Raw genomic sequence first — 72,089 nt, 5'->3', positions numbered from 1 at the left:
CTAGCTGTATCTGACTATCGCTCCACATGGGGCAGCCCTTGAAGAGCATTTGGAGACTTCAGCTCATCCAGAATGCAGCCGCGCGAGCGATTGTGGGTGCACCACAGTACACCCACATTACACCTATCCTCCGCGAGCTGCACTGGTTACCGATTGGTCTCCGGATACGCTTCAAGGTCCTAGTCGTCACTTATAAAGCCCTTCATGGTATTGGACCTGGGTACTTGAGAGACCACCTGCTGCCAATTACCTCCCAAAGACCCATTAGATCACACAGGGCAGGTCTCCTCTGGGTTCTGTCTACCAGCCAATGTCATCTGGCTACTACCCGGGGGAGGGTGTTCTCTGTGGTAGCTCCGGCCCTTTGGAACGAACTCCCTGCAGAGATTTGGACCCTCACCTCTCTCCAGGCCTTCCGAAAAGCCGTTAAAACCTGGCTGTGTCAGCATGCCTGGGGTTGATGAGTTCCCTTCCCCTCTCAAATGGTGTGGCTGTTGGTTATTTTAAATGCCTTGTATTTGTAGTTTTTGTGTTTCCCTTTCCCTCCTTGGGTTTGTGCACCGCCCTGAGTCCCACAGGGAATAGGGCGGCATATAAATAAAATGAAACCTAAACCTAACAGCCCCCCCAAAAAAGAGAGTACTAATGACCCAGTTTCAAAGTTGAATCTGATACAGTGTCCCTGCAGTTATTCATCCTTATGACAAACTGCAGACATGCTGCAGTATGTCTCCCTGATTGTTTAGCTCTCCATCCTCCCTGCTAGATCCTCACAGATGCTGGTCTTATTTTGTCAGCCCACTGGGTTTCACACACTTCATCAATCACTCAATTACCTTTAGAAGATTTCACATGTTCAGGAGGCAAGAATATGGCAAGAGAACAGGTTGGTTTGTTGTTGGGCCACACAGCACAATCTCACATGTGACCATCTTTTTTTTTCTGAATACAGCCACAAATTGCTTCAACCCAGCAACCCATGCAACATGGCAATGAAGCAGTCTGTGGCTGTGCAGCATGATTGCAGAAGCACAAGCTTGGAAAATGATAGCTGCTTATGGGATGCAAGCAGTGGAGCAGTTTGTTTTCCTTAGTAACACTAATATTAGAGAGCTGAGGTGCTGCAGTGGTTAGAGTGCAGTACAGCGGGCTACTTAGGCTGACAGTTCAAATCTCACTGGCTCAAGGTTGACTCAGCTTTTCATCCTTCCAAGGTGGGTGAAATGAGGACCTTATGTGGGCAATAGGCTGACTCTGTAAACCGCTTAGAGAGGGCTGTAAAAGCACTATGAAGTGATATATAAATCTAAGTGCTATTGCTATGGCTATTAACTTTGTCAGCATTAGAAAGGAAAAGCAAATCATACTGTGTTTGCTTTCCCTTGTTAACGCTAATATTAGCATTTCTGTGTTAACTTGTGCCTCTATTAGGCTCCCTATGGTTTCTCCCATTTTTGAACCTCCCCTCCATGTTCCACTTAATAATCCATACATGTGTTTTTAACAATTGTATTGACAGCAGGGATGGGGTTGTTAATTGAGACAGTTCACTTAATGGCTATCTCAATTTTGGTCATAACTCGAGGAGTACATTTTTATACAATATCTATCTATCTGCACACCAAGATTGGAAGGCAAGTTATATTGCAGGTTCCATCTATTAAGGAAGTTCATCATGTACCATATAAATCTGTTAAATAAATCAATTAATAAAACATTTATTATCATGTTAAAAGATGTCTCATCATATTATCTTATATTTCTAAAAACTATTTATTTACGTTTAGCAACTTTATAATTTTGAGATTCAAATTTAATACAGAAAAAGTGAATCATAATGTAAAGTCAACCTATAGGACATAATATTATTACAGTTCCCAATGGATAGCTTCATATATAAATGATGATTTTATTTGACTATTTATCAGGAAGCTCTTTTATTAAATAAACTATGAACTAACTTTTCCAGTCAAATACAATCAATAATTATGTTCTGATCTTGTCATTTTGTAATCTGATTCCTAGATGCCCTTTGATCTAAGGAATCTTCTATACCCTTGAAAATTACTTCAGTGATGTTGAAGACTACAGATGAGACAGATTAACACTTAAAATAAAATAAAAGGAAGAAACAGAATACTTTTTGATATGGGACTTGTTTTACCAATGGTTAATTAACAGAATCAAAGATTAGAAACTAAAAAAATCCAAATGATAATAAGAACTTTTATATTGAAAACTTTGTAAGATAAATAAACTAATTATATTACCATTTTGTGATTATTATTGATATGTTTATTATGTTTATTATTATGATTAATGTTGATCAATATGGCTTTCTACTTAAAATTAATTTTGCCCAGACAACACACTGTTCAGATAGATATGGAATTTTTGATGTGATATAAAAATGTATTAATAAAACATATATTAAAAAAAAGAATTATACTAGTTCCCTAAACTTACCACAAAATTTGAATGGTAGCTAATAGAAAAATAATATGATTTTATCAGACCAAAAATTAAATTCTAGAGTCAAACATATGTTTATTACAATCGTATTAATAGTTGTCCTAAATATGGAAAAGTGTCCAGCACAAATAAGTGTACAATACTGCATTTATATAGTATGCTCAATAATAATTAAATGGAATTCTGATAAAATGTGAGCTTTTGTTACATTGCTAAGAGATAGGAAAACTGCTGAAATTCAGACCTAGTTTGCCATCACACCTATGTACATGATGCTCCATCAGATGAGCATGTTGGTGCCATTACCTGCCAGAGGCCTTGATTAGGTATCATCTCTCCTTCTCTCTATGCCATAACTTTGTGTTTATGTTTAAAAGAGGACAGAGCATGTAAAGCATTAGCTATAGCATAAAGAGCATTATAACTGCTGTAACTGTGACCAGTCATTTTCATTTCGAAAAGAGATCCAGGAAAGCTCTTCAGATCCTCTGTTCCACTGCAAATATTGTCAGGCACATCACTCATTGCCATATTAGGAAAGACACAGTTGAAAGCTTCTTGCCAGAATAGACTGATAAACCCATCTTCTTTTGCACTGAAGGGCTTTGTTCCTGAATAAATGATTTGAATTCTGGTATATCAGCAGATTGCATTGACAAGGAGAGGGCACCATGGATTATATCTGTATCCCAATGGAGTTGAAAAGCTGATGAAGTGAATTCCATCTGGGCTGTCATTATCCACACAATACCTTTGGGTTTACTTCTCACTGATTCCAGATTTGGAATATACTGAAACCATCTCAAGAACATCATAGAGAAAGATTCTCCATAAATTACAAATGCATTAGCTTTACTACCCATGATACTATCATATACTTTTACCCCCTGCTGAATCATACCTTCAAGTTTAGTAATATCACTAAATTTTGGGATTCTTTCAATAAAAGAAAAACAAATCCCCCTTTTTTGAAAGAAATGGAATCATAGTTTGTGCCATTTTTTCTCCATGATCATTGTCCATGATGAGAAACCCTATCCAGGTCCATTTGAAATGCAGCAGCAGTGAGACAATTCCTGCATATTGAAGAGATCCTGGGGGAACCATCTGGTAGAAATAAAGGCCGGGAGTTTTATCATTCATGAGGGGAGAGAATCCATAAATGAGCTACAGAGAAGTGGGTTAAAAATAATGGACACAAGTATATAATATTTTCAATTATTTTCACAATCTGCATAGATTAAATTAAGAAACTTATTTTTTTTACTATTTGTAAACAAATATTCAATAAACTAATACTATTTGTTTATTGAATATATAATCACTTTCCAGTTGGGGTTATCTTGGGCTTCATTCATATAAAATAGCTTTCAACATTATTACTTGAAATTATGTTTGTGGTTTTACTAAATTTGTTATATACTCCATTTCTACATAAATCCTACGGGTTATTTCAACCATTCCTGAGTGTTGAATCACAGAAGTGCTTTAATGTATAAAATCCGGTTGGAGTGATTTGAAGGGATTCCAAATGTGGGGTTTTTTGTGTGTTTGGGGGGGATTAGGAGGGGTGGGGTGTATTCCTTAAATTTCCTGACTGTTGCATTTTAGATATTTTATAGATTAGAACACATGCATAAGTAATTGTCCACTATATATAATTTACTTTTTTGTAAAAGTATCTATCTTCCAGGGAAAACATTATCTGTTGACCATCCCCTAACCCTGCTATTTGACGCAGATTACCTATTACATTATTATTGTGCTTCTTTTCTGACAATTAAAAATTCAAAACACAAAAGGTAAAAGTGATTCCAGTGATGTAATCTCCTGTCCATACCCTGTAGAGAAACCTCATGAAGAGATTTCAGCCCTTTTTGGAAGATAATAAATGTCACAAGTGGAATAAAATAATTCTTCATAAAAAAAGCTAAAATCTTAACTCTCTTCTTAATTATAATATGAACACATATAACATTAAAAATACAGTGCAGTTCAGATCATGGAACAGTGAAGCTGCAAAGGAATTAGACAAAAAAAAAACAACCAACACCCTTACAAATGTCTGTTCCATGAAAAGATATTGGAATGGTTTTAAAAATATATCTTAGGACAGTTTTTCAACTTCATGAATAAGTCTCAGGTTTGAATAAAAAGTTGAAATTATGCTGAACTTGAACAAACCCAAGATGTCCATTCCTCTAATTCCTTTCCCAGACTTTTTGTTGGTGTGTGTGTGATGGTGGTGGGTAGGTAGGAAGGACTCCAAATAATATTCAAAAGCCCAATTCTTCCCCAAACTCAGTTTATAGCTATACATATTTTCCAATAGTATAAGAGATGCAACCTATCTCTTATTCATGTTGCAAATTTAAATTTATATTAGCAATCAGTAAATCTTGAACTTTGAATTGAAGCTGACAGATTTACAAAGTAATATTAGCTCTTTATTTTATAGCTAGTCAGAAACCTGACACCTTAATTAAAGCGGACTCACGAAATATGGGGCTGAATCTGCCCTGAATTCAACAGGGCTATATATTATTTATTTATCAGACTCCCAATCAATAGATTTGCTCTGAGAAGATGATAATTATGATAGACTTAAACACAGAATACAATTGTCAAATGCAATACATTATCTTTGATGCAACAATTTCTTCTTTAATTAATTAGAAGTAAAATGAAATAGTTTTAGCAATAGCAATAGCAATAGCAATAGCAGTAGACTTATATACCGCTTCATAGGCCTTTCAGGCCTCTCTAAGCGGTTTACAGAGAGTCAGCATATTGCCCCCAACAATCTGGGTCCTCATTTTACCCACCTCGGAAGGATGGAAGGCTGAGTCAACCCTGAGCCGGTGAGATTTGAACCGCTGACCTGCTGATCTAGCAGTAGCCTGCAGTGCTGCATTTAACCACTGTGCCACCTTGGCTCTTACTCGTATGTGTTTTACTATAACACATACGATATATAAACAACAAAAGTTATCCAGTACCTGAAAATACATAACACCATTCTTTGGATGTCTTCAAAGTTATAAATTCCACTTACATAGTGCATTGTAAATGGATGGAGGATTGAAATTAAACTGTGATATTTACAAGAATGTGACTCCTGGAATTGCAGGGATAAATCCCTTTTTCCATCCCAGGACTTTGTAGTGCAGTGTAGGACTGGAATGTAATACAATAATCAAAATAATTTTAAAAAAATGTATTAATTTAGCATACCAGATAGATAAATAAATCTTACCTGTGGTTTCTTATAAGTATCTAAAATAGTTGCCACATGAAGAGAAATTTGCGCATCCAGTCCTCCAATAATAACTACTACGTCATTCTGGATGTCACATACATAGTTGGGGACCAATTCCTCCATTGATGATAGAAGTCGTAAGGTGGCCTGGTAGGTTTTCTGGGCATTATCATAACTATCATAGATGCAGACACCTAAGGTGAGATTGGGTAAGATCTGTGGGCTTTCATTGACCTCCTTCACTGCAAACGCCATAGCCAGAATGTGCTGGTAATTCTTAGGAATTAAGCTACAATGAGAGTTGCATTCCATATCAGAAGGCCATTCTGCATTGAACAGCTTTTTTGTTTTAATCAAGAATTCAGCAGGCTGACTGAATCATTTCTCTGACATTGTAAACTCATAGCCACCTGCATATACTGTTAACATGGATGGAGATGATTTATATTATTGCAAAAAACTTGCATACTATATTTGGATTTTTTAAAGAATTAAAATATGCTTATGTCAAATTTTCCACCATGCACATTAGGAAAGAAATATATAAATGTTAGGTACTTCAAGAGGCTTTTCTTCTAAGTTATGATATCCAATTCCAAACTATATTGAGGTTTTACATTGAAAATAACCTTAGAATTTTTTGTAGTGTTTTTATATACATTTGTCTAAATAATTTTTACTTACAAATATTTGCAAATTTTCCCAACGTACATAATTTTGAAAATAATATGTACATTCTCATTCATGTTTATCTTAGTATTCAGACAAATACAGATATCCCTAATACAAATGTCTGGATTATTCTTGATTTACAAAATGATAGAAATGATGTTATATATGGTGAGTTCATTTATTTTGTAAAATAATACGGTAGCTTTGTATTTCTGTAGAATTGAAAGCAATTTTAAAAAGTGTGACTTAGATAAAAGCTATACAAATAAAACAGTGGAGATTTTTAACATTTGAAGGATGAAACAGATAAATTTATTGATTATTGTTTGAAACAGGGAAGTTACAATGTTTCAATGTTACATTGTAATAAAGGAATTATCACAAAATCTGCAAAATAAAAGCATAACAGACCAGCCATGATCAAGACCATGCAAAAAGAGTAAGGAAGGTTGTCAAGGATGAAACTGGTTTAATGAAGAGATTTGGCAGGCAAACAACAACAACAACAACACTGAAAGGAAGATCGTGAAAGCAAAATAGAAAGAAGCTAGTCTTCAAACCAGTTTCTCCATTCTGGGTTCCCTGCAGGAATCGGTCCAATTCCCAGGGTTTCTCAGCTGGTTAGATATTTCAAAAAATTATGACAGTCAAAGGCTATATGTTGGAGTGGGTGTGGGGAATTTCCTGAATTTGAGGAATGCTGCTTTAAAATTCTGAATATCTACCTCAGATGATCCTTCCTCAGCATCTTACTATCACCCAAGCAAAGTATTGTATTGAGATGATATCACTCATTTTTCTTAGACAAGTGTGCCAAAATGATTAAAAATGAAGCAATTATCCAGTTTCTTACACAAACTCTCCTGGCAATACTGGTGAAGGGGTTTCAGTGAAAAGGACTTCTTTTGGTAGGATGCCAGTTTGAGAAGCTATGCCACCAACAATGATATCTCCTGGTTGTTGGTATTTATGATATGAAGAATATGGATGGGTGATGCTGCACCTACGAGATTTGCAGACTATCTGAGGAAGCAGCACTAGCAGCAATATGAGTAAAATGAAATCCATGCTCCGATATCAAATATCTCTCTCACTTCTACAGCATTTCTGCGATTAATAGTATCTGGTCTTGAATGGTGGGTGCTAAAGTCTGAATCTTGGACTTTGGAAATGGTATGGGAAAATAAGACTCTTCATCAGTCTTCATTATAAGGTTCACTGAAATCCACAGGGATTTGGAAAATAAGCAGAATTAAAAACAGTCATTAAGATGAATAATGCCAAACTAAAATTTGACTCCTTTGGGAACTGCTGGAGAAGCAATGTTTTCCTGAGTTGAACTTTTTTTTTCTCAAATAGAAAATGACATTTGGGCTTATATTTGTAATGATGAAACTTTCGGTGAATGAAATCCCATAATTTGGGATCAGCTTTATGGTGACAATGAGGGAACTGATCATGCAAATGATGGTTGAGATTATCATGCAGTAGCCATTCTCGAAACATATAGTGTGGTCAGAAATGAACATAACATGAATAAAAGCTAAAAATCTCACAGACATGACATTAAGTGGGTGAAATGGGGTGTCATAGTGCAACAATTTTTGAAACCAAGATACCTCAAATGGGCTAATGTATAGAATGTGTCCAAATTCTGTGCCCATTACTCCCAAGGGAATGAAATTTGGGGATGCTGTGGTTAATACATTGCTACTGACTGCTGCTGAGTTGTTGCTACAGTTATGAGATTTTTATTTTAAATGCTCCATGACAGTTTCTCAGCCAGTCTTGCAATCCTTCACTCCTTCCTCCACCCAACAACAACCACTTATCTGTCTGCTGGTAAAAAAGGGGGAAGCAAGGATGGGGGAAGGGGGAAGGAAATAAGTAAGTTTTAAAGAAAGGAGTGTGAAAGAAAGTGAAGAAAGAATGAAGGAAAGAAAAAAGGGAGGGAGGAAGGAAATGGCAATCACTCCAGTATCTTTGCCATGAAAACCAAAAAGCAAAAAGGCCTGGAGGTATGTTGTCCATGGGGTCGTGATGGGTCAGACACAACTTCACAACTAACAACAATAATCACATTAGGAGAAACAATCTAATATTTTATATGTACTTGTTGAAGTCTGTAATGGTTCTGCTGGTGTAGATATAGGCATAGTAATATGTGTGAGTCTTACTTCCTTGATCTTGCCTACCTGCACATTTGGGACAAAAATAACCTCCATCACCTTTGTTTATTTTCTAGGGAGATGTGTTTTCTTCCAAACACAGCATCAGACAGCAAACCTCTTTTGCTGCAAGCCAGTTTGTTGCACTGGTTAGCTTGTACAAAATGTTTCTCTCAGGCACAGGAAGAAGGAATTGGCAATCCACTTCCCCAAAAGGCTGCTAAGAATACTGTAGGGGATCATCATCAAATGTAAAAATGGATTTAAAAGAGGTTAAAGAGGGTTTTCCTCTGTTGTTGTTGTTGTTGTTGTGTTGTATCACTGACTGCTAGTCAAGGGTTCGCAGGCAGCTGTGATCTGATTCCACACACATAGGTAGCTTTTTTCTCATTTTTCCCACCTCCACCAGTTTGCATTCTTTTTCCCTTTGAAATAAGAGAATGCCCTATGATCTACATCTGATGTTTTAGTTACAATGATTGCTGAGAGTTTGCTCTTATTAGCTATAACTAGAAAGAAATACTGTATTTTTCAGAGTATAAGATGCTCCGACGTATAAGACATACCAAGCTTCTGGGGAGGAAAAAAAAGTGGGGGGGGGAGAGTCTGCCTCTGCCTCCCAGCAATTTGCCTCCTTGTAGCAAACAATAAACAGTACAGACAATATACACTGTTTGTGTATATTGGAATGAGCTCCCCGTGGAGATTCGGACCCTCACCACCCTCCAGGCTTTCCGCAAAGCCCTTAAAATCTGGCTGTTCTGACAGGCCTGGGGCTGATGAGTTCTTGTCCCCACTCGAATGGTGTGGCTGTTGATTGTTTTTAAATTGTGGTATTGTTTGTCCGTGTCTTTTTTTCTTGTTTGTTTCCCCCCCCCCCCGACTTGGTTTGTGAGCCGCCCTGAGTCCCTCTGGGAATAGGGCGGCATAGAAATACAATAAAATCAAAAATCGAAAAATCGAATTGTGGTGTTACATTTCAGTCTATACTTGTACAGATGCCGTTAAAATTGATGTGGCTTTCTGGAAGTATACCTTATTCTCTGTTATTTAAAAGAAGATACAATAGCACTGGGCCTCTTTAGATCAAGCATTTATTTTAAAAAGCTTCTTCATATTGTTAAGTTGTATAGAATAATAATAAAGCAGTCTTTAAAAAATAAGTCTAATAATTTGAACATTCTATAGGCATTTATACTTATTGACTTACCTTCTTTCAGCAAACAGCCTGTTTCAGTTTAGCCTGATTAGAAGAAAAATAAATAAATCTGTCTCTGCCTCCCAGCAATTTGCCTTGTTGCATCAAATAGCAAGTTTCACTTTCCATTTCAGCAAGCTCTCCCAATGATCAGCTGTTTCCAGCTGCAGGGATTACTGTAGCCTATTGCCGTCTCTGCAAGCACCATTTTTCCCATTTGCTACAAGGTGGTAAATTGCTAGGAGGCAGAGGCCAAATGGTAGGGAATGGTGGGTGGGCGGGGCTACATTCGGTATATAAGACACACCCAAATTTTCACCTTCTTTTAGTGGGGGAAAATGTGCGTCGGATAGTCCAAGAAATATGGTAAATTGAAATAATAATGTGCTTTAAGAAAAGGGTACTGGACAAAAATAAAATTGAACAAGCATAGTTTGCAGGATAATTATCTGTTACTTAAAAAAATGATTCAGTTTTTTAAATAACAAATGAGAGGTTTTGGAGAATAGAGGAAATTTATATAAATCGGAAGCTAAAAGAGACATTTTTGTAAATAATATACAGTGTCTACAAAGAAATCTAGATTTAAAATGTTGAGAAAGAAGATAGACACTTATTTTTATCAGTCTTTTCTTCTTATTAGCTGTTCCCTATTATTCAGTTCAGCCCTGAACACAATGATATAACATTTTGGAGAAAAGATGCAACCTAGAAGCCCAGCACCAGATGCTAAAATGGAAAAAATCTCTACAGCCACTATGTATTTCCCCTTGGAACTCAGGTATGCTGGGATAAAGGACAACCAAACACTGCAGAAGACCAACATGCTGAAGGTGATGAACTTGGCTTCATTGAAACTGTCAGGTAATTTCCTGGCAAGAAAAGCTGTTGTGAAGCTGATAAGAGCCAGGAAACCCATATAGCCAAGGACACAATAAAACATGGTCACAGAACCTTCATTACATTGCAGTAAAATTTCTTCAGTCACTGAGACCATATCAACATCTTGGAATGGAGGTGCCATTGACAGCCACAAAATACAGATGCTTGCTTGGACGAGGGAGCAGGAAACAACAATGGAATTAGTTAATCTTTTCCCCACCCATTTTCTCATGCTCGATCCTGGCTTGGTGGCCATGAAAGCAAGAACCACTGTGATGGTTTTGGCTAAAATAGAAGAAACAGCCACTGAGAAAACCATTCCAAAAGTTGTTTGTCGGAGAAGACAGGTCACTTTTCCAGGCTGGCCAATGAATAGTAGCACTGAAAGGAAGCAGAGCAGGAGGGAGATGAGGAGAGTGTAGGTCAAGTCCCGGTTGTTAGCTTTGACTATGGGAGTGTTATGAATGTTATGCAAATCATAAATTTGTCAGTATGCTATTATTGTAATTCTAATAGAAACTTAAACTTTTAAGATTTTGATATGGAAAGCCTCAGAAATCACAGGAGCCACCTTCATTTAGCTGATGTAAAAATAGATTTTATTATGAATTAATAAATAGATTTTCTGTAAGTAAATAAATAAGAGATAAAATATGAAACCAAAGGCTTGCTAAATTTATAATAATATTGTAATTCCTATTATGTCCCTTTGCTTTACAAAAGTAAAAATATTTTATTTTAAAACAATTTTTAGCCTCTATATTCTGACTATTTAATGACCATTAAAATTAATATTTTTAATTTTTCCTTTTGAGTTGCCTCAATAAACAATGCTGTCTTATTCTTTGATGGTTCCAATGTGAATCTTCTTTATTCCTCTTCATTTGGATGCATGTAATTGTGGAATGGGTTCGTTTAAGATATAAAGGTAAAGGTAAAGATTCCCCTCGCACATATGTGCTAGTCAATCCCAAATGTAGGGGGCAGTACTAATCTCCGTTTCAAAGCTGAAGAGCCAGCGCTGTCCAAAAACATCTCTGTAGTCATGTGGCTGGCATGAGTAAATGCCAAAGGCACACAGAACACTGTTACTTTCCCACTGAAGGTGGTTCATATTTTTCTACTTGCATTTTTACATGCTTTAGAACTGCTAGGTTGGCAGAAGCTGGGACAAGCAATGGGAGCTCACTCCATTATGTTCCTTTATAGGGATTCGAATTGCCGACCTTTCTGATCAACAAGCGCAACATCTTAGCCACTGAGCCACTGTGCCTCTCAATTTAAGGTATATGGTGAATTACATCTATTAGTTTACTTCATAAAATTTGTAAAATCTATACATATTTAGATAGCACTAGAAAAAGAACTTAGACTTATATACAGCTTCACAGTGCTTTATAGCACTCTCTTAGCATTTTACAGAGTCCCAACAATCTGGACCCTCATTTTACCGACCTTGGAAGGATGGAAGGCTTGAGCAAGTCAGGATCAAAGGAATTGAATTCCAAGCAAAGAGAGCAGAGTTAGTAGCATGCAGTACTTCATTCTAACCACTGATCCATTATGGCTCATACAAACCATTACTCAGATGAAAGTAGAAACTATTATAACTTCACAAGGAAGGACAGAGGCTCGAAGGTAACAGTAACCACTTTAATATAACAAGTAACGTTGTAACGATAACAATGCAGTAGACCGGACAGGCTGCTAGCTGTGCGCGGTAGATAGGAAAGTCAGAACAGTAGATCAGGAGGTCAGAACAGTAGACCGGTAACTTCCACGGCTATGAAGTAGATCGGGGAGCCGTTGGAGTTGTTCTCTCTTTTATACTCGGCTGGCTCGCATTTGACAGCTCGGCAACTGACAGGCGCGTCTGATTGGCTAAGACGCGCCTGGCTGCTGCCGAGCTGTCATTCGCAAGTGCGAGGACTTGCAAAGACTATATAACACTTCTTCCCCCCCAGCTGTGCGCATGCGTTAGACTTGCACACGCGTAATCATCGAGATACGCTGGAGAACGGCGGACATGCCCCGACCGCCGCAATTGTATTGCCGGCGGATCTCCTGAAGGATGTCCCTGTCTGAGCTCCTCCCTTTGGGGAGTAGAGCTCCAGGTGACGTCAGAAGGCCCTGCATTCGTGACTGGATAGCTTCTACTGTACGGTAAGATGGGTGAACGGGGCGCGGCCGAGGATGGTGGTGGATTGCAATTAGGCCGGTAGGTGGCCTGTGAGGGGGATGGGTTAGGTCTAAAGTGACCTATACTAGCTGGATGGGGCATTGCGAGCTCGGCTTGAGGTGTAGTTGATGCAACATCAGGGTTCACTACCCTTGATGGGAAGTTAGGCTGGCCTGAGTTTGGGAAGGCTGGAGGGTTCGAAACATTGGTGCGAAGTTGCGGAACCAGGGCTGACTGAGCTGCGCCTGTGTCAGACCCTTGCGTGTCGGCTTGAGAAGGAACTTCAGAATTCTGTCGGTGCCTTAGTTGATCCAAGTGCCTCCTCCAGATGGATCCATCGGGAACTCTTGCCCTGTAGGAAACGGGTCCTGTTACTTCTGTTATGGTGGCAGGGACCCATCTATTTTCCCCTCCATATTTCCGAGCCCAAACCAAATCCCCAGGAGTGAAAGAGCGGGAGGGAGTTGGATGCCCCAGGTTGCCAGACTGAACCCCTGAATAGATGGGATACAATCTATCCAGGGTGGTCCGCAGGCGCCTGCCCATCAGCAGCTCCGCGGGGCTTTTCTATGTCAGTGGGCAAGGTGTGGAGTGCTGTGCCATTAAGTAAGCATCCACCCTTGCCTGCCAGTCACCTCGGTTCAATCGGCCCAAAGCCTCCTTGGCCGATCGAACCGCCCTTTCCGCCCGGCCATTGCTGGCCGGATGGTAAGGGGCAACCAGCGCATGGCGGACCCCTTGCTCGGCTAGGAAAGTTTGAAAAGTTGTGGATGTGAATTGCGGGCCGTTGTCGGAGACTACTGTGTCCGGCAACCCATGGGTTGCGAACAAACGTCGCAAGGCTCGCACAGTACTGTCAGCTGTGGTGGAGTGCATAAGCAATACTTCCACCCAGCGAGAGTACGCATCCACAACTATCAAGAAAACCTGTCCGTGGAATGGGCCCGCAAAATCTAAGTGAATTCTTGACCAAGGTCCACGGGGCATCTCCCACTCCCGGGAGGGAGAGGAGGGGGGAGATGGCCGGGACTGCTGACAGGTTTCGCATTTGGTGACCCAGGCTTCGATTTCCGCATCTAATCCTGGCCACCAAACGAAACTTCGGGATAGAGCTTTCATTCGACTTATGCCGGGATGGTTTTCGTGGAGCCGCTGTAATATTTGTTGCCTGAGGACCGATGGGATGACCACACGGTCGCCCCACAGCAGGCACCCTGAATGAAGTGACAGCTCTAGTTGTCTGGTCTTAAAAGGCCTGTAGTCATGAGATAAAGCAGTAGTAGGCCATCCTCTCAGGACCCAGTTCATTATCTGAGATAAGACTGGGTCAGACCGAGAGTGGGTGGCCACATCCGTTGAAGTAAGGGGTAATTCCAACTGTGCGATAGCCAGGACGGAACAACAAGGAACCGATTGGATGTCCTTGTCCAGCAGGGGGCAGCGACTAAGGGCATCTGCATGCCCTAGTTGCTTGCCTGGACGGTAGCACAGGGTGTATGAGTACACCGCTAAGAACTTCATCCAGCGGGTCATCCTTGGAGACAGGATAGGAGGGGTCGGCCTATCACCGGCCAGAAGCCCAAGGAGTGGCTTGTGGTCGGTGAATAGAGTGAAGTGCCGCCCGTATAGGTAATCGTGGAACTTTTTAACCCCGGACACTGCAGCCAGAGCCTCCTTGTCTATCTGGCTGTAGTTCCTCTTGGCGGAGGACAGTGTCCGGGAGTAAAAAGCTATGGGAGCTTCTGAGCCGTTGGGCAGGACGTGGCTCAGAACAGTCCCCAAGCCCACGGGGGAGGCATCACACGCTAGAGTCAGAGGCATCTTGTCTCTGTATTGCACTAAGACTGCCTCTGACGTCAGCAGGGATTTGACAGCTGCGAACGCATGCGCTTCGCGGCTGCCCCATTGCCAGGCCGCGGATCGGTCGAGCAACCGATGCAGCGGCTCGGCTAGTGATGCCTTGTGGGGAATGAATGGCGCGTAGAAATTCAAAAGCCCCAGGAACAATTGCAGCTGTGCCTTTGAGGTAGGAGTGGGAGCATTCCTGATGGCTGTTAGTTTTGAAGGGGTGGGGTGGATTCCCTGGGCATCAATTGTGAAGTCCAGGAAATCTACCTGTGGCACAGCAAAGAAACATTTGCTGCATTTTAATTTTAGTCCCGCGCCCCTGAAATGGTCGAGGACCTTCCGTAGGACTTTGATGAGGTCTGAGCGGCTGTTTGCAGTGATCAGGACGTCATCAAAGTATGGGACAACACCAGGGAGCCCATGGAGCAATGGCTCCATGAGGCTCTGGAAGATCCCCGGGGCAACCGATACGCCGAATTGGAGGCAGCGACAACGGAAAGCCCCCCGGTGGGTGACGATGGTTTGGGCAGCCGCCGCATCGTCATCCACAGGAAGCTGCTGGTAGGCCTGCGCCATATCGAGTTTGGTGAAAATACAGCCCTGCCCCAATGAGTGGAGCAGGTGCTGTACTACAGGGACTGGATAGGGGTTTGCCTGGAGGCCAAGGTTGATCGTCGACTTGTAGTCGGCGCATATCCTAATGGAGCCATCGGCCTTCACCGGAATCACTATGGGGGTTTCCCAACGTGAATGGTCGACGGGCTCCAGTATGGCCTGCGCCACAAGCTTATCAAGCTCGGCGTCAACCTTTGGCCTCAAGGCAAAAGGCACCCTGCGGGCCTTCAGCCTGATTGGGGCAACCTGGGGATCCAAGTTAAGGGAAATGGGGCTGCCCTTGTAATGGCCTAGGTGGCCATCAAATATGTCAGCGTAGTCCGTTAGGACAGCTGCCACATCGGGAGGGGACGTGTCCACTGTAAAATGGACTCCATGAAGGGATAGACCTAATGGAGCGAACCACTCTAAACCTAAAATGGAAGGTAAGGGTTTTAGCACAATTAGGGCTGGCAATACAGCAGCGTGAGTGCCATAGGCAACCCGCAAAGTGTAGGAACCCAGAATGGGGATATGCGAGCCTTGGTAATCTTTCAGAATGGCATCAGGGGGTGACAGGTGAGAACGTTTGACATTAGGGTATAGTTTGGAAAATTTGTCCCAAGATAGAAGGGACTTGGAGGAGCCGGAATCGACCTCCATCTTGCAAGGTCTTCCTTCGATTTGTAAGGTGATGTTGATTTTGTCCATACCCTCTGAGGCCAGGTTGACCGGGATCTCTGGACGAGGAGAGGTGGCTTCGATAACGTTGTAGCAATCATCTTGGCGCTGTGGCGACTTGCGGGGTTGAGAATTCTTTGGCGGAGGAGGAGGTTCGTAAGGAGGAGGTGGTCCATAAGACGCGGCAGGAACAGGCAGGGAGGCTCGGCAGACCTGGGCGAGATGCCCCTTCTTTCCGCAGCGGTGGCAAACCGCTGCCTTGAAGGGGCAGGTAGACCGGGGATGCACGCCGCCGCAGCCCAGGCAAACGGAGGAATTTGTAGGAGGATGGCTGATAGCTTGAGCTTGCTGAGGCTGCTGCCGATGCGGAATTGCACCCAGTCTGTCCACTTGAAGTTGTCTTAGATGGTCTGGTAGTGGAGCTAATTCATCAATTAGGTTGGTTATGTATGAGGGCTGTTGAAGAGGAGGTGGCTGGAGAGTTTGTAAGGCTTGAGCGTTGTGAGTGGTGGGTAAACTGCCACTAACGGTCATCTGGGAGAGGTAACGTTCGATCTCCGAAGATGAAGAATCAGCCAGCTCAGTGGCTCGAGCTTCATCGATTGCGTACACAAGAGTGACTTTAGGTTTCCCTAGTAATCTGCGCCTTAAGAAAATGTCTTTAAGCCCACATACAAATTGCTCTGCCAGGTTCGCTTCCAGGTCGGGAAATTCACATTGTGCCGCGGGGACTCGCAGAGCCTGCAGGAACTGATTGACCGTTTCTGCGGGCTTCTGCACCCGCCTGCAGTATGCGAAACGCCTAGCTATTTGCGAAGGGGTCGGAGCATAATAAGCTTGCAGGCCATCTGTTAATTCCTGCCATGAGAGATCGTATACAGCTCTTGGGGCAGCGAATGATCTTGCAGTAGCGAACATTTCTGGGCCACAAGCCGTTAAAAAGAAGCCGCACTTCCTCGCTTGCGAGTATCCTTGGCGGTTGTTAGCAATTAAGAAGCACTCAAATCTTTCGAGAAACGCTTCCCATGTTTCCCCGCCAACCCCGAAAGGGGCGAAAATTGGCATGCCAGCCATCAGAGTTGTCTGTAGAGCTGTAGCTAATTGTGGAGAACATGGAAAGTTGAATAACGGTTGTAACGTCGCTTGTCTTCTGGTTACAGATTTTCCCCAGTCCTCGTCGCCAGTATTATAACTTCACAAGGAAGGACAGAGGCTCGAAAGTAACAGTAACCACTTTAATATAACAAGTAACGTTGTAACGATAACAATGCAGTAGACCGGACAGGCTGGTAGCTTTGCACAGTAGATAGGAAAGTCAGAACAGTAGATCGGGAGGTCAGAACAGTAGACCGGTAACTTCCGCGGCTATGAAGTAGATCGGGGAGCCGTTGGAGTTGTTCTCTCTTTTATACTCGGCTGGCTCGCGTTTGACAGCTCGGCAACTGACAGGCGCGTCTGATTGGCTAAGACGCGCCTGGCTGCTGCCGAGCTGTCATTCGCAAGTGCGAGGACTTGAGAAGACTATATAACAGAAACAACAACAATAACAGAGAGAAAAAATATCTTTAACCTCCTTTAAATCCATTTTAACATTTAATGATGGTCCCCTACAGTATTCATATAAATGAAGAACTCAGATTACCAATCTCAGTTGAAACTCTCCCTTCTGGACAAGGGATGCAGTCATAGCAGCAAAATGGCTTCCCTTCCTTCACTTTTTTACTAAAACCAGGAAAACAACTCTGACTGCATGCAGAAATAGGTTGCACCTAGAAATAATAAAAAAAAGGGGAAATAATGTTCTGGAATAGGAGTTTGAAACTGCTTGTCCAGTGGGCCCATTAGAAATTCTGAGAACAAATTGTGGGTATTTTCAGAGCAAGTATAGAATGTTTAAAGTTATGCAGTCAATTAAACATCTGATGATAAAGTAGTAAAGGCAGATCAGGATAGCTTACTTGACATGCTAAAAGCTTACAAGTAGTCAAATTAGTTCATCTCTCAGCCATATTATTATAACATGTGTTGTGTCATAAACTAATTGTGTCCTCTTTCAGTAATTAAAAGAGCCTGGATAATATTACTGAATTTCATATAATGGATTTGGATGAGATTATTGAAATAGCAACAAATTTCAATGAGTTTTGTTGAAGTATTTCCTGTTTCATGTGGGTAATAATGCTCAATTTGACATTTAAAAAAAAATTCCTTTAAGTCCACTTTATGCAATGCATCAAAGTAGGCCAATGAAAGTGATCTCTTATATTTAGGGATTGTAATCTTTCCAAGACATCTTGCTGGTTTTAAAACATAGCTCTGACATCTCAAAAAGGGGGGAAAGTTTGGTTAAGAGGTTTCTATCTCTTTTAATTCATATATCCCATGCTTAGGAACTTATTTACCTTTGCCTATTCCATTAAAACAATGAACTGACCATAGTAGTATAGTTAATTCTGAATTAGCAATCAGCATTTACTTCTAGATGGAAAATTATTCAATAGTACATGAATTTCTAAATTTCTACACACATATACACATTGTGCATGATTGGTCTATAGGGAGAAAATAAATGAGGATTTCATTTCAAACATCTAAAGACATAATGAATTAATGGAAAGCATCTAGATAATGGAAAACCTGGATAGAATTGACGAGATTCTCAGAAACAGGGAGATGAGAAATTTGAAGAAGAAAAAGCTGTACATGAATTGGTCTATGTATGTGGTAGAAGCAAATACAAAAGCAAAAAGAGAAATAAATAGAAAAATAAAGTGAATGGTGTAGGTGAGGACTATAATGAGATACTCAGAATTTTGTTTTCTCTTAAGTTATGCCTTTAATTTCTTTTGTTTATTAATTGTCAATCTTTTTGTTGTGCTTTTACATGAATGAAATAATCTGAATGCTATATTCTGTAAGTATAGAAGCTGTAGAATTAAACCCAAATTAAGTAACCTTGTCTGATTTTTCTATTGATGGAGATTTGGTTGCGACAAGATCCAATATAGGAGAATTCATTTTAATATGGAATTATTAATTAAAATGCAGCCAACCGCAAATTGTAAGAAAAGTTCACTTACCCAGATTGCTTAACTTTCCTAATATTTACCAAATACAATGAAGTCAAATTTTTGAATAGAGAAAAATATAATTCAAACTGTGAATTCAATAATATTTATAACATTTTCTTTCACATAAATGAAATCAATAAATCATTCAACCAATAAATAAAATTCAGATTTACCCGATTAAACCATTTGTGCCATGTAATGTTTTCATTATTGATGTTTAACATTTCATCTGGAGGATGTAAGTGATCTATATTTCCAATTTTCAGTCAAATAAATGATTGGTTTGGGAAAACAATCCAGTTCGTAACATCAAATCCACCTCTTACAACCCCATTCTGAGCAAATGAAACAAGTTTTCCAGCACTGTTGTTAAAAGATACAGTTCTCAGAAAGTTATGGAACTAAATCAAAAGAAAAATGCAAGAGTATTGGAAGGGTTAAATTATTCCTCTCCATTGTGGTAATTTTCAGAAGAGGCAAATGGATACATAGTTGCATTCTATGTATATGACTTCTCTTTTTAATAAAATTAAAAGAAGAGTTAAGAGTATAATTTATAAGGATTGTTGGAAGAAAATTAGAAAATGTATGATAGGAGAGATGGAAGATAATGGATTTCAGTAACCTCTTAATTTTGCTAACCATTCTTTTATCATTTGAATGCTACTTAATATAAAATCAACTAGATCCAATAAATTAAAATCTGCATGCTGTTCAGAGTTAAACAGTTACACATACAGATATAGATCCATGTGAGATTTGTGAGGGACAGGAATTAAGGAAATGGAGATCAGCCTTGCCATCATGCAAACACTGTTGCTCCTGAACCAAATAAGATCATTGAGTCCATTACCTGCCATAAGTCTTTTTTATGGATCTTCTCTCCTATCCTGTCAGACCTCTTCTTTTATGTTTTGAGGAGGACATGGCATGTAAAGCATGAGCTAAAGAATGAATAGCATTATAGATGCTGTAGCTGTGACCAGTCATTCTCATTTCACAAAAAGGCCCAGCAATGGTCTCAAGATTCTCTTCCCCATTACAAATTTTCTCAGGCACATCATCCAGAACTGCATCAGGCATATCACAGGCAAAAACATTTTGCCAGAAAAGATAGATAAATCCATCTTCCTTGGCGACGAAGGGATTTTTTTTCTTAACAAATGATTTAAACTCTGGTAGATCAACAGATTGCATTGTGAAAGAAAGAGCACCATTGATTATATCTGTTGTCCAATTGGGTTGAAATGCTGATGAAGCAAACTCTATCTGAGTATTCAGTATCCATACAATTCCTTTAGGTTTACTTGTCACATCTATGATATTTGGTAGATATGTGAACCATCTCAATGTCCCCATGGTGGTAGATTCTCCAAAGACAATTATCACATTCGTTTTATTATCCATCATAAGCTCATATACTTTTGCTCCCTGAATAATCATACCTTCCAATCCACTTACATCACTATATTTTGGGAGTTTTTCAATAAAAGAACAACATATTCCTTTTTTGAAAAAAAGTGGAACCACATTTCGTATAATTTCTTCTGCATGCTCACTATCCACTGCAAGGAGACCAATCCAGGTCCAGTTGAAATGCAGGAGCAGTGATGCCATCCCTGCATGTTGAAGGGCTTCTGGTGGAATCATCTGGTAAAAAGAAAGGCCTGGAGTTTTATCATTCATCAGTGGAGCAGAGCCATAAATGAGCTGATGAGACATGGAAGAGGAAATAATAGTCAAAACTGTACAGCATTTTTGGATTGTCCTAACAAGCTACATAATGTAGATGATAATAATAACAATTACATCAGTCATATAAGGCAATCTTCCACACTACTAATACAAATAATGTTTGCAGATCCTCTACATTACATATTACTATTTCTATGTGAAATCAAGGAGATTGCCTTAGATTTAATAATTGCTTAAAATTAAATACTGGGCATTCAGTCAAAACTGGGCATAGCTAGTCTAGTGAAGAGAAGGAACAGGGGTGACATGATAGCAGTATTCCAAAATTTGAGGGTCTGTCACAGAGAGGAAAGAGATTTTCCGAAGGCCAGACAAGGAACAACAGAAGGAAACTGATCAAGGAGAAATTCAACCTAGAAATAAGGAGACATTTTCTGACAGTGAGAACAATTAATTAATGGAACAGCTTGCTTCAGAAGTTGTGGGTGCTTCATCACTGGAGGCTTTCAAGAAGAGACTGGACAGCAACTTTTCAGAAATCATATAGGTTCTCCTACTTGAGCAGGGAATTGGACTAGAGACCTTCATGGTCCATTCAAACTCTGTTATTCTGTTAATATGAATGTTTGGGTAATTCAAGATGATGCATTGAATCAAGTGCCATGACATGGATATCATCTGAAACTTCAAGGGGTTTCTAGGTTCCTAATGGCTCAAGCATTATTCCCAATGTCTTTCCATACAGTATTTAGAATATACAGGAAATGCTTTTTGGTGCCACTTAGTTTGATAGAATTTGTTTAAGGGAAATAAATATAGATTTATCCTGTAACATTTTTTCCAGACAAAAATAGTACATGTGCTTTCAAAGCAGGCACCTTTCTAAATAAGTAAATAAATTTTGCGTGGATGGTCAGCACATCTTTAAATGTACACCCTTTTATTTCTTATCTTTATTTCTCAGTCTATTGTTTGGTCTTTAGTTTGTCCTGTTGACTCTTTCCAATCTGTAGATGCATTGCTCCCCATTTTCTGTGATTCCCTCTCAAAGAAAAATGTGTTCTTTCTGTTATTTGTCCTGTCTTCTTATGGCCCAAGTGAGCCTTCATTATTCTGTGTGCGGCTCAAAACCTCTTTTCTTTACTACCTGTTTGGTAGTGGGAGCACGTCTGGGCATGTGCAGAGCCTTGTGCTGCCACCCCTACCAGTTCGCCTGAAAGGGTGCAAACTGGGAAAATACCACCTCTGAATACCAGCTTTGAACTTATGAGCTTGCTATAATTGCCAATAACACAGGGTGCTTCTTTACACATTATATAAACAATGGAGCATACAATTCCCAAATATGGTAACATTAGAATAGAAAAATAACTGTTTTAGGACATTACAGAGAAGACCTGCCATTTGTTAATTGTATCAAAATATAGCATACACATATGAATGTGGAGTATGGAGCTTGAGTGGTGATGTTTGATCCACATTCACTACTTGTCAACTTTATACCTTCAACAGATACCTATGTGCAATAGTGATTGGGATCAGCTTCCAAAAGTTTTTTAAATCTATTCACAAGCAGCAGGTAAAGAATTATTTCAGAACCACCTTTCCATATTCAATGTCAGGTAATGATTGGAGGATAGCAGTTTGTTCAAAGTTTAATAAGAATTTACTTTTTCACACAGTCTTATTTATCTAGGTTCTCAGTTTGAGAAGATTTTCTGCTGTGCTTTTCTTTCCTAATCTCTACTATTTCTCTCTTAAAATGGGGAAATAGTTCCCAAAATATTTTGCCATGTAACTATTTAGGATACCTGATTAAAAATTGCAATCTTATTGTTTTTTTAAAAGATCTATTATCCTTGTTGGAAAATAAAACAAATATAGCTGTGTCTATACCAAATCTTTAATTGAACTGAATCTCAACTTGAATCTTGGTGAATTTGCATTTCTGCTAATTAATTTAGACTCATGATGTCTAATAAAAAATACATAAAACAACCAATATTATATAGGCAAGATATATTATATACATGTTATTTATATACACATATGTTATTTATATACACATATGTTATTTATATATACATAGTTATACAAGCTGCCCCTAAGCACCACATTTTTCTTCTTGCTTTGTTACAGAGCCCCTGATTACGATCTGGTACATGCAAACAAACTACTGTATTTCATTGAGAGTAAGACAGTAGATACAAAGCAAGTTAATTTATTTTATATAGGAGGACTATGTGGACAAATGGGAAAAAAGCACCAAATCAGACCAAGCTACTTGCCCCACAGTAGTACTCAAGCAGATTAGCAATAACTGAGACTTAGAAGCATGGAAGCTAGGCTATTTGGAGATAATTCAGTTTTGGAAATTTGCCTTTAACATCTCATTATATTCTACACTATATTTTGCTCAGCTGAGAAGAGAACACTGTTCTTAGCATCTAATTTCAACCCAGTCAATTAACTATTGCTTTGTGCTGGAAATGCTGTAATTAATTATTCTGGCAATCATACATGCAGAAAAGTATAAGCAAATGTAAGTACAATACTTACAAAAACTCTCCAGGCAATACTGGTGGGGGGTGAACTTGAAAGGTGAGTTTTTTAGAGACTGGACCAACTTGAGATGAAGTTCCACCAACCATAAGGTCTCCTGGATGATGATACTTGTGATATGGAGGATAGGGATGAAAGATGCTGCATCTGTAAGTCATGCACACAACATGGGGACTCAGCACTAGCGTTAAGTTTAGTAAAAATGGTCTCCCCATTACAAGGGTAAGTCACAAAGAACCCCTTTATCCCTAAGATAAAGCCATTAGCTGTTCCAAAGTTAACACCTCCTGACTTGTTGTAACTGAATCTTGGTCTGTCTAGCATAGATTTGGGGATGCTAATCGAGCCCTAAGCCTGTTTCTCTTACATGCTAAAAGGAGCTGATATTTTAAGAGAAAGAGGGAGAAGCAACATCCTATGTCAGTACTGTTTTAGTCTTTCTAATGGGCACTGAAATTCAGAAGGACTTGAGGAAACAACAGAATTAATAACAATAATCTAGATGTAGAATGAAGGTTATTATTAAGTGTGAATCCCTTAGGGAAGACCTGAAGAAATTATGTTTTTCAGAATTGGACTATTGCTTTCTTTGCTATTGTTATATGGACTACTAGGACATTGGTCAAGATCAGGAATAGAGAATATCTGAATGACTGAAAGCAACATACATATTTTGAGGGATAATGGTGATAATGGGCAATTGATGAAACTAAGATATGGGCTTTAGATTTTCACCAGTTGTTTGAGGTGTTATTCTTGCTTACTATTCTAATTTGCTAATAATATGAGCCAATTTTGCATGGACACATTTTTTTTTGTAAATTTTATGTACAGTTTTTATAAATTTTATGTACAGTTTTTATAAATTTTAAGTACAGTTTTTATAAATTTTATGTACAGTTTTTGTAAGTTTGTGTAGATTTTGACACATTTTGGTACATTTTGTGTACATTTTTGTATATTTTATGTAAATGGGGATCACCAAATGATTTATTGAAATATAAATAAGAAGCATTTCTGTTTAAACAAACATACAGTTTGAGACTATACTTCTTGTTCATAACATATATCCCAAATACCTAGCGGTTACTCTCAACAAGACATTGTCCTTCAAAGAACATTCTACCCAGAATGAACTGTCCGCAGACTCTTAGGAAAATCTTCTGCTCCGAAAATGCTCAGGATCCATGAAGGTGAACTTTGCTAATAGGTGGTTTTCCAGTAGGAAGAGAAGTCCCCCAAATTCCCCAGAAGTCAGAAGTGATATCCATGCCAAATTTAATGAAACATAGGCCCAAGAAAAACCTGTGTATTGTATGTGTGCTCTCATATGTGTAGGCCCTTAATAAGTTGGGTCAGTGAGTCCATTGCTGCATGGTAGCCATAGAATCCTGGACCAATCCAATCCACTCACCAATGGAAAGTTGAATTTTTCCAATTTAACAAAATTGTGGAATATCACCAGCAGCCAGCAAATTGGTGGGAAAGTATGGTAATGATATAAAAGTAGCAAAATGAGTAGCCCCTTTTGACTTCAAAAGTAGCCCCTTTTGACTTAGCTATACAATGAAAGTCTGTATCTTTTTGCCTGTGGACTAGCAGCGCAGGTGATGCCAACAATATGGATGAGAGAGAAAGAATTACAAAATAAATTCCTTAATCCAGGGAGTAGGAAAGATGAGAAAGAGGCTGAGCCTACTTTTTGGCCCTTGCTTTTAGGCAATGTTCTGAGTGTTCATCAGAGCAAAGGAAGTATGAAATTCTCAAGAGCAACTTGCAAAAGCTACCTGTGCGTGACGTAGAATATCTTGCCTCAGTTGCAATGCTGGAAAGTGTTCTCTATATTTGTCAAGTTGAAATGTAATCTCTTTTATAAATGCAAGCTAGCTTTAACAAAATATAAGTGAGATTCCTTTAATCATTGAATAGACAGCAACTAGCCTACCTCTGCCTAGAACACTGCTAGAGCTGATGTCAAACTTTTGCATTTCTTTAGATGTGAGCCAAGAGATATGAATGTCTTTCCTTCAGAGCTCCTTTTTCTTGCTGATGGCGACTTTGACCCAATATATTGCTGATTTGTGACATATATATCCTCATTTGTGGAAGAGGGAATATCGCTTTAGTGCTGGTCCCTTGTTGTATTAAACATTGTTTCCAGGCCACTTTCTTTGTATTTTGACAATTTCCTTAGGCCTAACTTATATGTACCTGCAATGAGCTTGACTTTCTAGCCTGAAGAGAGCAATCATTGTAAGCTCCAGGATTCAGACTTCCTCATTTATTTCCCCAGTTTGGACTTGAAACAAAGAATAGCCATGAAGGACCTGGGAACCTCTAAGACTCATGAGTATGATAAGAGTTTCTCATCATACTCCAGTCCTTGCTATTCTTGTCTATATTTAATTTTCCTGTTAGGAAACTGAAACAGAGATTCTCTCATTCATTCACTCACTTCCCCTCTACTGCAAATGTTCTTTAAAAAAGGTAAAATGCTATTTCAATGAAGTGTTGCAGTGGTGGGTTGCTATTTGTTTTACTACCGGTTTGCTCATGCGCGTGTACACGCACGCTCACATGCAACACATGTGCAGAAGCTTACTGGTGGATGGGTGGAGCCTCACACAACTGTCACTACCGGTTCATCTGATCCAGGCCGAACCAGCAGCAACCTACCTCTGGAGTGTTGCCTTTTCTTATTCTATATGCCAATTTCAACAAAAACATCTTTACGTTAGGTTACATTTTGTATAGAATACATTTATTTATTGGTCCAATGTCTAAGGTTACCTACAAACAAGCAGCTTTTCAGTTATTGTAGGATAATACTCCCCTTAACCTTTCTTGCAGCTCTAGAACTACTTAGCAACTCTTGTCTGCCAATTCCCAACTTCAAGAATGAATGGACACACATATTGCAACCAAATGTATTGTGTCCATTGCCATCAACTAAGGACTTTAGAGTGACAGTACAAATAGCATCAAATGCTATGGAATTTTAAGAAGACATCCTTTTGGAGAGTCCAAAATGAAACTTTAATCAACATTTAATCAATAGAATTTATTAAATAAACACTGAGGTTGCTGATATAAATGACAACCAAATAAGCTTTCGCTGTTCAATACCTACAATGAGTTTACAAGCTAATGTGGATGTCTTAAGCAATTAACAATCTAAATGTTAACAGAGAGTTCATAGGCTACAGTGGCTAATGTTCCAGATTGTGGCTACTATGCTTTCATATAAAGCTTGTTCTCCTACTGAGAGCATGGGGAGGCAGGAGTGGAACTGTGTAGGTAAATGACTCTGTTTTATTGGTACAGCTGGGTGATATGCAGTTTAAGGCAAGAAATACATCTGAATTTGTGTTTATTTCTGAAGGGTGAGCTCAGATGAGAAGAAAACACAACTAGATAAACTAATTCTATTTTATTATAAGACTACATTAACAGAACTTTGCAAGTCTGAAAATGCAATTCTTCCACCATCATTTAAGGAAGGTCCCTTCCGAGCCTCTTGCTCTGCCCACTGTGCAACCATGAGCTATGCTGTCTCTTATTTGATCATCTTTAGGCAGCATGTCTTGGCCACATCTGTCTTTCCACATTCCAATAAAGCAGTAATTAAGTAACTAATAATAATTGGTAGCCTCTTTGAAACTGAGATCAAGATGTTAAGTCCTTCCAACTACTACATACAGAAGGAAGACACTGTTGTTGCTGAGAAATTATCCAGCTGTCCAACTGTCACTGATACAGAGAGAATCTTGAATTGATTATACTCTAGGCAATAGGCATGTTGCTGTACTTCATAGTTGATAGTTACAGAGTTAGTAAAAATGATAAGTTAGACTTTAGATCCAGAATTTAAACTATTTGCAACTCCTTTGCACATCAGCAATTGGCTTCTGACAAATTCTAGAAAGGTGATACATAATTCTATACTAACAATACAGTCACTGAAATTCCTTATCATCAGTAAATAATTAATAATGGGACAAAATGTTATTGTTCTTCAGATATGGAAAACAAAATAAAGTATCAAAAACAGATACAAACATTGGATGCATCATTCTTCTTTAAGTAAATATTAGAATATTTAGAAAATGCAGAAAAAATATATAAATCACTATCTGATAGCCACAGTTTATGAATATTTTAATTGTATAAGAATGAAGCATTTATATTAAAATTTGAAAGAGAATAAAATTGTGATTATATTAATCAGTCCTTTTTCTCATTAGTTGCTCCCTGTTGTTCAGGTCAGGTCGAAACACAATGATATAACATTTGGGGAAAAAGATGCAACCCAAAAGCCCAGCACTAGAAGTCAAGATGGAAAAGATCTCCACAGCTACCATGTATTTCCCTTTGGAGCTCAGGTATGCTGGGACAAAGGACAACCAAACACTACAAAAGACCAACATGCTAAAGGTGATGAATTTGGCTTCATTGAAACTATCTGGTAACTTCCTGGCAAGAAAAGCTGTAGTGAAGCTGACAAGAGCCAAGAAACCCATATAGCCAAGGACACAATAAAGCATGGTCGCAGAGCCTTCATTACACTGCAGGATAATTTCTTCAGTCATTGAGGTCCTATCAACATCTGGGAATGGGGGGTTCATTGACAACCACAGAGTACAAATGCCTGCTTGGATCAGGGAGCAGGAAACAATAATGCAATTAGTTAATTTTTTCCCCATCCATTTTCTCATCCTGGATCCTGGTTTGGTGGCCATAAAAGCCAGAACCACTGTGATGGTTTTTGCCAAAACAGAAGAAACAGCCACTGAGAAGACCATTCCAAAAGTTGTTTGTCTTAGGAGACAGGTAAACATTCCTGGTTTGCCAATGAATAGCAGCGCTGAAAGGAAGCAGAGCAGGAGGGCGATGAGCAGAGTGTAAGTCAGGTCCCGGTTGTTGGCTACCACAATGGGAGTCTCATGGTGCCTTATAAATGCTCCAAGCACAAGAACAGTAGTCAAAGATAAAGACTGTGCAAGACACGCTAAACTGATTCCCAATGGTTCTTTGTAGGTTAAGAAACTAATACTTTTGGGAATACAATAACTGTGTTTCTTGTTTGGATAGAAGTTGTCTTCACATCTTGAACATTCATTTCTGTCTGAAAAAGAAAAAATATGTGATTTTTTTCTCATACATATTCTGTATCCAAGATTGCATAATAATAAAGTTAATTTATAACTATAATTATAATTATATAATCTTTATGTTCAGTAATCTATATAATATTAAGATAATCAAAATATCCTTTAAATGTAATTCTCATGCTAGTTTTGTCGTATTCTCATAAAATAGTGATTCTAATCATTCTGGTTCAATGTCTGGGGAGAAGCCAGATCTTTACCACTTTCTTGAAGGCCTGTAGTATCCTGTGTCTCATATACTGTAGAAAATGATTCCAAAGTTCCATCTGAAATTTTCTTTAACTGCCCCTTGCCTTGCCAGATTTTGATCACCAGGGAGAACAGGTCACTTCATTTACTGCCATATCCTTCTTTTAAGTTGCTGTTTCAGAGTCAGGTTGAACAGTTTCTTCTCTTGCAGATTTTCAGCTGTCCTTAAGAACATACATCTACTTCTCCCCTGTGTTGTGGCAATGTAGGGATCATAAAATTCATAATGGAAATAGAGACTGAGTCTAACGAGAGAAGTAGTATGGAAAAATGTCTAACAGACCTGGAGTACAAAAGGAGGAGGGGTGACAGTCCATTAAATAAAAGATTTCAGTTTATACTTAATTAGGCAAAGGAAAAGTTTCCCCTTGCACATGCGTGTTAGTTGTTTCCAACTTTAGGGGGCAGTGCACATTTCTGTTTCAAAACCAAAGAGCCAGGGCTGTCATGGTCATGTGGCTGGCATGACTAAATGCCAAAAGTGCATAGAATGCTGTTACCTTCCCACCAAAGGTGGTCCCTATTTTTCTATTGCAATTTTATATGCTTTTGAACTGTAGGTTGGCAGAAGCTGGGACAAATAATGGGAGCTCACTCCAGTACGTAGAGGTAGGATTTGAACTGCTGACCTGCTGACATTTCTGATGAACAAATTCAGCATCTTAGCCGCTGAGCCACCGCATCCCTTATACCTAATTACAGTAGTTATAAATTAATATGGAGAATCATGATGTTAGGCTTTCAAGATTTTATTCCTTTAATCTATTAGTGATAAACATCAATCAGAAGTTCAAGTGGTTTTAGTCTTCTGATACTTTTAACTTCTAAGGGTTTGACAATATGTGAACAAGAGGGTTTATCGTAACGTTGTTGATAAAAAAGAAGTACCATATTTTTCGGAGTATAAGACGCACCTTTTTCCCCTCAAAAAAGAGGGTGAAAATCTGGGTGCGTCTTATACAATGAATACAGCATTTTGTTTTGCTGAAACCCCACCCCTTTGCAAAAATGGCTGTGCAGAGCCTTTAGAAGACTTCCAAAGTGCTCCTGGGGACTGGGGAGGGCAAAAATGAGTGAAAAATGGGCCATTTCTTTGCATGTTTTTGCCCCCACTCAGCCTCCAGGAGCACTCTACAAGCCTCCTAAAGGCTATGCATGCCCTTTTCTTTTTGAAAAAAAGGTCCGTTTTTGCAAAAAAGAGGCCTTTTTGGGAGGTTTGCAGAGTGCAATTTTTTTTTTAATTTGCCTCTTCAAAATCCTGGTGCGTATTATACACCGGTGCATCTTATACTCTGAAAAATACAGTACATAATAAAGAGGTTGAATAATGGAACATTTATAAAAATTTGGACTTAAAGTTTGGTTGCTAAATGTGAGTACAACAGTGTATGATTGAATACCCCCCCCCCAAATGAGCAAAAACGGCAATTTTTTGCAAAATGGGCCTGGTTTTTGTCAAAAAAATTGCATACATAGCCTAATGGAGGCTGATAGAGTGCTGCTGGGGTCTGGATGGGTGGGGGCCAAAAAATGGCTTGTTTTCTGCTTATTTCTGCCCTACCCAGCACCCAGGAGCTCTTTGAAAGCCTCCACAAGGCTATGCACAGCCATTTTGGTGAATGGGTGGGGGTTCGGGAAGCAAAAAATGCTATATTCGATGTATAAGATGCACCCAGATTTTCAGCCTCTTTTTTGAAGAAAAAAGGTGCATCTTATACTCTGAAAAATCCGATATGTCTATAATTATAGTCCAGGAGACCAGGGCTGTAGAAGATGTGGAAAAATGATCTAAAATGGGTTCACAATTGCAGTGATGTTTCATAATGTGTAAATGAAAATCTGGAACCTAATTTAGCCATGATTATCATCATCCTTAATGATCATTTTTTTAATTGAATATTCCTAAGAACTGAAATAATGAACCCACAGATTTAGAAAATATCTTGTGTGTACTCTAGAGGCTCATGCCATGTTCAATTTTATCAAAATGTATTCCTTTCTTTCTTTAGGAAATAAAATCAGGAGGTGATGAATATTTCTTACCATTCTCAATTGAAACCCTCCCGTCTGGGCATGGCTGACAGTCATAACAGCAAAATGCCTCTCCTTCCTTCACCTTTTTGCTGGAACCAGGATAACAGCTCTCACTGCAAACAGAGATGGGTATTACCTGGAAATTAAAGAGGAAATGTATATGTCTTGAGGCTTGTTATTCCAATGTCCACATTTGAAATGATGAAATCATGTCATGGTCATCATGATTAGGAGTAATCATTTGGAACACATTTTTACATTGTACAAGCTCAATGATGTATACTTATTTCTAGATTAAATAAGTGCAACCGTGAGTTGGGCAAAGACAAAAAACCCTGGATTCCTACCCTATGGCAAAAATGGGCTGGGAATGAAATATTATTGTCTTATTATTACTTATTATTACATAAAGAAATATGATGTTTCACAAATGAAAAACTAAAACTATTAAATCTTTATTTAACAGATATTCACATATGATAATGAGACCTAGAAGTTGCTTTTCTGAAAGATTTATTTAAGAATTTCCTTTTGTGCAATAATATGAATTTGCATATCAAAGTAAAAAAAGCATGTTTATTCAGAATCAAATACAATAATTAAATTCTACCTGGTTAAACCAGCTGTGCCATGTAATCATATCATCATTGATGGTTAATATTTTATCTGGAGATGCTGAATGATCGACATTTCCAACTTTCATGTGAAGAAATGAATTATTTGGGAAAGCTATCAAGTTTAGAATATTAAATCCAGTTGCTACAATCCCATTCTGATCAAAGGATATTGGTTCCCCAGCACCATTGTTAAAAGCAACATTTCTCAAAAAATAGTGGAACTAAATTAAAAGGAAAAAGGCAAATAAAAGTCTAGCTGGCACAGAGGGCAGTACTGGAGAAGGGCGGCATACAAATAAACCAAACCAAATACAATACTGCAGGGTACTTCAGCTGACTGCTAGCTGCAGTTTGGCAGTTCAAATCTCAATGGCTCAAGGTTGACTCATCCTTCCATCCTCCCAAGGTGGGTAAAATGAGGACCCAGATTGTTGGGGACAATATGCTGACTCTGTAAACTGCCTAGAGAGGGCTATAAAAGCACTATGGAGTGGTATGTAAGTCTAAGTGCTATTGCTATTTGGAAAGACTAAATTATCTTACTAGTCTCCATGTTGATACTTTTCACAATAGAATAGATTTAATAGTATTCCTTTCCCCCATTTCATTACATTGAAATTGAAGACAAAATAGAATTAAGGATATTAAATAAAAGGATCAACAGGAGAGCCCAAATTATTTTTTTGTTCAAAAATGAGACAGATCTAAGGATTATGATTAATGTCTCCCTGATTTTCCCCTGATATTTTGCTTAACAGAAAAAAAAATGTTTACCACATTAGAGTGATTCTTATTTCTAGATCAGAGAATTATAAAGACACATAGAAAAACAGATATAAGAATCATGGGAGTTGGAAAATAAGCTTTCTAAAATCTGATAGAATTATGAGATATATAAAATTTATATATAATTTATATATAAATTTATATATAATTATATATAAAATAATATACAATTATTTTTTAATTGTAAATTATGCGAAAAATAATCAAAAGAGAATTTCCCATCAATCATAGTATTTTTCCTAATGAGGCTATTACCTTCCAGAAGTCTTGACTATGAATCTTCCTTCCTACTCTACCAATCATTGATCTCTCAGTATTTCTAAAGGAGGACAGAGCATGTAAAGCATGAGCTATTGCATGAACAGCATTGTAGATGCTGTAGCTGTGGCCAGTCATCTCCATTTCAAAAAGAGTCCCAGGAAGGCTCTCCAAATTCTCTTTACCATTGCAAATATTCTCCTCTATATCACTCATAGTTGTATCTGGGAATACACAGTCAAAGGCTTCTTGCCAGAACTGTTTAATAAACGTATCTTTATTTGCACTGAAGGGGTTTTGTTTCTTAGCAAACGATTTGAAGTCTGGTAGAGCAGTGGAATGCATGGTAAAGGAAAGGGCACCATCAATTATTTTGAGATCCCAAGAACGTTGAAGAGGGATTAAACTGAACTCCATCTGTGCTGTCATAATCCAAACAATACCTTTTGGTTTACTTTTCACCTCTTCTATAATTGAAATATACTGAAGCCATAACAACTTAACCATTGCAAAAGATTCTCCATTATACACCACTGCATTCGCCTTACTATCCATGATAACATCATAGATTTTGGCTGCCTTTTGAAGCAAACCATCAATTCTACTGAAATCAGTTAATTTGGGGATTCGGCAAATGAAAGGAACACAAACCCCATTTTTGGAAAAAAGAGGAATCATTGTTTCTATAAATTTTTCTCCCTGGTCATTGTCCATGATAAAAATCCCAATCCATGTCCAGTTAAAATGCAGCAGCAGAGAGACAATCCCGTTATATTGAAGTTCTTCTGGAGGAACCATCTGATAAAAGGAAAGGCCTGGAGTTTTATCATTCATTATTGGAGCAGAGCCATAAATGAACTAGAGAGAAACGGGACAAGGAGATAAGAGCAGCACTTACAGATCATTTTCAATATCATTTTCAAAACAATCAACATATAATATATTGAATTAACAATCCTCATTCCAACCCTTTTAAAGAACTTTGCCTGCCTCATTGAGATGAAAATTCCCTGAATTTCTATTCCTGGAAATTGTAGGTGTGAAAGGCATTAGTGCATGGAAGGTGTTGGAAATCTGTTGACTGCCATTCAGTGATGCTCCAGATCTGGAGGAATTACTGATCTGAATATATCTAAAACCAAGCAGTAGATTTGTAGGTGATGGATAATTGCTGTTCCACATTTTCAAAATGTCAAAAGAAGATATACTGTCATAATACTCGTTTATACACATGCACAGGTATTTTTGGTAGTTTTTTTCTACATGCAGATGGACGAAGGGATTTGTATACTGATGTACATTTTTAAAAAGTATAAATTTCTATAGTTGATGGTGAATCAAAGCAGTTCAAGTTAGAGAAGGGTTTTTAAAATATATTTTGCTATATGAGAATTTAAAAAATCATAAGGAAATGTCTAGCCACAACCAATAAGAGTACAGTAACTACAATCCACTGGGGAAAAAAAGCTCTTTCTTACATTGTAAACATTTAAGAAACCATCAAATATTTACTAAAACCTTGTGGCATCTCTGTAGCACACAAAATAACAGTATATTTTCAAAGCCTCCTAGGCATTCCCAAAGATTCTTTAGCTGAGAAGGCAAAACATCTTTTCACATCATGTAATGTAAGGACTAGCCTATTAATATATGTAATAAAGATTTTATCTGATTGATTTGGTTTGACCATGTTTGACAAAGTATAATGTTTATAGAACATATTCATGATTTTCAGCTGGCAGTCAAAAGACATGAAATTCTTTTAATTTCACAACAGAGATAGCTTCATCAGGGAAGTAGTATACATTTTACATTATGCCAAGTGTAAGAAAGCAAGAAAGCTTCTAGAAGAATTAGTGATAAACAAACATGAAATATAAATTCTACTTAAATATCATTAAAAAACAACAATGGAAAGTTAAAGACAGAAAATCAGCTTTAAGAATATCTTCTCTTCTCTTGTTCCTATTAATCAACATCCAGATAAGCAATAAAGATGAGCAAGAACAATCTATACCAAAAACTGATATGTCAAACTGCTATATATAAATATCCACTAACTCTCCCTTCATATCAATACACTGATTGTTCTTTCTGCAAGTTAATGTATGTGCATGCTTGAATTACTGAAATGGGGATGATGGCTCTTGCTGCACAGAGGGACAGGCATCATTCAGAAATTAGAGCAAAATGTTTTTTTTTTCAAAAGTGTTTTTAAAAACTCTTTGGTCCAAGAACCACATTTGAAAGGATGAGAGTATATTATAGGATTTTTCAAATTTAGGAATAAGAATAATAGTTTAGAAAAAGCTTTCACATTGTAACATCTTAGCTAAATATAATAGATTGTATATTAAACAATGCAATCATCAGTTGAGAAAATACAAAAAAGTCTGAACTGAATCATGGCAGATGTGTTATCCTCCCTTAATTGTCACATAATGGATATTTCGGATTGGGAATCATATCCACCAACAAAAACTTTGACCTTTTTTGGATATTTTGTAGTTAATTGGAGACAATAATCATTTATTAGTATGCAATTAAATTTTACAGACAATGAAAACATTGATAGTTTTCCAAACTATCCATATTAACCATATTAATTACAAAAATATTAATGAACATGACAAAAATATTTCTATATGCAGAGCTTGATTCATCTTGTTTGAAAGAAATTTATCTTTAAATTATCACTGAAAACATTGCATGTTATATTAATCACTTGAATGTTGGTCCCTAGGGTAACAATAGATCTTAATTTATTAGATATTAATTTCTGAGATTTATTTTGATTGAATCTTATTGAAACTTAAAGCCTTAACACTAAAACCAGGCTAAAAAGATTGTTATACTGTTTGTGAAATATGGGGCATCAAAATAAATAAGTCAACTGTTTATGGTATGGTTCACCCACTTTGCTAAGAAAATGAATCACAAAAAATTGCATATCATTGTAGTCTAAATATCCATGAGGTTATTTAGAAAAAGAAAAACCAACCTTTTTTCAATAATTAGAAATAAATGAAATAATTGAACAATGTAAGCCCAAACCTAGAACAAAAACAAATCTGGTTTTAAGTCAAATTTTCCAACTCCTGAACTATTTACTTGAAAATACCTAATGCTGCAAAACAAAATTATATTGTGAAAGTAGATCACTATAAGTAGCATGACATTTGCATGCAAGGTTGTCCAGCCTACCTGTGGAATCTTATACATATCCAAGAGAGTTGCCACATAGAGAGAGATTTCAGCATCCAGTCCTCCAATAACAGCTATGACTTTATTATGGATGTTACATAGGTAGTTGGGGACCAGTCTCTCAGTTGCTGCTAGAAGTAACATGGTGGCCTGATAGGTCATTTGAGCATTGTCATAGCTATCATAAATATGGAAGCCCAGGGTGAGATTGGGTAAGATTTGCGGGTTTTCATTGATCTCCTTTATTGCATAAGCCAAAGCCAGGATGTGTTGGTAATTCTTTGGAATGCCACTACAATTAGAGTAGTATTGCACATCAGAAGGATATTGTTTTCTTATATTTTCATCAGTATTTATACTATAGCAGCCAAAGCCCATCAAGTAATTTTGTCTTTCTGATATAGTATATTAACAGCAATCAGGATATAGAATTAATATATGTACAAGTGTACATTGAAAAAGGAGACATTTATTGACTTCAGATAATTTATTCAGATAATTCTGCTGAAAAAAATATGCAAATGATTTCAGACAAAAACACAGGGAATGTCTGGAATCCGCATATATAATGTCACTTTGTAAAAAAAAATACATCAAGTCCTCTTGCAGACACTTTTGTATTGTTGGCTGAAGGTCTTGTAGTGTGTTTGAAGGAGTTATTTGGTACAAGACTAATTGATGTACATATTTCAAGAGGATTATATAGAAAAATGCAAAAGAGCCTCAAATCATCCTCTCACAAGCTGTCTGTCCCACAATATTGCCCAGAAGGTGTACCAATGGCTGAGGATTATATGTGTGGAAGCTCACCTATTTTGAGGTATTCATTTTTGGAAGTTTGCTTTAAACATCTGATTATATTCCATACTCTATTTTGTCTGGTTGAGGAAAGAATGCTCAACTAAATCAATTAATTATTATTTTGTGATAGCAATGCTATAGTCTATTGTTTCAGCAAATACAAATGTAGTAAAATAGAAACAAATAACAATAACTTTCCTTACATAAACTGTCCAGGCAATACTGATGAGGGACGATCTTTAAAGGTTATGTCTTCAGAGACTGGACCAACTTGAGATGAAATTCCACCTACCATAAGGTCTCCTGGATAATGGTACTTGTGATATGGACTAGATGGATGAAAGATGCTGCACCTATAGGTCAGGCACACCACATGGGCACTCAACACTAGCATTAAGATAAATAAAATTTCCATCCCCATTACAAGGGCAAAGCTCAAAAAATCCCTCTTATTCCAAGAACAAAGCCATTAACATTTCTGCAACTTACACATCTTGACATCTTAAGTCTGAATCTCGATCTATCTAGGATCAAACCTGGGAGTCCAGAAGCCAGCCTTGTTTCTCTTGATCTCTAAATAGTATGGCTATTTTAAGAGAAAGAAAGAGAAGCAAAAGTTTACATTAGTCTTTTTTTGTTGATGTTGGGCACTGAATTTCCATGGGATTTTGATAGATAGTAATTTAGATGCACAAACAAGAAGGTAATTTTTAAGTCAGGGTTCAGTTCCTTTGGGAAGACCTGAAGAAATCATGCTTTTTTAGAGTTCAATTATTGTTTTCACTTGAATTCTTAAAAGAACTAGGACATTTAGCAAGGATGAATGATGAGGAATTTTTGAATGATTTTATAACTCAGACTTTTAGCCGTTAAAATTGTTAAAAAACAAAAGAAATTCCCACCTACTTCAATCTTTCTTGTTTTTTAAATGAGAAATGGTGCATCTATTGTTTCTTTTAAAATATCAGGTATCTGCATTAGTATAAATGCAATATACAGGTAGTCTCCAAATATAATAGTTCATCTAATGTCTATTCAAAGTTGCAAAGGTACTGAAACATGTGACATGACCATTTTTTGCACTGATGACTTTTGCAGCATTCCCATGGTCATGTGACCAAAATTCTTGGCAATATACTCACAGTGTCCACGAATCATATTATCATCTTTGTCAACCTTATGACAAGCAAAATCAATGGGGAAGCCATATTCACTTAACAACCATGTTACTAGCCCAACAACTGCAACAATTCATTTAACAAATATGGCAAGAAAGGTTGTAAAATGGAGCAAAATTCATTTAGCAACTATCTTACTTAGAAAAAGTTGAGGACTACTTATATAGAAAAAATATTTAAAAAGCTACTCAAAGATATCTATTAGCATTTAATTACAAAATCAGATTTATAGATTTTATAGATTTTATTAACATTTGTAGGCCGCCCTTTTCCCTGAGGGGACTCAGGGCGGCTCACATAAAATCAGGGAGGGGGAACACAAACAATGACATAGACACATATAATAAAAGTAATAAGCAACATACATTCATCATTCGGGAGGGGCGGCTATCCTTATCCCCAGGCCTGACGGGCTAGCCAGTTCTTAAGGGCTGTGCAGAAGGCCTGGACGGTGGAGAGGGTACGAATCTCCACGGGGAGCTCGTTCCAAAGGGTCGGGGCTACTACTGAGAAGGCCCTCCTCCTTGTAGTTGCCAGCCGGCACTGGCTGGCCGATGGAATACGGAGGAGGCCCAATCTATGAGATCGAATTGGTCGCAGGGAGGTAATTGGCAGAAGGCGGTCTCTCAAGTACCCAGATCCACTACCATGCAGGGCTTTATGGGTGACTAATAGCACCTTGAAGCGCATCCGGAGATCGACAGGTAGCCAGCGCAGCTCGCGGAGGATAGGTGTTATGTGGGTGAACCGAGGTGCACCCACAATCGCTCGCGCGGCCGCGTTCTGTACTAGCTGAAGTCGCCGGATGCTCTTCAAGGGCAGCCCCATGTAGAGCACATTGCAGTATTCCAGCCTAGAGGTCACAAGGCCCGAGTGACTGTTGTGAGAGCCTCCCGATTCAGGTAGGGTCGCAACTGGCGCACCAGGCGAACCTGGGCGAATGCCCCCCTGGTCACAGCCGTCAGGTGGTGGTCAAACGATAGCTGTGGATCCAGGAGGACTCCCAAGTTGCGAACCCTCTCTGAGGGGTATAGAATTTGACCCCCCAGCCTGAGTGATGGAATATTGATCGAATCTTTGGGAGGGAAGCACAACAGCCACTCGGTCTTTTCTGGGTTGAGCACAAGCTTGTTTACCCTCATCCAGTCCATAACGGCCTCAAGGCCTCGGTTCATCACGTCTGCCGCTTCATTGAGTTGGCACGGGGCGGACAGATACAACTGGGTATTGTCCGCATATTGATGGTATCTGATCCCGTGCCTGCGGATGATCTCTCCCAGCGGTTTCATGTAGATGTTGAATAGTAGGGGGGATAAGACCGAGCCCTGAGGCACCCCATATGTTAGGGGCCTAGGGGACGATCTCTGCCCCCCCACTAACACCGACTGCGACCTGTCCGAGAGATAGGAGGAGAACCACCGCAACACGGTGCCTCCCACTCCCACCTCCCGCAGTCGTCGCAGAAGGATACCATGGTCGATGGTATCGAAAGCCGCTGAGAGGTCAAGGAGGACCAGGATGGAGGAATGTCCTCCATCTCTGGCTCTCCAGAGATCATCGGTCAATGCGACCAAAGTGGTTTCTGTGCTGTAACCGGGTCTGAAGCCTGACTGGAAGGGGTCGAGATAGTTTGCTTCCTCCAAGGACCGTTGTAGCTGGAAGGCCACCACCTTCTCAACAACCTTCCCAAGGAAGGGAAGGTTGGAGACTGGGCGATAGTTATTAAGAACAGCTGGATCCAGAGATGGCTTCTTTAGGAGGGGTCTCACCACCGCCGCTTTCAGTGCGGCGGGGAAGTTCCCCTCCCGAAGAGAGGCGGTAACAACCGCCTGGATCCAGCCTCGTGTCACCTCACTGCTGTTAGTAACCAGCCATGAGGGACACGGGTCCAGTACGCAGGTGGAGGCACTTACAGCCCTCATGGCCTTGTCCACATCCCCGGGGGTAACATCCTGAAACTCAACCCAGAGATGTTCTACTTGATCCTCCTGTGCCTCGGCTGGAACTGCGGGGATGGAGTCCAAGTCCGACCGAAACCGAGCAATTTTGTCCGCTAAGAATTGGGCATAGTCCTCAGCTCTGCCCTGCAAGGGTTCCCCCGCTTCCCTTTTATTCAATAGGGAGCGGGTTATCTTAAACAGGGCGGCTGGGCGAGACTCAGCGGACGCAACCAAGGTGGCTATGTGAGATCTTTTCGCTGCCCTAAGTGCCCTGGTGTATTCCTTGGTGCAGGTGGTTACCATTGCTCGGTTCGATTTGGACTTATCGGACCTCCATCGGTGCTCTAGGCATCTCCTCCGGCGCTTCATCTCCCGGAGTTCCTCGGTGAACCAAGGAGGTCTCTGGGATCCGCCGCCTCGGAGGGGCCGTAGTGGCGCAATCCGGTCGAGGGCCTCCGATGCTGCCGAGTGCCAAGCAGCAACCAGAGTCTCTACCGGACTGTGGGCGAAAGTATCAGGAATGACCCCAAGCTCCGTCTGGAACCTTAACGGTTCCATAAGTCGCCTGGGGCGGAACCACCTGGTCGGTTCCTCCTCCCTACAGTGGGGGTTTGGTCTCCGGAAGTCGAGCCTCAGTAGGCAGTGGTCTGACCACGACAGGGGTATGATGTCGTTACCCCTCAGACCAAGATCACAAATCCACTGCTCCGAGAGGAATACGAGGTCGAGCATGTGACCCGCCGAATGGGTTGGGCCCCGAATTACTTGGGTCAAGCCCATGGCTGTCATGGAAGCCATGAACTCCTGCACCCCATCAGAGTTTTCACCGAGCGACGGCAAATTAAATTAAAATCAGGTGCTTTACATGTGAAAAATTATCATATATGAGAAGTATGCCAGATTATAATTTATTGTTATTAAAATAAATCACAAAATCCACCATGTTTGATCAAACTGTGGTTCCTGTTTCTGAAATTCTTTAACTTTTTCTGTATTTTTTTCCTGATGTGCCAATTGTGGAGGCTTTGCTAATTCCCAATTTAGCTGTTGTATTATCTAAGTTTTCCAGAGTTGCACAATTATTATTTTGGCTGCTATAATTAAATAAATAATCATTTTTTATTTTTAAGCTTAAGAAAGATAGTAAAAGCCATATCTCTTTTAAGTATGTGCATATGTGCATATATAGCATTAGTAAGCCTTATATGAATCCTGTAGTGCACATAAACAGAAACAAAAGAGCAGACTAAGACAAGCATTAGCCAGGAGTTCTGTTATGCCCCTAAATTCCTTAACCTTAAACAAGATTTGTAAGATGTTTGTTTTGCTTTACAGACAAAGCTAATTAAAATTATGTTTGAGATGTTAATAAATTTCCCATGTCTTTTATTTCTACCTAAAACCTATGAGATAATGCTGTTTTGAATAGAATCTTTGAATTTAATCTGAGAAATCAGAAGTAGGAGGGAACTGAATCTCTTTTAAAATATCTTGGAGATTTGAAAGAATTGCAGATTTAGGTGGAATTTATGGCTTTGAAGGGAATGAAATGTGTTTGCAATTTTCCTGCATGCAGCAGAAACCAAAAAGAAATGTGTCTCTGCTTCTTAAAGCTTGTCTTCTGAATTCTACTTAGACAGGTTTGTTTCAAATAGCTGTCTGTTTCTCTCTTTCTTATCTGATAATTTCACTTCTGATATTTTCATATCACTCTCATCTTTTTTTAAACCATGTATCTTTGTTCACAGTTCTTTTCATTGCCCTTTTATTTTGTGTTCTCCCATTACAAGTAAAACCTTAATTTGGTTGTGATATTTTCTCTTAATGATTTGTCTTAGCCAAGGTAAGTCTAAAGTTTACAATGCAGTACAAAATCAAGGGGAAGGAAGAAATTAAAAGTAGTGTTTTGTATGTCAATAGATAAAGGATAACCCTATCTGCAAAATCTTATAAAAGTCCAAAATAGTTGCTACATGGAATGAAATTTTAGAATCTAGTCCATCTACAACAGCTACTGTGTAATTGTGGGTATTGCATTGGTAATTAAAAATCAATTTCTCCATTGATGATAAATTAACATGGTGGCTTGAAAAGTCTTCTGGGCATTGTCAAAGCTGTGATAGATGTGGAAATCCAAGGTAAGATTAGGTAAGGTTTTGGGGTTTTCATTTATTTCCTTTACTGCCAAAGCCAGGATGTGCTGGTATTTCATAGATACTAGATGACAACAAAATGATATTCTGTATTAAATAATATTCCACATTTAATGCTCTTGTTTTAATCAGGAATAATAGAAGTAAGTAAATTCAGCAGGCTAGCTATACTAGACATGCCCATATTTTTATTAAATTGACAGCCAATCTTATAGTCCATTTGGCATGCATATATGTCTATATGACAATGAAATGCTGCAACCAATTATAAATGCAAAGTGGTTGCCAAATGCCTATGGTAAAATGAAATCACATAGCCTAGGGTCAATGTGGAACTTCAAGGAGAGGTTATAGCAGGGGTAAAATCTACTTACCTTCGCTACCAGTTTGTAAATGTTCGCAGGACCTTCTGTGCATGCACAGAGTGTCAAAAATGGACATGATGACATCTGGGCAGGTGAGCAGAGCCTACTATTGAGTGTGCCTGCAAAGGTAAGTAGAACAGCAAGGGGAAAATCTGCTGTGCCACATAATTTAGATTAGCTAGAAAGCAGGAAATGCTCCTTTCTAGCTAATATAAATCATGCATCACAGCAGAACATCAGAAATACCAGTTCACCTGAACTAGTAGCATTTTTTTTTACTATGGTTTCGGGTGAACCAGTAGCTTTTTTTTTACTACCAGTTCATGCGACTGGTAGCATTTCACCCCTGGACTATAGATAGCTTTTTGAAGTACATGGTAAATTTGAATAGTCATTAAATGAGGTTTACCTCACTTAATACCATGTTGGACCCAGAATGGAGAATAAAAACAAAGTTCCAGTTTACACTACAGGATATTTCTATTGGTTTTGTTGTTTTGTTGTTGTTTTAAACGTGCTTCGGAAAAAAGATTCTGGTGAAAAAAGGACTAGTTTCAAGAAATGATCAGAAGAGATGAGATGCATGCAGTTTCATTTCACTTTGTCAAAATTGGATAACTTTCCATAAATATTCAACATTGCATACAGAGAAAAAAGTCTAAATTAAAAACATTGAGAAAAGAGGGAAAGGGTTATTTTTGTCTTATTAATTGTTCTCTGATGTTTAGGTCAGGCCTGAATACAATGATATAACATTTGGGGGAGAAGATGCAACCCAAAAGCCCAGCACCAGAGGCTAAGATGGAAAAGATCTCCACAGCCACCATGTATTTCCCTTTGGAGCTCAGGTATGCTGGGACAAAGGACAACCAAACACTGCAAAAGACCAACATGCTGAAGGTGATGAACTTGGCTTCATTGAAACTGTCAGGTAATTTCCTGGCAAGAAAAGCTGTGATTAAGCTGACAAGAGCCAAGAAACTCATATATCCAAGGACACAATAAAACAAGGCCACAGAGCCTTCATTACATTGCAGGATAATTTCTTCAGTCACTGAGAACATATCAACATCTGGGAATGGGGGAGTCATTGCTAGCCACAAAATACAGATGCTTCCTTGGATCAGAGAACAAGAGGCAACAACGGAATTGGTTAACTTTTTTCCCACCCACTTCCTCATTCTGGATCCTGGTTTGGTGACCTTAAAAGCAAGAACAACTGTGATAGTTTTTGCCAAGACAGAAGAAACGGCCACTGAAAAGATGATGCCAAAAGTTGTTTGTCGGAGAAGACAGGCCACTTTCCCTGGTTTACCAATGAATAGCAATGCTGAAATGAAGCAGAGCAGGAGGGAGATAAGGAGTGTGTAGGTCAGGCTCTGGTTGTTAGCTTTGACAATGGGAGTGTTATGGTTCCTCATAAATGTTCCTAATATAAGGATTGTAGTTAAAGAAAAGGTAAGTGCAAGAGATGCTAAACTGATCCCTAAAGGTTCTTCATAAGACAAGAAACTTATAACCTTGGGAATACAGAAATCCTTTTTCTTGTTTGGATAGTATTTGTCTTGGCAGCTCAAACATTCATTTTTGTCTGAAATAGAAGAGGTTGTGTAACATTAGTATTTCACGCATATCATAAATCTGACCAGTATGTGATCATAGTATTGCCTATACTATTAGGCAGCTACTTTTATTAATGGATATATAGGCAGGCCTGCAGTTGTCAAGTAGTCATGCTTTGTCTGATACTCAATATAACCTTCTAACTTTTGCAGATTGTATTTAACATTAAGATTAGAACCTTAGTATATGAGAGACAAAAGGTGTGATAAAGATAACTGCTTTAATCATTTTGTCACTTTAAAACAATTAACAGTATTTGGATTTTTGAAGTTACAACAGCCCCCCCTCCCCAAAAAAGAGAGTACATATGACCCAGTTTCAAAGTTGAATCTGATACAGTGTCCCTGCAGTTATTCATCCTTATGACAAACTGCAGACATGCTGCAGTATGTCTCCCTGATTGTCTAGCTCTCCATCCTCCCTGCTAGATCCTCGCAGATGCTGGTCTTATTTTGTCACCCCACTGGGTTTCACACACTTCGTCAATCACTCAATTACCTTTTGAAGATTTCACATGTTCAGGAGGCAAGAATATGGAAAGAGAACAGGTTGGTTTGTTGTTGGGCCACACAGCACAATCTCACATGTGACCATATTTTTTTTTCTGAATACAGCCACAAATTGCTTCAACCCAGCAACCCATGCAATATGGCAATGAAGCAGTTTGTGGCTGTGCAGCATGATTGCAGAAGCACAAGCTTGGAAAATGACAGCTGCTTATGGGATGCAAGCAATGGAACAGTTTGTTTTCCTTAGTAACACTAATATTAGAGAGCTGAGGTGGTGCAGTGGTTAGAGTGCAGTACAGTGGGTTACTTAGGCTGACAGTTCAAATCTTACTGGCTCAAGGTTGACTCAGCCTTTCATCCTTCCAAGGTGGGTGAAATGAGGACCTTATGTGGGCAATAGGCTGACTCTGTAAACTGCTTAGAGAGGGCTGTAAAAGCACTATGAAGTGGTATATAAATCTAAGTGCTATTGCTATGGCTATTAACTTTGTCAGCATTAGAAAGGAAAAGCAAATCATACTGTGTTTGCTTTCCCTTGTTAACACTAACATTAGCATTTCTGTGTTAACTTGTGCCTCTATTAGGCTCCTTATGGTTTCTCCCATTCTTGAACCTCCCCTCCATGTTCCACTTAATAATCCATACATGTGTTTTTAACAATTGTATTGACAGCAGGGATGGGGTTGTTAATTGAGACAGTTCACTTAATGGCTATCTCAATTTCGGTCATAACTCGAGGAGTACATTTTTATACAATATCTATCTATCTGCACACCAAGATTGGAAGGCAACTTATGTTACAGGTTCCATCTATTAAGGAAGTTCATCTTGTACCATATAAATCTGTTTAATAAATCAATTAATAAAATATTTCTTATCATGTTAAAAGATGTCTCATCATATTATCTTACATTTCTTAAAAACTATTTATTTATGTTTAACAACTTTATAATTTTGAGATTCAAATTTAATTCAGAAAAACTGAATCATAATGTAAAGTTAACCTATAGGACATAATATTATTACAGTTCCCAATGGATAGCTTCATATATAAATGATGAATTATTTGACTATTTATCAGGAAGCTCTTTTATTAAATAAACTATGAACTAACTTTTCCAGTCAAATACAATCAATAATTATGTTCTGATCTTGTCATTTTGTAATCTGATTCCTAGATGCCCTTTGATCTAAGGGATCTTCTATACCCTTCAAATTTACTTCAGTGTTGTTGAAGACTACAGATGAGAAAAGTTGGAGAAAACTGATCAAAAAAGTGTTTAGAGATAAGTTAGCAATAATATTTCATAGATGCTTTGATGGCAGCTGTTAGATCTATAAGAAAACCTGACAACTTCTACATATTGATCTACAGTATATACATACAATACATATAAAATTAGATAATCTTTGTTGTTAATGCATTGAAACAGTTCAACATTCTGGTGAATAGAAGTTTTTAATCCTCACATCTAAAAATGTTTTTTTTAAAATCTACTTGTTAACATTACATTATTCTTTTTATTGCCTGAATTTATTTTGAATAAGGAAGGACATGATTACCATTCTCAGTTGAAATTCTCCCTTCTGGGCAGGGGATGCAATCATAGCAGCAAAATGGCTCTCCTTCCTTCACTTTTTTGCTGAAACCAGGATAGCAACTATCACTGCAAACAGAGATGGGTATCACCTTGAAATTAAAGAGGAATGTGTTGCAATATAGAATGATTACAATTTGACTGCAATTTGATGCTTACTTAAGTTCAAAAGACCAGTTCAAAATGGTTTACTTGATATGCTAGAAATTGTTGCTACAGATGGATAAATTGCTCTATTTCAGTAGCTGTATCACTTTTGCATATCTTCACTCGGCACTCTAAGGTGAAAAGATTCCTTGAAATTGTAACTTGTGAATTATTTTCTCCCAAATTTTAACTTCTAAATGTATTTTGTATATTTTGATATTCTACATTTCAATTTAAATTGGGATTTTAATTCATTATTTGTATTAATAAAAAAGACAGAAGCCACTGGATGGAGCAAATAAATTTATACCCAAGCTTCTCACTAGAAATTAAATCAAATGTGCTTTTCATATTAAGAAATACAACACATTCAGGGGTGGGTTCCTACCAGCTGAACAACAGGTTCACTCCACATGCACTTCATAGTTTAGCAAAAAAATTAACTTCCACATTGCAAACAAGAAAGGAGCAAGGAATACAGCTATAGGGAGGCAATTCAGTCTGCTGCCACCTTTCTCTGAAGCTGGGCTTCAGAGAAAGAAATAAAGGTCAATATAAACCAGGGACGGGCGGACAAGCCCACCTTCACAGAAACATAGAACCGGTTCACTCTCGGCTTGCAGTCAGAGCTACCGATTCTACTGAACCGGTCTGAACCAGTAGCAACCCACCACTGAACACATTGCTTTCCAAGTTTGTAACATAATTTTCTAACCAGTGATGTTGCATTAATAATATTTGAAGTATGGATTCACTTTAAACATTAGCCTAAATATGTCTTCTAGAAATGTCCCATTCATCAACTTCTTAGTTAAAATTTTAGCATAAGCATTAATTACATTTTTAGTAGATTTAAAGAGAAATAGTTTACAGGAATATCTGATTTATAAGAAAAATATCAAGGTTATATCTCTATATCACTATATCACCCCCAATGGGTGATAATATCAATTGCAAAATGTCTAGCATGGCAATTAGGGTAGACATTTGTAACTCAGAAGTGCACTTATTATATAAATTCATATACTGAAATTAATTCACCTATTTTTTCAAAAGATTGTTAAACATGAGGAATTTCCATGTCATAATAGACACACATAATTTAAAATAAAATAATTAGATTTGATTACTAGGGTTATAATTATAATTAGATCCTACCTGGTTAAACCAATTATGCCATGTAATGATGTCTTCATTAATAGTTAAAAGTTCATCTGGAGAAGCTAAGTGATTAATTTTCCCAACTTTCACCCGAAGAAATGATTTGTTTGGAAAAGCAATCCAGTTGATGATATCAAATCCAGCTGCTACTATTCCATTCTGATCAAAAGAAACCAGATCTCCAGCACTGTTGTTAAAAGAAACACCCCTCAGAAAATAATGGAGCTACAGCAAAAAAAATTAAAGACCAATTTTGAGAACATTTTCCTAATCATGATGATAGCAGTAGTCTGTCTGTCTGTCTGTCTGTCTGTCTGTCTGTCTCTTTCTCTCTCTCTCATTTATAAGGCTTAGTGGGAGAAGTCAGATTGGTGTGCATTAGGGAAGAAGAAAAAGAATTACACTACCAACAGCGAGATTAGCAAACATGTATGAAAATCTATCAGCTAAATGTTGGAAGTGCAATCAGATCAAGGTACTTACTACCCTCCCGGCCTTCTGTAAAGCTACCAAGTCCTGGCTGTTCCGACAGACTGGGGGCTGTTGAAATATCCAGCCCCGCCTCAATTGTGACTGTTGTGCATTTTTTAATTCTTTGTATTGTCTTATTTATTTCCCTTTCCCTGTTTATTGTGAGCCGCCCGGAGTCCTTCGGGACTGGGCGGCATACAAAACTAATAAACAACAACAACAACAACAACAACAACATACTATCATATGTGGTGGACATGTTCAAAGGTGAAGAAATATTGGACTAAAATATTTGGCTAGAAAAAATGATAAGACAACATATAGATTTGAAACCAGAGATATTCTTGTTTGGAATATTACCAGAAAAGTATGACAAAGGGAAAATAAATATATTTTACCTTTGTCATCCTGTTCTGATAATATTAATATTATATGTAATAATAACAAGTGGTAATATTCATTTTACATGTATTGATATTACCATTAATACATGTACAATTAAATATATTTTGCCTTTGAATTTTACGTGTATTAATGACAGCAAGAATTGTACAATAATGAAAAATTGAAAATAAAGGAAAAATGAAAAGATGAAAGTGTTATAAAAATATTAGAACATGCTGAGATGAACAGATTAACACTTAAAATAAAATTAAAGAAAGAAACAGAATACTTTTTGATATGGGACTTGTTTTACCAATGGTTAATTAACAGAATCAAAGATTAGAAACTAAAAAAATCCAAAAACTAAATTCTAGAGTCAAACATATGTTTATTATAATCGTATTCATAGTTGTCCTAAATATGGAAAAGTGTCCACAGCACAAATCAGTGTACAATACTTCATTTATATAGTATGCTCAATAATAATTAAAAGGAATTCTGATAAAACCTGAGCTTTTGTTACATTGCTAAGAGATAGGAAAACTGCTGAAATTGAGACCTAGTTTGCCATCACACTTATGTACATGATGCTCCATCATATGAGAATGTTGGTGCCATTACCTGCCAGAGGCCTTGATTAGGTATCATCTCTCCTTCTCTCTCTGCCATAACTTTGTGTTTATGTTTAAAAGAGGACAGAGCGTGTAAAGCATTAGCTATAGCATAAAGAGCATTATAACTGCTGTAACTGTGACCAGTCATTTTCATTTCGAAAAGAGATCCAGGAAGGCTCTTCAGATCCTCTGTTCCACTGCAAATATTGTCAGGCACATCACTCATTGCCATATTAGGAAAGACACAGTTGAAAGCTTCTTGCCAGAATAGACTGATAAACCCATCTTCTTTTGTACTGAAGGGCTTTTTTTCCTGAATAAATGATTTGAATTCTGGTATATCAGCAAATTTCATTGACAAGGAGAGGGCACCATGGATTATATCTGTATCCCAATGGAGTTGAAAAGCTGATGAAGTGAATTCCATCTGGGCTGTCATTATCCACACAATACCTTTGGGTTTACTTCTCACTGATTCCAGATTTGGAATATACTGAAACCATCTCAAGAACATCATAGAGAAAGATTCTCCATAAATTACAAATGCATTAGCTTTACTACCCATGATACTATCATATACTTTTACCCCCTGCTGAATCATACCTTCAAGTTTAGTAATATCACTAAATTTTGGGATTCTTTCAATAAAAGAAAAACAAATCCCCTTTTTTGAAAGAAATGGAATCATAGTTTGTGCCATTTTTTCTCCATGATCATTGTCCATGATGAGAAACCCTATCCAGGTCCATTTGAAATGCAGCAGCAGTGAGACAATTCCTGCATATTGAAGAGATTCTGGGGGAACCATCTGGTAGAAAGAAAGGCCAGGAGTTTTATCATTCATGAGGGGAGAGAATCCATAAATCAGCTACAGAGAAGTGGGTAAAAAATAATGGACACAAGTATATAATATTTTCAATTATTTTCACAATCTGCATAGATTAAATTAACAAACCTATTTTTTTTACTATTTGTAAACAAATATTCAATAAACAAATACTATTTGTTTATTGAATATATAATCACTTTCCAGTTGGGGTTATGTTGGGCTTCATTCATATAAAACAGCTTTCAACATTATTACTTGAAATTATGTTTGTGGTTTTACTAAATTTGTTATATACTCCATTTCTACATAAATCCTACGGGTTATTTTAACCATTCCTTTAAACTGAGTGTTGAATCAGTGAGATACTTTAATGTATAAAATCCGGTTGGAGTGATTTGAAGAGATTCCAAATGTGGGTTTTCTGTGTGTTTGGGGGGATTAGGAGGGGTGGGGTGTATTACTTAAATTTCCTGACTTTGTGCATTTTAGATATTTTATAGATTAGAACACATGAATAAGTAATTGTCCACTATATATAATTTACTTTTTTGTAAAAGTATCTATCTTCCAGGGAAAACATTATCTGTTGACCATCCCCTAACCCTGCTATTTGACACAGATTACCTATTGCATTATTATTGTGCTTCTTTTCTGACAATTAAAAATTCAAAACACAAAAGGTAAAAGTGATTCCAGTGGTGTAATCTCCTGTCCATACCCTGTAGAGAAACCTCATGAAGAGATTTCAGCCCCTTTTTGGAAGATAATAAATGTCACAAGTGGAATAAAATAATTCTTCATAAAAAAAGCTAAAATCTTAACTCTCTTCTTAATTATAATATGAACACATATAACATTAAAAATACAGTACAGTTCAGATCATGGAACAGTGAAGCTGCAAAGGAATTAGACAAAAAAAAACCCAACACCCCTACAAATGTCTGTTCCATGAAAAGATATTGGAATAGTTTTAAAAATATTCTTATAGGACAGTTTTTCAACTTCATGAATAAGTCTCAGGTTTGAATAAAAAGTTGAAATTATGCTGAACTTGAACAAACCCAAGATGTCCATTCCTCTAATTCCTTTCCCAGACTTTTTGTTGGTGTGTGTGTGATGATGGTGGGTAGGTAGGAAGGACTCCAAATAATATTCAAAAGCCCAATTCTTCCCCAAACTCAGTTTATAGCTATACATATTTTCCAATAGTATAAGAGATGCAACATATCTCTTATTCATGTTGCAAATTTAAATTTATACTAGCAATCAGTAAAACTTGAACTTTGATTTGAATTAGTATGACAGATTTACATTGTCATACTAAGTAATATTAGCTCTTTATTTTATAGTTAGTCAGAAACCTGACACCTTAATTAAAGCAGACTCACAAAAAATGGGGCTGAATCTGAATTCAACAGGGCTATATATTATTTATTTATCAGACTCCCAATCAATAGATTTGCTCTGAGAAGATGGTAATTATGATAGACTTAAACACAGAATACAATTGTCAAATGCAATACATTATCTTTGATGCAACAATTTCTTCTTTAATTAATTAGAAGTAAAATGAAATAGTTTTACTATAACACATACGATATATAAACAAAAACAAAAGTTATCCAGTACCTAAAAATACATAACACCATTCTTTGGATGTCTTCAAAGTTATAAATTCCACTTACATAATGCATTGTAAATGGATGGAGGATTGAAATTAAACTGTGATATTTACAAGAATGTGACTCCTGGAATTGCAGGGATAAATCCCTTTTTCCATCCCAGGACTTTGTAGTGCAGTGTAGGACTGGAATGTAATACAATAATCAAAATAATTTTAAAAAAATAAAAATTGTATTAATTTAGCATACCAGATAGATAAATAAATCTTACCTGTGGTTTCTTATAAGTATCTAAAATAGTTGCCACATGAAGAGAAATTTGCGCATCTAGTCCTCCAATAACAGCTACTACGTCATTCTGGATGTTACATACATAGTTGGGGACCAATTCCTCCATTGATGATAGAAGTCGTAAGGTGGCCTGGTAGGTTTTCTGGGCATTATCATAACTATCATAGATGCAGACACCTAAGGTGAGATTGGGTAAGATCTGTGGGCTTTCATTGATCTCCTTCACTGCAAACGCCATAGCCAGAATGTGCTGGTAATTCTTAGGAATTAAGCTACAATGAGAGTTGCATTCCATATCAGAAGGCCATTCTGCATTGAACAGTTTTTTTTGTTTTAATCAAGAATTCAGCAGGCTGACTGAATCATTTCTCTGACATTGTAAAATCATAGCCACCTGCATATACTGTTAACATGCATGGAGATGATTTACATTATTGCAAAAAACTTGCATTCTATATTTGGATTTTTTAAAGAATTAAAATATGCTTATGTCAAATTTTCCACCATGCACATTAGTAAAGAAATATATAAATGTTAGGTACTTCAAGAGGCTTTTCTTCTAAGTTATGATATCCAATTCCAAATTATATTGAGGTTTTACATTGAAAATAACCTTAGAATTTTTTGTAGTGTTTTTATATACATTTGTCTAAATAATTTTTACTTACAAATATTTGCAAATTTTCCCAACGTACATAATTTTGAAAATAATATGTACATTCTCATTCATGTTTATCTTAGTGTTCAGACAAATACAGATATCCCTAATACAAATGTCTGGATTATTCTTGGTTTACAAAATGATAGAAATGAGATTGTATATGGTGAGTTCATTTATTTTGTAAAATAATACGGTAGCTTTGTATTTCTGTAGAATTGAAAGCAATTTTAAAAAGTGTGACTTAGATAAAAGCTATACAAATAAAATAGTGGAGATTTCTAACATTTGAAGGATGAAACAGATAAATTTATTGATTATTGTTTGAAACAGGGAAGTTACAATGTTTCAATGTTACATTGTAATAAAGGAATTATCACAAAATCTGCAAAATAAAAGCATAACAGACCAGCCATGATCAAGACTATGCATAAAAAGTAAGGAAGGTTGTCAAGGATGAAACTGGTTTAATGAAGAGATTTGGCAGGCAAACAACAACAACAACAACACTGAAAAGAAGATCGTGAAAGCAAAATAGAAATAAGCTAGTCTTCAAACCAGTTTCTCCATTCTGGGTTCCCTGCAGGAATCGGTCCAATTCCCAGGGTTTCTCAGCTGGTTAGATATTTCAAAAAATTATGACAGTCAAAGGCTATATGTTGGAGTGGGTGTGGGGAATTTCCTGAATTTGAGGAATGCTGCTTTAAAATTCTGAATATCTACCTCAGATGATCCTTCCTCAGCATCTTACTATCACCCAAGCAAAGTATTGTATTGAGATGATATCACTCATTTTTCTTAGACAAGTGTGCCAAAATGATTAAAAATGAAGCAATTATCCAGTTTCTTACACAAACTCTCCTGGCAATACTGGTGAAGGGGTTTCAGTGAAAAGGACTTCTTTTGGTAGGATGCCAGTTTGAGAAGCTATGCCACCAACAATGATATCTCCTGGTTGTTGGTATTTATGATATGAAGAATATGGATGGGTGATGCTGCACCTACGAGATTTGCAGACTATCTGAGGAAGCAGCACTAGCAGCAATATGAGTAAAATGAAATCCATGCTCCGATATCAAATATCTCTCTCACTTCTACAGCATTTCTGCGATTAATAGTATCTGGTCTTGAATGGTGGGTGCTAAAGTCTGAATCTTGGACTTTGGAAATGGTATGGGAAAATAAGACTCTTCATCAGTCTTCATTATAAGGTTCACTGAAATCCACAGGGATTTGGAAAATAAGCAGAATTAAAAACAGTCATTAAGATGAATAATGCCAAACTAAAATTTGACTCCTTTGGGAACTGCTGGAGGAGCAATGTTTTCCTGAGTTGAACTTTTTTTTTTCTCAAATAGAAAATGACATTTGGGCTTATATTTGTAATAATGAAACTTTCGGTGAATGAAATCCCATAATTTGGGATCAGCTTTATGGTGACAATGAGGGAACTGATCATGCAAATGATGGTTGAGATTATCATGCAGTAGCCATTCTCGAAACATATATGTGGTCAGAAATGAACATAACATGAATAAAAGCTAAAAATCTCACAGACATGACATTAAGTGGGTGAAATGGGGTATCATAGTGCAACAATTTTTGAAACCAAGATACCTCAAATGGGCTAATGTATAGAATGTGTCCAAATTCTGTGCCCATTACTCCCAAGGGAATGAAATTTGGGGATGCTGTGGTTAATACATTGCTCCTGAGTTGTTGCTACAGTTATGAGATTTTTATTTTAAATGCTCCATGATAGTTTCTCAGCCAGTCTTCCAATCCTTCACTCCTTCCACCCAACAACAACCACTTATCTGTCTGCTGGGAAAAAAGTGGGAAGCAAGGATGGGGGAAGGAAATAAGTAAATTTTAAAGAAAGGAGTGTAAAAGAAAGTGAAGAAAGAATGAAGGAAAGAAAAAAGGGAGGGAGGAAGGAAATGGCAACCCACTCCAGTATTTTTGCCATGAAAACCAAAAGGCAAAAAGGCCTGGAGGAAGGTTGTCCATGGGGTCGTGATGGATCGGACATGACTTCACAACTAACAACAATAATCACATTAGGAGAAACAATCTAATATTTTATATGTACTTGTTGAAGTCTGTAATGGTGTTCCTGGTGTAGAAATAGGCAAAGTAATATGTGTGAATCTTACTTCCTTGATCTTGCCTGCCTGCACATTTGGGACAAAATAACCTTCATCACCTTTGTTTAGTGTTGTTTATTTTCTAGGGAGGTGTGTTTTCTTCCAAACACAGCATCAGAAAGCAAACCTCTTTTCCTGCAACCCAGTTTGTTGCACTGGTTGGGGAACTAAGCTAAATACTAGGGAGTGGTGAGTTCCCTTAGCATAAAGGAATTGGCAATCCACTTCCCAAAAAGGCTGCTAAGAATACTGTAGGGGACCATCTTCAAATGTAAAAATGGATTTTAAAGAGATTAAAGAGGCTTTCCCTCTGTTGTTGTTGTTGTTGTTGTTGTTGTTGTTTTGTATCACTGACTGCTAATCAAGGGTTTGCAGGCAGCTGTGATCTGATTCCACACCCATTGGTAGCTTTTTTCTCATTTTTCCCATCCCCACCAGTTTGCATTCTTTTTCTCTTTGAAATAAGAGAATGCCCTATGATCTACATCTGATGGTTTAGTTACAGTGATTGCTGAGAGTTTGCTCTTATTAGCTATAACTAGAAAGAAATACTGTATTTTTCGGAGTATAAGATGCTCCGACATATAAGACATACCTAGCTTCTGGGGAGGAAAAAAAAGTGGTGGGGGAGTCTGCCTCTGCCTCCCAGCAATTTGCCTCCTTGTAGCAAACAATAAACAGTACAGACAATATACACTGTTTGTGGTGTTACATTTCAGTCTATACTTGTACAGATGCCGTTAAAATTGATGTGGCTTTCTGGAAGTATACCTTATTCTCTGCTATTTAAAAGAAGATACAATAGCACTGGGCCTCTTTAGATCAAGCATTTATTTTAAAAAGCTTCTTCATATTGTTAAGTTGTATAGAATAATAATAAAGCAATCTTTAAAAAATAAGTCTAATAATTTGAACATTCTATAGGCATTTATACTTATTGACTTACCTTCTTGCAGCAAACAGCCTGTTTCAGTTTAGCCTGATTAGAAGAAAAATAAATAAATCTGCCTCTGCCTCCCAACAATTTGCCTTGTTGCATCAAATCGCAAGTTTCACTTTCCATTTCAGCAAGCTCTCCCAATGATCAGCTGTTTCCGGCTGCAGGGATTACTGTAGCCTATTGTGGCCTCTGCAAGCCCCATTTTTCCCATTTGCTACAAGGTGGTAAATTGCTGGGAGGCAGAGGCCAAATGATAGGGAATGGTGGGTGGGCGGGGCTACATTCTGTATATAAGACGCACCCAAATTTTCACCTTCTTTTAGTGGGGGAAAATGTGCGTCTGATAGTCCAAGAAATGTGGTAAATTAAAATAATAATGTGCTTTAAGAAAAGGGTACTGGACAAAAATAAAATTGAACAAGCATAGTTTGCAGGATAATTATCTGTTACTTTAAAAAAATGATTCAGTTCTTTAAATAAGAAATGAGAGATTTTGGAGAATAGAGGAAATTTATATAAATCGGAAGCTAAAAGAGACATTTTTGTAAATAATATACAGTGTCTACAAAGAAATCTAGATTTAAAATGTTGAGAAAGAAGATAGATACTTATTTTTATCAGTCTTTTCTTCTTATTAGCTGTTCCCTATTATTCAGTTCAGCCCTGAACACAATGATATAACATTTTGGAGAAAAGATGCAACCTAGAAGCCCAGCACCAGATGCTAAAATGGAAAAAATCTCTACAGCCACTATGTATTTCCCCTTGGAACTCAGGTATGCTGGGATAAAGGACAACCAAACACTGCAGAAGACCAACATGCTGAAGGTGATGAATTTGGCTTCATTGAAACTGTCAGGTAATTTCCTGGCAAGAAAAGCTGTTGTGAAGCTGATAAGAGCCAGGAAACCCATATAGCCAAGGACACAATAAAACATGGTCACAGAACCTTCATTACATTGCAGTAAAATTTCTTCAGTCACTGAGACCATATCAACATCTTGGAATGGAGGTGCCATTGACAGCCACAAAATACAGATGCTTGCTTGGACGAGGGAGCAGGAAACAACAATGGAATTAGTTAATCTTTTCCCCACCCATTTTCTCATGCTCGATCCTGGCTTGGTGGCCATGAAAGCAAGAACCACTGTGATGGTTTTGGCTAAAATAGAAGAAACAGCCACTGAGAAAACCATTCCAAAAGTTGTTTGTCGGAGAAGACAGGTCACTTTTCCAGGATGGCCAATGAATAGTAGCACTGAAAGGAAGCAGAGCAGGAGGGAGATGAGGAGAGTGTAGGTCAAGTCCCGGTTGTTAGCTTTGACTATGGGAGTGTTGTGATTCCTCATAAATACACTTAGCACAAGAACTGTGGCCAAAGAAAAAGAAAGTGCAAAAGAGGCTAAACTGATCCCTAAAGGTTCTTCATAAGACAAGAAACTAATTATTTTGGGTATACAGAAGTCCCTTTTCTTGTTGGGATAGGTTTTCTCTTTGCATTTGGAACATTCACTTCTGTCTGAAAGAAAAAGATATGAATGTTAATTTATCATGCAAATCATAAATTTGTCAGTATGCTATTATTGTAATTCTAATAGAAACTTAAACTTTTAAGATTTTGATATGGAAAGCCTCAGAAATCACAGGAGCCACCTTCATTTAGCTGATGTAAAAATAGATTTTATTATGAATTAATAAATAGTAGATTTTCTGTAAGTAAATAAATAAGAGAGAAAATATGAAACCAAAGGCTTGCTAAATTTATAATAATATTGTAATTCCTATTATGTCCCTTTGCTTTATAAAAGTAAAAATATTTTATTTTAAAACAATTTTAGCCTCTATATTCTGACTATTTAATGACCATTAAGATTAATATTTTTAATTTTTCCTTTTGAGTTGCCTCAATAAACAATGCTGTCTTATTCTTTGATGGTTTCAATATGAATCTTCTTTATTCCTCTTCATTTGGATGCATGTAATTGTGGAATGGGTTCGTTTAAGATATAAAGGTAAAGGTAAAGATTCCCCTCGCACATATGTGCTAGTCAATCCCAAATGTAAGGGGCAGTACTAATCTCCATTTCAAAGCTGAAGAGCCAGCGCTGTCAAAAAACATCTCTGTAGTCATGCGTAAATGCCAAAGGCACACAGAACACTGTTACTTTCCCACTAAAGGTGGTTCATATTTTTCTACTTGCATTTTTACATGCTTTAGAACTTCTAGGTTGGCAGAAGCTGGGACAAGTAATGGGAGCTCACTCCATTATGTTCCATTATAGGGATTCGAACTGCCGACTTTTCTGATCAACAAGCTCAGCATCTTAGCCACTGAGCCACTGCGTCTCTCAATTTAAGGTATATGGTGAATTACATCTATTAGTTTACTTCATAAAATTTGTAAAATCTATACATATATATCATATTTAGATAGCACCAGAAAAAGAACTTAGACTTATATACAGCTTTACAGTGCTTTATAGCACTCTCTTAGCATTTTACAGAGTCCCAACAATCAGGACCCTCATTTTACCGACCTTGGAAGGATGGAAGGCTTGAGCAAGTCAGGATCAAAGGAATTGAATTCCAAGCAAAGAGAGCAGAGTTAGTAGGATACAGTACTTCATTCTAACCACTGAGCCACTATGGCTCATATGAACCATTACTCAGATGAAAGTAGAAACAACAACAACAACAACAACAACAACAACAACAACAACAACAGAGAAAAAAACCTCTTTAACCTCCTTTAAATCCATTTTAACTTTTAATGATGGTCCCCTACAGTATTCATATAAATGAAGAACTCAGATTACCAATCTCAGTTGAAACTCTCCCTTCTGGACAAGGGATGCAGTCATAGCAGCAAAATGGCTTCCCTTCCTTCACTTTTTTGCTAAAACCAGGAAAACAACTCTGACTGCATGCAGAAATAGGTTGCACCTAGAAATAATAAAAAAAGGGAAAATAATGTTCTGGAATAGGAGTTTAAAACTGCTTGTCCAGTGGGCCCATTAGAAATTCTGAGAACAAATTGTGGGTATTTTCAGAGCAAGTATAGAATGTTTAAAGTTATGCAGTCAATTAAACATCTGATGATAAAGTAGTAAAGGCAGATCAGGATAGCTTACTTGACATGCTAAAAGCTTACAAGTAGTCAAATTAGTTCATCTCTCAGCCATATTATTATAACATGTGTTGTGTCATAAACTAATTGTGTCCTCTTTCAGTAATTAAAAGAGCCTGGATAATATTACTGAATTTCATATAATGGATTTGGATGAGATTATTGAAATAGCAACAAATTTCAATGAGTTTTGTTGAAGTATTTCCTGTTTCATGTGGGTAATAATGCTCAATTTGACATTTTAAAAAAAATTCCTTTAAGTCGACTTTATGCAATGCATCAAAGTAGGCCAATGGAAGTGATCTCTTATATTTAGGGATTGTAATCTTTCCAAGCCATCTTGCTGGTTTTAAAACATAGCTCTGACATCTCAAAAAGGGGGGAAAGTTTGGTTAAGAGATTTCTATCTCTTTTAATTCATATATCCCATGCTTAGGAACTTATTTACCTTTGCCTATTCCATTAAAACAATGAACTGACCATAGTAGTATAGTTAATTCTGCATTAGCAATCAGCATTTACTTCTAGATGGAAAATTATTCAATAGTACATGAATTTCTAAATTTCTAAGATAATACATTGTGCATGATTGGTCTATAGGGAGAAAATAAATGAGGATTTCATTTCAAACATCTAAAGACATAATGAATTAATGGAAAGCATCTAGATAATGGAAAACCTGGATAGAATTGACGAGATTCTCAGAAACAGGGAGATGAGAAATTTGAAGAAGAAAAAGCTGTACATGAATTGGTCTATGTATGTGGTAGAAGCAAATACAAAAGCAAAAAGAGAAATAAATAGAAAAATAAAGTGAATGGTGTAGGTGAGGACTATAATGAGATACTCAGAATTTTGTTTTCTCTTAAGTTATGCCTTTAATTTCTTTTGTTTATTAATTGTCAATCTTTTTGTTGTGCTTTTACATGAATGAAATAATCTGAATGCTATATTCTGTAAGTATAGAAGCTGTAGAATTAAACCCAAATTAAGTAACCTTGTCTGATTTTTCTATTGACGGAGATTTGGTTGCGACAAGATCCAATATAGGAGAATTCATTTTAATATGGAATTATTAATTAAAATGCAGCCAACCGCAAGTTGTAAGAAAAGTTCACTTACCCAGATTGCTTAACTTTCCTAATATTTACCAAATACAATGAAGTCAAATTTTTGAATAGAGAAAAATATAATTCAAACTGTGAATTCAATAATATTTATAACATTTTCTTTCACATAAATGAAATCAATAAGTCATTCAACCAATAAATAAAATTCAGATTTACCTGATTAAACCATTTGTGCCATGAAATGTTTTCATTATTGATGTTTAACATTTCATCTGGAGGATGTAAGTGATCTATATTTCCAATTTTCAGTCGAATAAATGATTGGTTTGGGAAAACAATCCAGTTCGTAACATCAAATCCACCTCTTACAACCCCATTCTGATCAAATGAAACAAGTTTTCCAGCACTGTTGTTAAAAGATACAGTTCTCAGAAAGTTATGGAACTAAATCAAAAGAAAAATGCAAGAGTATTGGAAGGGTTAAATTATTCCTCTCCATTGGGGTAATTTTCAGAAGAGGCAAATGGATATATAGTTGCATTCTATGTATATTACTTCTCTTTTTAATAGAATTAAAAGAAGAGAAGAGTATAATTTATAGGATTGTTGGAAGAAAATTAGAAAATGTATGATAGGAGAGATGGAAGGTAATGGATTTCAGTAACCTCTTAATTTTGCTAACCATTCTTTTATCATTTGAATGCTATTTAATATAAAATCAACTAGATCCAATAAATTAAAATCTGCATGCTGTTCAGAGTTAAACAGTTACACATACAGATATAGATCCATGTGAGATTTGTGAGGGACAGGAATTGAGGAAATGGAGATCAGCCTTGCCATCATGCAAACACTGTTGCTCCTGAACCAAATAAGATCTTTGGGTCCATTACCTGCCAGAAGTCTTTTTTATGGATCTTCCCTCCTATCCTGTCTGTCAGACCTCTTCTTTTATGTTTTGAGGAGGACATGGCATGTAAAGCATGAGCTAAAGAATGAATAGCATTATAGATGCTGTAGCTGTGACCAGTCATTCTCATTTCAAAAAAAGGCCCAGCAATGGTCTCAAGATTCTCTTCCCCATTACAAATTTTCTCAGGCACATCATCCAGAACTGCAGCAGGCATATCACAGGCAAAAACATTTTGCCAGAACAGATTGATAAATCCATCTTCCTTGGCGACGAAGGGATTTTTTTTCTTAACAAATGATTTAAACTCTGGTAGATCAACAGATTGCATTGTGAAAGAAAGAGCACCATTGATTATATCTGTTGTCCAATCGCGTTGAAATGCTGATGAAGCAAACTCAATCTGAGCATTCAGTATCCATACAATTCCTTTAGGTTTACTTGTCACATCTGTGATATTTGGTAGATATGTGAACCATCTCAATGTCCCCATGGTGGTAGATTCTCCAAAGACAATTATCACATTCGTTTTATTGTCCATCATAAGCTCATATACTTTTGCTCCCTGAATAATCATACCTTCCAATCCACTTACATCACTATATTTTGGGAGTTTTTCAATAAAAGAACAACATATTCCTTTTTTGAAAAAAAGTGGAACCACATTTCGTATAATTTCTTCTGCATGCTCACTATCCACTGCAAGGAGACCAATCCAGGTCCAGTTGAAATGCAGGAGCAGTGATGCCATCCCTGCATGTTGAAGGGCTTCTGGTGGAACCATCTGGTAAAAAGAAAGGCCTGGAGTTTTATCATTCATCAGTGGAGCAGAGCCATAAATGAGCTGATGAGACATGGAAGAGAAAATAATAGTCAAAACTGTACAGCATTTTCAGATTGTCCTAACAAGCTACATAATGTAGATGATAATAATAACAATTACATCAGTCATATAAGGCAATCTTCCACACTACTAATACAAATAATGTTTGCAGATCCTCTACATTACATATTACTATTTCTATGTGAAATCAAGGAGATTGCCTTAGATTTAATAATTGCTTAAAATTAAATACTGGGCATTCAGTCAAAACTGGGCATAGCTAGTCTAGTGAAGAGAAGGAACAGGGGTGACATGATAGCAGTATTCCAAAATTTGAGGGTCTGTCACAGAGAGGAAAGAGATTTTCCGAAGGCCAGACAAGGAACAACAGAAGGAAACTGATCAAGGAGAAATTCAACCTAGAAATAAGGAGACATTTTCTGACAGTGAGAACAATTAATTAATGGAACAGCTTGCTTCAGAAGTTGTGGGTGCTTCATCACTGGAGGCTTTCAAGAAGAGACTGGACAGCAACTTTTCAGAAATCATATAGGTTCTCCTGCTTGAGCAGGGAATTGGACTAGAGACCTTCATGGTCCATTCCAACTCTGTTATTCTGTTATATGAATGTTTGGGTAATTCAAGATGATGCATTGAATCAAGTGCCTTGACATGGATATCATCTGAAACTTCAAGGGGTTTCTAGGTTCCTAATGGCTCAAGCATTATTCCCAATGTCTTTCCATACAGTATTTAGAATATACAGGAAATACTTTTTGGTGCCACTTAGTTTGATAGAATTTGTTTAAGTGAAATAAATGTAGATTTACCCTGTAACATTTTTTCCAGACAAAAATAGTACATGTGCTTTCAAAGCAGGCACCTTTTTAAATAAATAAATAAATTTGATCCTTTTGCGTGGATGGTCAGCACATCTTTAAATGTACACCCTTTTATTTCTTATCTTTATTTCTCAGTCTATTGTTTGGTCTTTAGTTTGCCCTGTTGACTCTTTCCAATCTGTAGATGCATTGCTCCCCATTTTCTGTGATTCCCTCTCAAAGAAAAATGTGTTCTTTCTGTTATTTGTCCTGCCTTCTCATGGCCCAAGTGAGCCTTCATTATTCTCTGTGTGGCTCAAAACCTCTTTTCTTTACTACCTGTTTGGTAGTGGGAGCACATCTGGGCATGTGCAGAGCCTTGTGCCGCCACCCCTACCAGTTTGCCTGAAAGGGTGCGAACCGGCAAAATACCACCTCTGAATACCAGCTTTGAACTTATGAGCTTGCTATAATTGCCAATAACACAGGGTCCTTCTTTACACATTATATAAACAATGGAGCATACAATTCCCAAATATGGTAACACTAGAATAAAAAAATAACTGTTTTAGGACATTACAGAGAAGACCTGCCATTTGTTAATTGTATCAAAATATAGCATACACATATGCTAATGATTGGAGGATGGCAGTTTGTTCAAAGTTTAATAAGAATTTACTTTTTCAAACAGTCTTATTTATCTAGGTTCTCAGTTTGAGAAGATTTTCTGCTGTGCTATTCTTTCCTAATCTGTACTATTTCTGTCTTAAAATGGGGAAATAGTTCCCAAAATATTTTGCCATGTAACCATTTAGGATACTTGATTAAAAATTGCAATCTTATTGTTTTTTAAAAGATCTATTTATCCTTGTCATTTCCCTCCATTGTGTTGGAAAATAAAACAAATATAGCTGTGTCTATACCAAATCTTTAATTGAACTGAATCTCAACTTGAATCTTGGTGAATTTGCATTTCTGCTAATTAATTTAGACTCATGATGTCTAATGAAAAATACATAAAACAACCAATATTATATAGGCAAGATATATTATATACATGTTATTTATAATCACATATGTTATTTATATATACATAGTTATACAAGCTGCCCCTAAACACCACATTTTTCTTCTTGCTTTGTTACAGAGCCCCTGATTACGATCTGGTACATGCAAACAAACTACTGTATTTCACTGAAAGTAAGACCGTGTCTTACTTTCTTTTGACTTTTGAAATAAGCACTTGGCCTTATTTTTGGGGATGTCTTATTACTTTTGAGGTACAGGAGGCAGCAAACTTGGTCACCTCATAACTGCAACAGTGCTGCAATATTTTGGGGGGGCTTATTTTTTGGGGAGGGCTTATTTTTTGGGGAGGGCTTATTTTTTGGGGAGGGCTACTTTTAGCGCATTGTGCTCAAAAGCCCAATTGGGCTTATTATACGGGGAGGTCTTATTTTCAGGAAACAGTGTAACTTTACTACTAACGTGGGCAACCTCTTGTCCACATCCTGTTATCTTTCTTGGTGACCTCAATCCACCTTTTATTAATTGGATCCTAAATGAATGTACAACAGAAACAATACATACAACCATGCCATTACTGCTAATCTGGGATTGGATCAACTAGTAACAAACAACACTAGATGCAACAACTGCCTAGATCTCATTTTCTGCAATAGTTTACATTCATTCTATGGTCTACAAATAAATAAACCCTTTTCCAACAGTGACCACAGCATGATTGACTTTTGTCTCAATTTATGTCCTTACAAAAATGATAATAATGATAGAATCCCAAAGTATAACTTTAGAAAAGCCAACTATGATCTCATAACTGAGGACCTCTCGTCCGTTGACTGGCAAACTCTGTTCACTGTCTGCAACACTGTCAAAGACCATTATAACATTTTTTGCACAAAATCAAAAGAATCATCAAACAATATGTACCTCTAATAACCACCAAAACTAGGAACAACAAGTTACGAATAACAATAAGGAAGCTTCAGTAAAAAAAAAAACAACACTCTGGCACAAAAAGAAAACTGGCTATGTAGCTAACTTTAAAAATCTTATGCCGACAGATAAAGGCAGAATACATCAGTTATCATAGCAAACAAAAGGAAAACCTACTATGCACAAAATCCACCTGGGCCTTCTATAATTTTATAAACAACAAACTTAAAGACTCAAGATCCATCCCACCACTAAAAGAGCCAAACGGGAAAGACTGTAATGATGAAACCATTACAGCCAACCTCTTCAACATATTCTTTGGTTTAGTCTTTGTAAACATCAATGGCTCATGCCCCACATTTCCCAATTGTACCACAACCAATTACAATAATCTACTTCATGTTGATTTTACAGAAGATGCTGTTGAAAAGGCACTACGTAACCTAAAACTATATCTATCTTTTGGCCCTGATGGATTATGTGCCTACTTCTTAAAAAACCTCTCAACCACCATTTCATAATCTATGAAATATCCTTCAAAACCAGCTCCTTGCCAAACTTATGGTCACTAGCCATGGTCATCCCTGGGTGACCACAGCCTAGTTGAAAATTGCAGACCAATCTCATTTCATTGTGTCACCTGCAAAGTCATAGAATCAATCATAAACCAACCCGTTACCCTCTACTTTGAGACAACAACCTACCCTCTAACAAGCAGTTTGGCTTCAGAAAAAATCTATCCTGCAATCTGCAACTCTTACACTGCAAAAACATATGGACCTCACAACTCGACTAGGGTAAAGCAATAGATGCAATTTACATAGACTTCTGTACAGCTTTTGATTCAGTAGTACATGACAAACTAATTCTAAAACTAAAATCTTATGGCATATTTGGTTCCCTGCATAAATAGATAGATGTGTTCCTATCAAACAAGCGACAAGTAGTCAAAATAAGAAACATCTTATCAAACCCTGTACTTGTTAACAGCCGTGTCCCCCAAGGTAGCGTTTTAGGACCCACTCTTTACATAAATGACCTTTGTGATCATATTATAAGCAACTCTTCACTGATGATGTAAAACTATTCAATATCACTCACAATGCTGCTACCCTACAAAAAGACCGTGACTATGTGTCAGAATAGTCAAAAAATTGACAACTCCAAATCTCATCCAACAAATGCTCTGTCTTACACATTGGCAGAAAAAATCAGAATACAAAATACAAGCTGAGTGGATATGACATCATAGATGACCCCCACACTGTTAAGGACCTTGGAGTACTCATCTCAAATGATCTAAGTGCCAGAGCTCACTATAACAGCATTGCCAAAAAGGCATTAAGAATTGTTAACCAAATCTTGCGTAGCTTCTTTTCTGGTAATATTGAACTGCAAACTAGGGCAAACAAAACTTTTGCTAGACCAATTCTTGAATACAGTTCATCTGTCTGGAACCTGCACTGTATATCAGACATAAATACAATCGAACAAGTCCAGAGATATTTCATGAGAAGAGTCCTCCACTCCTCTGCTCGCAACAGAATACCTTATGCCACCAGTTTTGGGGCTTAGACAATTTAGAACTACACCGTCTTTGATCCAACCTAAGCATAGTACATAAAATTATTTGCTACAATGTCCTATCTATCAATGAATACTTCAGCTTCAACTACAAAAACACATGAGCTCACAAAAATGCAAACTTATGGTAAACCACTCCAAACTTGATTGCAGAAAATACGACTTCAGTAAAAGAGTTATCAGTGCCTGGAATGCACTACCTGATACTGTGGTTTCTTCCCCAACCCCCAAAACTTTAACCTTAGACTGCCTACTGTTGACCTCACCCCATTCCTAAAAGGTCTTTATGGCAGGTGCATAAGCGCACCATCATGCCTACCATCCCTCTCCTTATATTCCCTTGTATTTGTATTCATTTCATGTATTCCTAATCATGTCTATACTTATATCTGTTATCTAATTCATACTTGATGAAATAAATAAATAAAAATAGAGTATGTATATCATATTTTTACAGCTTATATAATGGATAAGATACATTAGCAATGTAGATTTTGAGATATAAATGAAATAAAAAAGACATTTAATTTAATGCATTTGAATTCAAATAGAACAGACCAAACAGTTATGTTGTGTGTGTGTTTTTGAGTGAGTTTTTGAATGCTGGTGACTGCCTAGACCAATCCCTGCAATTTTCTTGGCAAGTTTTATTTTGGAAGTAGGTTGCCATAGCCTCCTCCCTAGGCAATGGAAAAGAGTGACTGAAAGAGAATGGCTACATCAAAGACACACATCTGACTTTATACCCAAGGCGATAGTAGAAATCAGTCTCCTGGTTTCTAGCCCAGTGTCTTGCCTTGACTGCTGCACTACAGCAACCATAAACAAGATGTAAATGTAATGAGAATTTGGAATGGGAAACAAGTGAAATCCAGTGCACCTTAACTGAGGGAGATATTTTATGCTTCCAATGATATCATAATTGATCTTTTAATTTGTGTAATTCCTTTAAAAAGATTCCTGGGAACAGCCCATTGGTTTTGGCTAAATGAGTAATACATACTCTGCAGATGGCTAATGGTAACCAGCTTTTCCCTGATTGAAAAGGGGTACAGATGTTAAACTATTCACAGATTATCATTAATACTTCTACCAACTACACTGCCTTGAATACTAAGGGGCAGAAGAAGGTCTATGACTTTTCTTAAATTATAAACTTGATTCATGGTGGAAAAAATATTTCCATTTGGGACAAATGAATTTATTGATTCAAAATAACTTTGTCATCTGCATGCTGTTAGGCTTCTCTAGATTCATTTTCAATTTATTTACCACAATCCAGACCTCAATCGAATCCAAGTAGAACCAAAACATTTCTGATGATCTGTTTATTATGAAAATTAGGACCAGGGGTAATATGATGGCAGTGTTCCAAAATCTAATGAGCTGCCACAAAGAAGAAGGGGTCAATCTATTCCCCAAAGCACTTGAAAGCAGGACAAAAAGCAATGGATGGAAACTAATTAAGCAGAGAACCAACCTAGAACTAAAGAGTAATTTCCTGACAGAACAATTAATTAATGGAATGACTTGCCTTTAGAAATTGTGAGTGCTCCAAAAGTGGAATTTTTAAAGAAGATATTGGATAAATCATTTTCTGAAATGGTATAGTTTCCTGCTTGAGTAGGGGGTTGGACTAGAAGACCTCCAAGGTTCCTTCCAACTTTGTTATTCTGGAACCTACATTGAGACACTTCCCTTGTAGTACTTGATGATCATACCCAGTGGCTTCATAAATAGCATAGAGCACAAGAATGATTCTTACAACCCTTTATATCTAATCATATGGAATAGAACAAGAATCTCCCAATAGTACTTTCTGAAATGCATCCTTGAGATAGGAACAATATCATGAAAGAACCATGCAATCTATCTTGCATTCTCAAAGGCATTCCAAAAAGAAACTCTAGTTGGTGATACTAATCACCATTGAGATATCCACAAGCCTAAGCTAGGACAATTGTCCATCTTCTACTTCCTTCAGAGATTACTTTAAGTGTCCCAAAGCTGTCTCTATGCTATTGTCAAGTCTGAATCTGAACTGAAATATATTTAAACAATTACCTTCTGAAGCACTTCTAGTTGTGTGTAAAGATAATATTAGGTGTAGGCTTATTTAGAAGTATTTTACTCTTACATTGATTTCTTATGGATCTCATTGAAACTAAAGGACTGAGTTTATAAAATTAAGCAATAGTTAGTGTGAGTAAAATTGCTGTGCTCACAAAACATGCTTTATTCTTTGACAAAGTGAAAAAATTAGTGGACCAGAGGAATGCTGTCGATATAGTTTTCTTGGACTTCAGTAAGGCATTTGATAAGGTACACTATAACCTACTACTAGATAAAGTAGAAGAATGTGGGTTAGACAGCATCACCGCCAGATGGATTCATAACTGGTTGACCAACCGCACTCAACGTGTAGTCCTCAATGGAACTGCATCTATATGGAGAGAAGTATGCAGTGGAGTTCCCCAAGGCTCTGTTTTAGGCCCAGTACTCTTCAATATCTTCATCAATGATTTGGATGAAGGCATAAATGGGGAATTTATCAAATTTGCAGATGACATCAAGCTGGCAATAATAGCCAACACTCCAGAAGATAGGCTTAAGATACAGAAGGATCTTGACAAACTTGAACATTGGGCACTATCTAATAAAATGAAATTCAATGGTGAAAAGCATAACGTTCTACCTTTAGGCAAGAAAAATGAAATGCACAGGTACAGTATAAATGGTGCCTTGCTCAATAGTAGTAACTTTGTGAGGGATCTTGGAGTCCTAGCGGACAACCATTTAAATATGAGCCAGCAGTGTGCAGCAGCTGCCAAAACAGTTCTAGGCTGCATAAACAGAGGGATAGAATCAAGATCATGTAAAGTGTTAATACCACTTTATAATGACTTGGTAAGGCCACACTTGGATTACTTCATCCAGTTTTGGTCACTAGGATGTAGAAAAGATGTTGAGACTCTGGAAAGAGTGCAGAGAAGAGCAAAAAAGATGATTAGGGGACTGGAGACTAAAACATATGAAGAACGGTTGCAGGAACTGGGTATGTCTAGTCTAATGAAAAGAAGGACTAGAGGAGACATGATAGCAGTGTTCCAATATCTCAGGGGTTGCCACAAAGAAGAAGGAGTCAAACTATTGTCCAAGGAACCTGAGGGTAGAACAAGAAGCAATGGATGGAAACTAATCAAGGAGAGAGGCAACTTAGAACTGAGGATAAATTTCCTGACAGTTAGAACAATTAATCAGTGGAACAGCTTGCCTCCAGAAGTTGTGAATGCCCCAACACTGGAAGTCTTTAAGAAGACCCTAACCCTAACCCTAACCCTAACCCTAACCCTTAGCCATTTGTCTGAAATGGTATAAGCTTTCATGTCTAGCAGGGAGTTGGACTAGAAGACTTCCAAGGTCCTTTCCAACTCTGCTATTGTATTGTATTGTATTCTATAGTTCTGTTCATTGATTTACAATAAGTAGAGCAGACTTGTATGGAAATTAAATGCAACAAAAATTAACGTGATGCAGTAATTAAAACTCTAGTTCAACATTTCTTAAATTCCTTACAAGTACATATGCCATGTAGTCAGTGGACATAAATGCAGGTAAATATATGATGGATTCAATTCAATGGGACTACTTATGATACTATGACTGTTGGAAATACAGAAATACTCAATTATAGTTTGGAGTTCAATACAACATTCAGAATAATCAAGAAATTGAAAACATTATTAAATTGGCATATAGATAAAAGTATCTTACCTGTGGAATCTTATAGATATCCAACATAGTGGCCACATAAAGTGAGATATGGGCATCCAGTCCCCCGACAACAGCTATTGCACTGTTGTGAGGGTTACATATGTAGTTGGGGATCAACCCCTCCATGGATGATAGAAGTAGCATGGTGGTATGATATGTGCTCTTAGCATTATCATAGCTGTCATAGATGCGGAAGCCCAAGGTGAGATTGGGTAAGATCTGTGGGTTTTCATTGATCTCCTTCACAGCGAATTCCAAAGCCAGGATGTGCTGGTAATTCTTAGGAATTAAGCTACAATGAGATTTGTGCTGCATATGAGAGTGCTATTCCATATTGAACTATTACAGGTTTCTAGACAGGAATTATTGAGGTAGAAAAATTGAGCAGGCTAGTTCCACTATTTGTCTGATATTGTAAACTAGTAGCCGCAAGCTTATACTGTTAAGATGCAGTGAAGTGGTTTTCATATCAGTGTAAACCTTGCAGCATTTTGACTTTGAAGTCCAAATATGTACAGTATGAAATAACAGAACCTCTCCCATCTAAATTAGTAATGGACAAATATTAATTTGGGGTTCTCTGAGATTTTCATATGTAAGGTTTGGTCACCCATTATCATTTTATAAAGAAATTGGGTTTTTAAAAAAAAAAACACATGCACACATTCTCTGAATGTTTGTGAAAATACACATGTTAAATATATTTGTCAAAAACGGTCATTTTGCAATTTTATTTGTAATTTTGCCCTGTGTGCATAATTTTGTAAAGAATTTGGAATTCACTTTTGCATTGATGTTCACATTCCAGTTATACAGATATCCATTATTTAAATCTCTATACTATATAGATTCTTCTTTAAATCTAACATATCACTAAAACTTTGATAGATATGGAGTTATGCCTAATATATTTATTTTAAAAAGCTGAGTATTGCTAAGCAAAATAACTATTCAAATTCATGATACAGCAATTCTCCATTTCTGGTAATAGGTCTTTTTAAATATGGCAACTCAAAATTAATACTGTGATCCAGCATAGTTCAACATACTTAACATGAACGCACATAGTTGTGCACTCAAGCATGTAATATTGAAAACCTTCATGAAACCTGATTGCCAAGTAATTTATATTTCGGTATTGAAATATTGAAAAAATGCACAGTTCAGGATAACAAACATCAACTTATCTTTTTAAATATCAAAAATGTAAGCAATGAATGTGGTCATATAGAAAGTATTTTTTTTCAAAATATTTTAAATCAGAAGAAACTGAACAACATTGAAAGTATGGTAAGAAGTTCCTGAAGGAAAAAAATGAGACAGAGAAAAATAGAGAAATCTGAAAAGAGCTCAAAATTCAACAATAGTTGCATTTGGAGGGATAGATACTCAAGCTGCTGTTTTATATATCCACAAAGATCCATCGGATGTGTGTGATTTTATTATGAAAGAGGATTAAATTTCTAAATTATCACTTAATGTTTTCAAAAAGGAAAACAGTGATAAAGCACAATATTTGGAAAATAATTCTAATTCGTAATAAAAATTACAGAACAACCTTTCCCAGACAGGTACTTAAGCGATGAATTTCGACTCTGGATTTCAACTCACCAAATAGTAGAGTGTTGAAGGAAGGAAATGGTAGAAGTTGAAGTACACATGAGTACATTCCATTAAAAAGGGGCTACTATAAATTCACTTCCTGGAAATACCCATGTCATTATAGAAAAACCTTGCAATGATCTATGTGAGCGTGTCCTTTGAGGAGTGATAAAGCAATGTCCCTATTTGGCTGGATCTTAGCACTATTTGTGTCAATTTTACACACCAAGGCAAGTTTAAAGACAGTGTTACATCAAAGTAATAAAATTTACAATCTTTTATTAAAGGGTATACAGGATATGAGAAATGGGTTTATTTATCCTCCATGGTATAAGTGTAAATTCAATTTCATTATTTTTTTAAATTAAAAATGAGGAAAATTTTATGTAACTAGAAGACAAATGTGAGTTGACAAAATCCAAAGCATGAAACGGAGAGAAACTGTCATGATGAGATAATTGGTAGGAGAAAGCATTGAAAAGAGAAACATAGAATAGTAAAATAGTTTTAAACTAGTCCTCAATCTGGGAATTTTCAAGCTGCATAAACTGCATTTCCTAACATTCCCCAATCAGAATGTGAATTCTGGAAATGATACTTTGGGTGGCCTTTAGTTTGGGGAATACTGCTTTCAATATTGGAATATATATTATCCTATTGTCTTTCTTTTTTCTTTGTATTCAGAAAGAAGAAGCATCTCCTTAATGATGCTCAAGCTTGTCAGTATTATTGTATATGGCAGTACTACATTTGACTATTCCAGAGATCAAAAACCAGGAAGTATTAGCAAGTAGTGATTTAATTCCTTACACAAAGCTGCCGGGCAATGCTGGTGGGGGGAAATTAGTGAAGGTAATTTCCTGGCTGAAGATGCTAGCTTGAAAAACAATGCCACCAATCATAAGGTCTCCTAGCTGATGGTACTTGTGATATGGTGAGTGTGGATTACTGATGCTGCATCTGTCAGTCTTGCACACCACATGAGGAAGCAATGCTAGTAGTAGGACCAATAAAATTGCCATTCTCAGGACAAGGCATTAGTCAAGAATCCTGTATTTTTTTCCTCCTAAGGCATAGCTATTAACATTCCTGTGATTTACTCTGTTTCACTTCAAAGATTTTCATCTGCTAGAAAAATCTGAACCTTAGACTAGCCTGTATAGATACAGTTGATCTTACAGTTGATCTTACCTGACCATACTCCCCCCCTCTCCCCCTCTAAATGATATTATTATTTGTATATATACATATATATATCTCCATATATTGCAAAGGTAAAGAAGCAATTATTTCACAATTAGAAGTTTTGTAATAAGACAGTGAAATCCACAGGGATTTGGAAAAAGAAGAGAATTAAATGTAGTTATTTAGATTCCCAAATAGAAAGATAATTA

At 37.3% G+C, this 72,089-nt stretch overlaps 3 protein-coding genes across 3 annotated transcripts; all 3 read right to left on the bottom strand.

Annotated features, from left to right (window-relative positions):
* Positions 1-27,501: 27,501 nt before the first annotated feature.
* LOC116521575 (vomeronasal type-2 receptor 26-like) lies at positions 27,502-36,792 on the bottom strand. The gene is made up of 5 exons (XM_032236233.1): positions 36,602-36,792; positions 35,598-35,889; positions 32,391-33,251; positions 30,742-30,868; positions 27,502-28,406 (listed from the first exon to the last, which is right to left on the bottom strand). Exons 1-5 carry the CDS (start codon positions 36,790-36,792, stop codon positions 27,502-27,504), a joined length of 2,376 nt encoding a protein of 791 aa, XP_032092124.1.
* A 5,934-nt stretch (positions 36,793-42,726) lies between these two features.
* Positions 42,727-53,007, bottom strand: LOC116521574 (vomeronasal type-2 receptor 26-like). Its single transcript, XM_032236232.1, has 6 exons — positions 52,793-53,007; positions 51,264-51,555; positions 48,549-49,205; positions 47,070-47,297; positions 45,730-45,856; positions 42,727-43,625 (listed from the first exon to the last, which is right to left on the bottom strand). Exons 1-6 carry the CDS (start codon positions 53,005-53,007, stop codon positions 42,727-42,729), a joined length of 2,418 nt encoding a protein of 805 aa, XP_032092123.1.
* A 2,638-nt stretch (positions 53,008-55,645) lies between these two features.
* Positions 55,646-71,717, bottom strand: LOC116521573 (vomeronasal type-2 receptor 26-like). The gene is made up of 6 exons (XM_032236231.1): positions 71,506-71,717; positions 69,094-69,385; positions 60,119-60,979; positions 59,442-59,669; positions 57,845-57,971; positions 55,646-56,547 (listed from the first exon to the last, which is right to left on the bottom strand). Exons 1-6 carry the CDS (start codon positions 71,715-71,717, stop codon positions 55,646-55,648), a joined length of 2,622 nt encoding a protein of 873 aa, XP_032092122.1.
* Between the last annotated feature and the right edge of the window lie 372 nt (positions 71,718-72,089).

This window comes from Thamnophis elegans, chromosome Z (genome assembly GCF_009769535.1).
Source record: "Thamnophis elegans isolate rThaEle1 chromosome Z, rThaEle1.pri, whole genome shotgun sequence".
Lineage (NCBI taxonomy): Eukaryota > Metazoa > Chordata > Lepidosauria > Squamata > Colubridae > Thamnophis > Thamnophis elegans.
Note: the sequence above shows the minus strand (reverse complement) of the source record. Positions and strands in the feature narration are given on the sequence as shown.

Coding starts and splice junctions, on each gene's coding strand:
- LOC116521574 (XM_032236232.1), bottom strand. CDS start 53,007: ATGGATTTCATTTTACTCATATTGCTGCTAGTGCTGCTTCCTCAGATA. Junction 49,206..51,263: donor ATACTTATAAGAAACCACAG/GTAAGATTTATT, acceptor CTTTCAAAAAAG/GGGATTTGTTTTTCTTTTAT. Junction 47,298..48,548: donor CTAATCAAGGCCTCTGGCAG/GTAATGGCACCA, acceptor TTTTTGCTGTAG/CTCCATTATTTTCTGAGGGG.
- LOC116521575 (XM_032236233.1), bottom strand. CDS start 36,792: ATGCTAGTGTTGAGTGCCCATGTGGTGTGCCTGACCTATAGGTGCAGC. Junction 33,252..35,597: donor ATATGTATAAGATTCCACAG/GTAGGCTGGACA, acceptor GTTTCTCTCTAG/TTCATTTATGGCTCTGCTCC. Junction 28,407..30,741: donor GAGGGTTTCAATTGAGAATG/GTAAGAAATATT, acceptor TTTCTTTTTCAG/ACAGAAATGAATGTTCAAGA.
- LOC116521573 (XM_032236231.1), bottom strand. CDS start 71,717: ATGGCAATTTTATTGGTCCTACTACTAGCATTGCTTCCTCATGTGGTG. Junction 57,972..59,441: donor GGCACAAATGGTTTAATCAG/GTAAATCTGAAT, acceptor TATTATTTCTAG/GTGCAACCTATTTCTGCATG. Junction 56,548..57,844: donor GAGAGTTTCAACTGAGATTG/GTAATCTGAGTT, acceptor TTTTTCTTTCAG/ACAGAAGTGAATGTTCCAAA.